At 42.3% G+C, this 72,089-nt stretch overlaps 2 protein-coding genes across 3 annotated transcripts in view; one reads left to right on the top strand and one right to left on the bottom strand.

Moving 5' to 3' along the window:
* The window catches only part of cacna1db (calcium channel, voltage-dependent, L type, alpha 1D subunit, b), a 335,919-nt gene extending 326,364 nt beyond the window's left edge, over positions 1-9,555 (top strand). The window contains exons 41-43 of the mRNA XM_078209623.1: positions 1,946-2,067; positions 4,323-4,643; positions 9,144-9,555. Coding sequence (XP_078065749.1) covers positions 1,946-2,067; positions 4,323-4,643; positions 9,144-9,437 — 737 coding nt within the window. The 3' untranslated portion in view covers positions 9,438-9,555. The remainder of the gene's footprint in view (positions 1-1,945; positions 2,068-4,322; positions 4,644-9,143) is intronic.
* Positions 9,556-15,777: 6,222 nt separating this feature from the next.
* chdh (choline dehydrogenase) lies at positions 15,778-59,125 on the bottom strand. 2 transcript variants are annotated; one of them, XM_078209624.1, is made up of 8 exons: positions 59,048-59,125; positions 41,718-42,587; positions 37,114-37,265; positions 35,454-35,583; positions 35,189-35,323; positions 29,164-29,306; positions 17,516-17,618; positions 15,778-16,451 (listed from the first exon to the last, which is right to left on the bottom strand). In XM_078209624.1, exons 2-8 carry the CDS (start codon positions 42,469-42,471, stop codon positions 16,048-16,050), a joined length of 1,821 nt encoding a protein of 606 aa, XP_078065750.1. In that variant the 5' UTR covers positions 42,472-42,587; positions 59,048-59,125; the 3' UTR covers positions 15,778-16,047. The 2 variants fall into 2 exon arrangements, with proteins under 2 accessions (XP_078065750.1, XP_078065751.1); XM_078209625.1 differs by lacking the exons at positions 35,454-35,583; positions 37,114-37,265.
* Positions 59,126-72,089: the final 12,964 nt, after the last annotated feature.

The raw sequence follows: 72,089 nt of genomic DNA, 5'->3' as shown, positions 1-72,089 counted from the left end.
TACTGTCTCTCACCTTGACCAGCACCCCAGTACAGTTTTCATCTCCACTCCCTTAAATCCAAGGGATGCAGACTTGAAAGAATGTGACTGAAAACTGGTTTAGCCATTGACCATCAGATCTGGCTTCATTCCATAAAGCAGTATTTGGTCCAATTCCAGGATCATCTTGGAATGCAAAGCTATAACCCCAGCTTCTCTTCTCTACTACAAACCATCTTCTCTAATCCTTCTCGCCTGTGTCCTCCACCGTCACCTACAGTAAGTGCAAGGAACTCATAGACTTCTTTGTCACTAAGATCAACAACATCCGATCAAGCACCTTTTCCCACCAGTTTTTCCCCTTCCACTAACCTACTAGGCCAGACCTCCATTAATGCTGCCTTATGCCTTAGCCCTGAATTCCCATCTTTCCCTGGTATCTCTCCCATCACCCTTCATACCCTTCCTGAGCTGATTTTGTCCAATGAAACCCAGCTGCTGCTCACTTGATCCTTTCCTCACTAAACTGCTGTCCACTCAACTTCCTCTCCTGGTCCACAGGTTAGCTGATATTGCTGATCATTCTCTTTCCTTGTGACACCCCCTTTCCTTTAAATCTGCTGTCCTCTCTTTAGAAAACTGACCCTTGAACCTCACCATTTGTGCAAATTGCTGCCCTGACTCCAACTTCTTCTTCTCCGAAATTTGTGCTCACCTTTCCCAAAACTCCAGGGACGAAAACTTGAGTCTGCATTTGCCATCTGTGCAAATGCTGGCAAGGCTGAATATCCAGAGGTCGCACTTTTCGCTGGTGAGGAAGTGATCTTGGATCTTTCCCAGCCCTTGCCGACTGCTTTGCATGCATTTTAATCGTATTAACATGTCCCCCTCGACATATATTAACCCCCTGCCAGATATTGACACCACACCAACGTGATGTCACGTCGGTGCAGTTTATAGCAGGTTCACACAGATGTGAACCTGTGTTGGGGGTCCCCCCAGGGGCGTAAAGGTAGGTATAGCACTTGGGGGAGAGAGACATGGCCGGTAGTGCCCTGGCAATGCCCCTTGGCACAGGTTGGCAAATGGTGTGTCCCAGTGGGAGCCTCATGAGGGAGAGGAGCTTAATGATGCTGTTGTTGTGGGCTGGGTGTGGCTCGATAAGGAGGGGATGCCGGCAATGGCCGTTGCGTAGTTGGGGGTTGCCGGCTCTAACTGTGGGGGGGAAAGAGAGAGAAGGGACCAATGATTGCGGGGATGGGGAGGGAGAGAGAAGAAGCTGATGATCGTGGTGGGGGAGGAGCTGATGATCCCAGGATAGTCGGGGTGGGGGGGAAGGAGAAGGGACCGATGATCACCTATTTCCACCTCTTTGTTATGTCAGTCCTTGGACTATGGACTATTACTATGCATCCCTGGCTGATCTCCAAAATTCTACCCTTGGTAACCTTGAGGTTGTCCAAACTCTGACGCCCATTGTTAATTACACAAAGCCTCAATGCCCTGTCACTCCTGTGCTCTCTGATCTACATTGGATCAAGCTTCGCATCCTTTTCGAATCTGTCTACGGTCTCACCCCTCCCAATCTCTGTAACCTCCTCCAGAACCACAACCCTCCGAGATACCTGTGCTGATCTAATTCTGGACACTGAAGCATCCCTGATTTTAAGCATTTCAACCTTGGTGGCCATGCCTTCAGCTGCCTCGCTCTTAGCTCTGGAATTCCATCCCTACATCTCTCCACATCTTTACCGACCTTGCTTCCTTCCTGTAAGGCATTCCTTAAAACCTACCTCTTTTTAATTACCAAGTTTTTAGTTGTCTGATCTAGTATCTGCTGATTTGGCTTGGTATCTTTTTTATAATGAAACACCTGGGGATTAGTTCTTATGTTAAAGATGCTATGTAAATATAACTTATTATTGTTATTACATTTATTCAAGTTTGAACAAATTTGCTTTGACAGGAAATCGGAGGCCGTCCTTCAATTTTGAGTGTCTACGCAGGCAAAGTAGTCAAGACGATATCTCTCTGTCTCCTATATTCCAACAGCGTACTGCTCTGCCACTACATTTAATGCAGCACCAGGTAAATATCTCACTTCCAGTACTTCTGTTGATACTTCACCTGATGTGAAAATGATCATATAGTAGTTCATCCAAGAGAATTGTTCAAATGACTAAAGCACAATTAAAACAACTGTAAAATTTCTGCAAAAAATAGAATTTCTTCACTATGAAGCTCCCTCAATAAGTTCTGGTAATGAGTAGGTGAATGGTGCAGACTAACAGCATCCCAGGCTCAATCACTTATTCGTAGTGATGTAACTGGCCACTGTGAAAGTGTGTTTTTTTTTAATTCTTCCATTGGATGTGGATGTCTCCGGCAAGTCCAGACTTTGTTACCCAGCCCTGATAGCCTTTGAACTAAATGGCTTGCCACGCCATTTCAGAGGGCAGTATTAATAATCAACCACATTACTGTGGATCTAGAGTCACATGAAGGCCAGACCGGGTAAGGATGGCAGATTTCCTTCTCTAAAGGACATTATGAACCAGGTGAGTTTATACAACAATATACAATAGTTGTCATTGTCACCATTACTGAGACCAGCTTTATATTCTAGATTTTATTCATTGAATTTTAAAATTCCACCAGCAGCTATGTTGGAATTTGAACCTGTTTCCTGACAGCGTTAGCCTGGGCCTCTGGATTACTAGTTCAATGGCATTACCACTATCTCTGTATTAGAGCAGAAGCAGGCTTGCCTGTGATATAGCTTGTGCTGAAATAGCCCACTTACACACACTATCTACTTTCTTAAATTAAGACTGGCATTTGGATGAGATACCAGGGGTAATGATGCCAAGAAAGGACCAATGTCTTCAGGAGGCAAAAAAACTGATAAGGGAGGAGGAAATAAATTCCAACACATTACATGTGGTTTATGACAACCAGTACATTTTAATTTAATTAAGATGTCATTTCCACAAAGTATCCACTAGAAAGGGATGTAATTTGCAATTATGGATGTTTCATGCAGCATTTCTTAAAGAAACACCTTAAGTGCCTATCTTCTACTGTAATCTATCCTATTTTACTTACAAGGACAATGGTACATGAAATGCAACATGATTATCACGATCAATTTCATCACAATTCTGCTCAGTTACACAAATAGAGAATAAATTTGCTGAGAACTTGATTGGTGGAGCATATTATAAACTGGATAACCAAATAAATCAGAATAATCAGTTTTAGGTAGCCATGTGCAATCTGCCTATCTCACTACTTAAGGCTTTGTGAGCAGTGTTGCTCATAGCTTCATCATCAACCCAGAGAAAATGGATTCTTTATAAAATGCATTTTTTGTAGTTCAACAGCCTTTCAGCTTGAAACTTTGAGCAATCAATATTTTGTTTCACAATTTTTAAAAAGATAATTTAATCATAAATGTTTATGTAGGAGTTAAATGGGAGAGAAGTCCAAAGGTGTGCAAGTTAGGTTGATTGGACATTCTCAGTTGCCCCTTAGTGTTAGGGAGATTAGCAGGCTAAATATGTGGGATTACGGGGATAGAGTCTGGGTGGGATTGTTGTCAGTGGACGCTCGAAGGGGGAAATGGTCTCTTTCTGCATTGTAGGGGTTCTATAATTCTATGAATGATAACTGCAAATGGGGTGGAATTGACTGCAATATAAAGGAAATGTGATCATAAGACAGATTGCTGATTCACTACTGTCTGCTTGGATCCATGACCCAATATAATCTTGGTTTTGTTCGAGTAATATAGAATATTTACTGAGCTTGCAGAGGTATATAAAACACAAACTTTATTGGATCACATCTTGTTGCTCTAGCTGCAACTTCCCCAAACAAGACTGTACAAGAGAAAGCAAATAATTTGATGTTGGGCACAGTACATGATTAGCACATTAAACAGTTAGAATTAACCTACTACACTACACCTAAGATGACTTTCACCACTGATGATCTGTGAGGGAAAAGTAAGTGGTAAGAAGTTCAGTGGTAGTGAAAGAATCACAGATTTGTTCTGTGGACCTTGTTACTATTTTCATACTGACAGGCATTTAGTCATTAGGAGGAGGACTGGAATAAGGAACAGCTTGGATAAATATAAATTCAGAACTAATTGCTTCATTATTTTACAGTGGCAGTTAGTGTTTGAAATTTCTCTTTGCCACTATAATCAATGAATCACAAATGGATTGGGAGACAACTACTTAACTTAAATTCTGGTTTATTTTTGCGAATAATTACTGAAAATTATAGATTCTGCAATTATATTTGTATCATTCATTTCCCCCCGCATGCATAAACAGGTGATGGCTGTGGCTGGAATGGACTCTTACAAAAGTAGAAGGCTCTCACCAGCACGGTCAACGCGTTCGTGGGCAACACCTCCAGCTACGCCACCCAGCAAAGAACATTCACCATACTACACTCCACTGATCCGCGTGGATCGTGTTGAATCCAGAGAAACTATGAATGGTAGCCTTCCCTCAATGAGCAGGAGCTCTTGGTATACTGATGATGTTGACATTCCTTACAAAGTCTATACCCCGACGAAACTAGCTGTTCCTAACAACTTTCTACAACGGTACTATGAGAAACGGGGGAGTGCCGACAGTCTGGTGGAAGCTGTAAGTATTGAATCTTTTGGTGTGGTATGATATGCAGTGAAGAGTTTCAAGAATGATGAAAAATAATCTCTATATGAGCTAGTCCAAGATACTGTTTGTGATATTTGCTCACCATTCCCCCAAGTATGACATTGTCCTTCAAGCAAAAGTGGAGTTGCTGGCACTGAGCACTTATCTATGACTTCCACCAATAGAAAGTGGTTAATCAGCACAAGGGTCAGTTTGAATGAGATGGATTTTGCTTCCCAACAGAACCTTTTGCTGATATTCAGTTAATTCAATGATGTAGCTTGAAGTCTGTTGATATTTACCCAGCTGAATCAAAGATGCAAAATTCAGTTTGTGTCTCTCTTGGTAGAGGTTAAATATATAATTATCTAAATTAATAAACCACTGTGCATGGAAATCTCTAAATTTGATTAGGTGTCATGTGCATGTTACAGCTTGAAATGGAGAAACTGCTGCTGATTGATAGCATATTCTGAATTCCAGTTTTGTTACACCAACATCTATTTCAACCTCCCTTCAACAGCAAGATAATGTTAATGGTGGCCAACAGTGTTTGACAAGATGGAGTTGACTACCTGTTGCTTGTCCTTGTTACGCTTCTAACATATTCTTCATTGTGTGGGAGAAACAGCACGAACTTAGGTCTACTGACTGACATCACATTATTACCAAAGAACAGCTTCTCATGTTGCAGCATGCAGTCCTTGATGGCAGCAATCCTGCTGCACTGCATTAGGATCAGACTATCAACCTGTCAGGGGGGAAATTCAACATTAGCTGGGACACAAACAGGCAGTAGCAGATTAGATCCCTATTGATTATAGCAAATAAGGAAGTCTATGGCCCATGTTTTTCTATAGAGCAGTCCAATCAGTCTCAATACACCCTATCTTCTTTCCATTGAAGTCGATGACAAGCTTGTGACACCCATCCTCAACCTTACCTTGCCTGTAGAGTGAAAGACATACTGTATGAGTATTGCCATTAGGGCAGCACAGTGGTTAGCACTGCTGCCTCACAGGGATCCGGGTTTGATTCCAACCTTGGGTGACTGTGTGGAGTTTGCAAGTACTCCTTCTGTCTGTGTGGGTTTCCTCCAGGTGCTCTTGTTTTCTCCCACAGTCCAAAGGTGTGTGGGTTAGGTGGATCGCCCAAGTGAGGTTGTAAAATCCAGCCCTTAGTGTCCAAGGATGTGTATGTTAGGGGGATTAGTGGAGTGAATGTGTGTGTTATGGGAATAGGGCAGGGGGGTGGGCCTGGGTAAGATGCTCTGTCAGACATTGGTGCAGACTCGATGGGCCAAATGGCCTCCTTCTGCACTACAGAGATTATTATTCTATAGGATTATTGGGGCACAACTAGCTGGGCATGTCCAAGGCCTCCCTACAATATGCCCCACAAACACATGACATTGGTATACTGAGTTTTTCAAAAGTTTGTCATACAAGGATTGAAATTGGAGGAGAGATAGCATTAGTCTTTGTCAGATGCGGAAGACCCAGATGAAGAGGCATCTTAAAGCAAGACATGTCCATAGATCTTTGAAGGTGACGTCACAGGTGGAGAAGGTGGTGAAGAAGGCATATGGCATGCTTGCCTTTATAGGACGGGGCATAGAGTATAAAAGTTGGGGTCTGATGTTGCAGATGTATAGAACGTTGGTTCGGCCGCATTTGGAATACTGCGTCCAGTTCTGGTCGCCACACTACCAGAAGGACGTGGAGGCTTTGGAGAGAGTACAGAGGAGGTTTACCAGGATGTTGCCTGGTATGGAGGGGCTTGGTTATGAGGAGAGATTGGGGAAACTGGGATTGTTCTCCTTGGAAAGACGGAGGATGAGGGGAGACTTAATAGAGGTGTATAAAATTATGAAAGGCATAGATAGGGTGAACGGTGGGAAGCTTTTCCCCGGGTCGGTGGTGACGTTCACGAGGGGTCATAGGTTCAAGGTGAAGGGGGGGAGGTTTAACACAGATATCAGAAGGACATATTTCACACAGAGGGTCGTGGGGGCCTGGAATGTGTTGCCGGGCAAGGTGGTGGAGGCGGACACACTGGGAACGTTTAAGACTTATCTAGACAGCTATATGAACGGAGTGGGAATGGAGGGATACAAAAGAGTGGTCTAGTTTGGACCAGGGAGCGGCGCGGGCTAATTGTTCCTGGTTTCTCGTTTCAAGGCTTCATTCTACAATCATCTTGCTGGTGCCAGTACAGAGTGAGACTGCGGATAGTTGGGAACCTGTCTCGGGGGCAGGGAATTCATATGGTGTTCGTGGAAGTGGAAATGACTAGGGTTGGGAAGCATTTTCCGATCGGGGCCATTGTGATCTCCTGGACTCGTTTCGATCGCCTCAGGGGGTCGGAGAGGAATTTCCCAGATTTTTTTTTCCCCATATTGGCCCTGGGGTTTTTCACTCTGGGTTTTCGCCTCTCCCTGGAGATCACATGGTCTGGAATGGGGGGGTGGGGGTAAGTTAATAGGTTGTAATGAACAAAGCATCGTAGCTGTGAGGGACAGCTCGGTGGATAGGATATTGGTATGTAGATAGGCTGGAAAATTGGGCGGGGATCCTGGATTCAGGATTCAATCCTGGACCGGGGAGCGGCGCGGGCTTGGAGGGCCGAAGGGCCTGTTCCTGTGCTGTATTGTTCTTTGTTCTTTGTATGTGAGTGAGGATGTAAATGCACAGCAATTCCAGTGACCTGCTCATCCTCCTGCCCTAAAATTTTACACAAAGTTGCATTTATATTCTTCACCACTCCCTTCATCCTGCCTCGATGAATTGTTTCATTTAACTAACTTCTATTTCAGTGACAAATTGATTATAACCTTGAAAGCCACTGTAAAAGCACCATGTGATTAAATGATGAACCTAACTCCCAACACACTAATGCCTTTGAATTTATTTCATACCCAAGTGTGAAACCATGGTACCTTTTTATCTCAAGGTTTACTTAGTTTTGCCTTGCGAGTGGTCTCAGCAAAACCGGTGGAAGCCTGTCATTGCACATGTTGGAATCCTCAAGATGCTCATGGTTTGACTGCACAACTGTACCTCAGCTGCTACCAGGCCTCTCTGTGTCTTACTTGGGTTAGAGGTTGAAAAGGTGGTAAGGAGCAGATGTGCAGGAATTGTAAAAGAGGTTATCACATACTCCTCCTGTCGTGATACTGTCTTTCCTGTTGGGTTTGCACAAGCCCTTCCATTGATCTATGGGAGAGGAAAGCACCATCTATTTAGTCTATCAAACTGTGTTCAAGGTGGACTCTTAGTTCTCAGAAGTGAAGTCCCATGGCAAACATTTGAGCTGACGTGTTGGTGACAGAATCCTATTGTTAGGACCATGTTTTAGCATCCCTGGAAATGGACACACTCTTCAACATGAACTGCGGAATGGTGATGCCATGAGAGATGACACATGCTGGGAATGGATTCTCACACTAAGCCATCATCTTCCAATTCCTGGTGTAATTGATTTTTGGAGAGAAGCATTTGCCTTTCCCTTGCCAGTTCCCATATGCCCTTATCTCTGTTCCAATTACCAGATCATCTGTTGTTGCGATGTCGATTGAGGGGTAAGTATTTGTGAAAATACCAGGGATAAGGCCCCTGCCCTTCTTCAAAATATTGCCATGGGCTCTTTTGTGACCACCTGAGAGGTCAAACAAGGTTTAATGTCACAGCCAAAAGATGGCACCATGTTACTTCAGCATTAAACTGGAGTGTCAGCCTTGATTTTTGTATTCAGCTTCTGGAATGGTATTTGAACCCAGAACCTTGTAGCTTAGAGGTCAGAGTACTACCAATTAAGCTGAGGCTGATGCTTTTCTGCTAGTGTTTGATACTGTTTAAAAAATAGCTCTAACATTTTGTTTTGTTTATGAGATGGTTTATTTTTAATGGAAGATAAATGACAATACAATATTTAAAGCATTGGGAATACAGTGTACCCTGGAAAAATATTGAGCAGAGCTATCTACAAAAATATTTAGCATGCTGTTTCAATCTTGTGCAATATATTTTCTCTTTAGTAAAATCTACAGAAGTTGTGTTCTAATCATGAGATGGAATTGTCCAAAATTCCTGACATTTCAAGTTATTGGTTTCAGTTACACTTTAGAGAGAAATTTTGGCCCTTTCTGCTGACTACCTGCAATAAAATATAAGGCAACGATATCATTGGGAATAGTTCCACATGCCTCCTCGATGTTGGTTTAACAGAGTTTGGGAATGGATTGTCTGTTCTCAGGAAATGACTGGGCCTATCAGAGAATCTCAATTAAACATTAAAATTTTCCTGACAAAAGTTCCAATTCTAGTTTTGAGTTTCTGGGTAATTCTAATTTGTATAATCTTGGGTGCTATTAAAATGCACCAGAACACAAGTCACTTAGCTGGTTCATTGCTTACTGTCCTTCAGTTTGCTATATAAAGAATGCCTGGTTTTGCAAGGTTAATAATGACATTACTTTGCTTGTTTTGAAAGGTGCTAATATCAGAAGGTCTGGGACGATATGCAAAAGATCCAAAGTTTGTTTCAGTTACTAAGCATGAGCTTGCAGACGCCTGTGATATGACAATTGATGAAATGGAAAGTGCAGCAAGCAATTTATTAAATGGCAATCTTCATAATGGAACTAGCGGAGACATGTTCCCTATTAAAAACCGGCGTGACTATGAACTACAAGATTATGGTCCTGGATACAGTGATGAGGAAGCTGACATTGGGATATATGAAGAGGACCTAGGTGATGAAATGATATGCATCACCACTTTATAGCGTTTACTGTGGAAGACTTGTTTATAGAAAAAAATCGAAGCAAGTGCCCCACAGTCAAAGAATTCTTATGGCACTCGCTAGATCAAGTGACCAACAGAGCTTCTTCCAAGTGATGGCACTCTGATCACTTAGCCTCCATTTTGTCCTTCAGTACAGCAGTGTGATCAGATCAGAACTTGGTCTTTCTAAAGAAATATATCTGACCATGAACCAAATCTAACCAGCACACAAAGTTTTACTGAGGACCGAGGAGAAAAATCTTATGATGAAGTAAAGCCACATTTTTACCATCCAAGGCTACATAGTTTTTCTCAGTGAGAATGTCATACAACTGGCAGTGTTAAAGAAAGCAGTGTATTATTTCTGTGATGATGCATACAGTTAAAAGGGAAGTTATTATAAAGGTGATGACAATCAAATATGACACATGTCATTACCTCAGAAATACACTTGGACTTATGGCTGAGAGCAAGTGTTGGCATATCAAAAAATTTGAAACTATAAAACATATCTTTTCTCTCTCATTTTTTTCATGTAAATATGAACCATTCTGAACAGCTTTTTAAAATCCTGCAGCAGATCTGAGAAAAGTTTTTTTGGGGGGTGCAAATTAGTTATTTTAAAAAATATTTTGTGAGTTTACATAGGATATATCATTTTTGTCTTACTGCATCATCTGCTGCTTTGGAGAGAAAGGCTTATTTTCTGGCTATTAAGAACATTATGGCCAACCTACATTGGAAACAGCAATGGCATTCATGTTATTTTCAATAAGATTAATTTAAAGCTTATAAAGTAGTTTTCTTCAATTGCAAAGTAGAGAAATTGTATATGGTTGTAACATACAGATAACAAATTTGTATTTGTAAAGAGATGTTCTATATTTTGTAATCCTGGTACTGTAACTGATAATCAGCAATATTTATGGTTCCAAATTACTGTCATTTATTCTATAGATTACTGTTATTTTTTAATAGAAGTACAAATTCATAAGTAAATGTACTGATAGAGCTGCCTTTTCTTTGTGTATAATGCAAGTTTAACTTTAGGGTTTTGTGCGAAGTCTGGAGCCAAAGGAAAAAAATCTTTGGCAAGTAATTTTTAATTAAAGTAAAATATAAACCTAACTTTACACAGGATATGCAAAGATAATTTACTTGCACTCTTGGAATGACAAATATTTAAAAGTATTTTAATCTTTAGTATGTCTCCATATTTCTTTCTAAGTCATAGTAATTGACAGTTTTCACTGCGTCAATCATTTTACTGAAAGCTTTGCCACACTGAAGCAAAACCATTTGAGATAAATTTTAACTTGAATCATCTAAGCAGCTCCTTTCAGTTTTTTTTAAAAATGTGCGTGGTTTCTGTAACACGACCTCTGATTTTTGCATATCTTGTTTAATACAATTGCTCACAGCAGAAAGAACTTACAGTCAACATGTACAATTCTGTCTGCCAGAGATTAGCTATAGCTTTCTGCTAATGTCATTATTAGCATTCTCAACATATTGCTTAGGGCTATAAATGCATGCACCCGAAGGTAAGGTTCCTTTCGTAACACTCCTTCAAATGACATTTCATCAGCACATGCATCAGTATTTTGAGTTTAGTTTAAACTAAATGTGTCCATTTACACATTTTGTTTCCAATGCATAAAATACGTCACAGAGCAGGTCTTTCTGAATTATCTGAAGATGCTCTTTTTGTGCTATGTACATTTTCAGAATTTTTAATATATATTTTAAATGATGGCCTGTTTCACTTGCAGGCACATCACTAGTATCAGCCACTAGAATCTTTTAAACTGTATGCATTTTTAAACACTTCTGTATATTCTACTAGTAACAAGAACTAAAGCAAGATATTTTACCTCAGTCAGGGATACATAGGGTTTTAAATTGTTTTTAATTCCATACCCAGCACGGTGGTATAGCAACTTACAATTGCACAATTCTTTCCTTGTGTGCAACCTTCATGACTATTTTTGTATGCAGTAAGCCTTTTGTGTAGTACAGTATTTGTATATTCAGTTTATAAGGTTGTACTATTTTGTGATTGTACGTATGGTACAGTAAGGTCTGTATATGTATTTTCCACACCACCATACCATAGTGAAAATGTATATACACAACAGTGTATATTTCTGTAAGAGTAAGTTGAAAATATATTGGCATTGAACCCCAAGTAAAATTAAGTTAATTTCTCACGAGACAAGGCTGAACTGTTATTACTGTGAAAATTATAGGTGACTCTGGTTCGTTCTGTACTTTCACTTTAATCCTTAAAATATAATTTTTGTTCTACTTCCACAGTAAATTCTCTAAGTGGATTTTTCACAAAAATACAAAAGTATTTTGTACAAAATTTTCACAAGATTATACTTCTTGTAAGATTTGTTCTTGCACATTCTGACCTATTCTGTACAATCATTATTCTGACATGCCTGCCACATCTGATATTCTTTAAGATATTTGTTGTTATGTAACTCAAGTTACAGCATGTACAACCCAAACATATTTGTCCTAATGAACATTGCATGGCTACCTTAATCCCTCCACAAAATAAAAGAAGTGATTCAAAAGCCTCCCAGAAATTTACTTTACATAGCACTACTTCAAATGTTGGTGAACATTACTTGCAAGTTAAGACGCACAAAGACTATTAAAGGTATTGCAGCATTGAAAATATATTGTTTGGTTTAATTCAGTGTGGCTGAGGTTTCTTGTGAGCCCAGGAGGACAATGCTGTTTTACACATGCACATAAAAACAGAATTTTTGCAGGACTTTATTTTCACTGGCTTGTCAGGGCTACTTTAAGGATTTCCTTTTAAGCTGCCAAGCCTGGTGTAACTAGACAGAGCATGCATGGTGTACGTTCCAGCCATTTGTCCCTAAATTCCACATGCAATAGGCATATTGCTCCATATCAATGTCTGAAGGAGCTTGTGCACGCGCGAGTGCCCTGAATCACTAAAAGTAATGTGAGCTAACATAGTGTGTGGGGTACAGCAGATTATGGCATGATATTTGGATCACAATTTTATAACAACTTGTATCTGTTATAGCTTTTAACCTAATAAAACATCACAAGGTATGTCACTGAAGCATTAGCAAACACAGTATGGCACTGGGTCACCTCGAGACATTTGGCCAGATGACCAAACGTTTGGTCTGAGGTTTAAAGGAGAGCCTTAAAGATAGCATGATGGGGAGGTTTTAGAGAGGGAATTCCAGACTGTGGGGGTCAAGGGCTGCTAAAAGAATACTGCCAATGGTAGAATGATTAAAATTGGGGATGCTTACAGGGTCAAATGTGAAACAGTGCAGATATTAGTAGAGTTGGAGGATAGCGAAAGGTGAGCCCATGGAGTGATTTGAAAATGATGAGAACTTTAAAATCAAGACATTGCTTAACTGGGTCCACTGTACATGGATGATGGGTGAACAGATGTCAGGATACATTTAGTGGAGTTTCAGATGGCATTAGGGTTATGAAAGTTGGAATGAGAGAGGCTGGTCAGTCGTCCATTGGAATAGTCAAACCCGAAGCTAACAAAGACACAGCTGAGGTTGAGAAGATGAGGCTGGTGCTGCTGTTATGGAGGTGGAAATAGATAGTGGTGGCGTGGAGTTGTGGATGGAAATTCATCTGAGAGTTTAGTGTAATACCAAACCTCAACCCATCTACTTCAACCTCAGACAGTGCCAGGGAGAGCAATGGTTTCTGGGGAACAAAGTTCGCAGCAGGGACTGAAGACAATGGCTTCAGTATTTAGTTGGAAGAAATATATGCTTATCCAGTATAAGATGTCAGACAATTTAAAGACAGTGAAAAGGTCAAGAGAGGTGATGATGAGGTAGACCTGTGTGTCATCAGTAACGTGTGGAAAATGATGTATTTTCACATGATATCACTGAGAAGCAGCATATAGCTGGGATATAGGGGAATTGGTGGACACAATAAGGTGACAGTGTGGGAATGTAATGCGAAGTAATTGCAGGTGATGTCTTGGTTACAACAGCAGCATGCAGTCTCACCTACTGGACAATGGTGGACTGACCTTGGACGAAGATGGTGTCGTCAATGTCAGCAGTTACAGCCACACGGAGAAGGAATGTAGGGATAGTTTACTGACACAAATCTATTTGTAACTTTGATAAGGTTCATTTTAGTTGTATGGAGGGGCATAAACCTGATTGGAGAGATTACGATGTGGAGATGCCGGTGTTGGACTGGGGTAAACACAGTAAGAGTTTTAACAACACCAGGTTAAAGTCCAAATTACGACATGAGCTGCAGTGAAATTTACAGCATAAATCAAGATCTTCAGAGAGAAAAGGATTAGGCAGATGGGGCAGCTGTTTGCGAGCGCAGAAGGGTCAAGGTCTGGCTTATTTAAGAGGAAACCTACCTGAGAAAAGAAAACCATTAGCAGGAAATAGAAGGACAAGGGAGGAAAGTTGAGTTGTCAGCCCTGACTGGAAAAAGTGTTGAGGGAACAGAAGGTGAGTCATATGGACAAGTTGCGCTTGCAGAGGGGGAGATAGCAGAGTATCACTCCATAAAGAGAGAAATCCTGGGAGGAATCCTAGAGGAATTTTGTCCTGGTAGGCTAAAAGAAGGGAAGTGGCAACTGAACATGTGTCTCAGTTTTAGTGACAAAATTCTGAGTTCCTCATACTGACGATGAGAAGAGACAGAAGAGGAGTTAAAAGAAAGCAGCTGGCAGTAAAGAACAGAAATTTTGCATTCCAGGGTGATCCTAGAATAGTGAGCAGTTTTGGCAGATGAGACCAGGGACCCAACACTGCTTTTGTGGTGCAGTTAGATCTTGTGAAGAATAATTAAACAAGTGGGCTACCATATCTGTTTCTTCACCATCTACAGGAGTGTGATGGAATACTCTCCACTTGCCTAGATGAGGGCAGCTCCAATAGCACAAGAAGTTCAACACTATCTTGGACAAAGTATCCTGCTCGTTTGGCCCATCTACCACCTGAAATGTTCACTCTCCCCCAACACCAGTACACAGTGACAGCAGTCTGTATCTTCTCCAAGATGCACTGCAATAGTCCACCAAGACTCCTTCAACAGCACCTTCCAAATCCATGATCTCTGCTATATTGAAGACTAAAGGACAGCCAGTGACTGAGAATACCATGACTTGCAAGTTTCTTCCTCCAAGCCACACATCATCCTGACTTGGAATTATCTCACTGTCCCTTCACTGTCACTGGGTCAAAATCCTGGAACTCCCTTCCTAACAGTATTTGTGGGTTTGCCTATACCACACGGACTGTAGCGATTCCAAAGGGGCGTAGGTTAGATTGATTGGCTATGCTAAATTGACCCTAGTTTCAGGAGGATTAGCGGGATAGGGCCTGGGTGGGATTGTTGTCGGTGCAGGCTCGATGGGCTGAATGGTTTCCTTCTGCACTGTAGGGATTCGATGATTCAAGGAGGTAGCTAACTACCACCTTCTTAAGGGCAATAAATACTAGCCTTGCCAGTGATGCAGTGATTCCAAGAATAAATATAAACAAGTCTTGGTCCCTAAGGAACCAGATATAAGGGTCACGTTAGGGAGAATTATTAGGGTGAGACAGAGTAACCGTTTTTAATAGGGATTAGGATATCAAAGCTGGAGGTGAGTGTGTGGTTATGAGATCAATACGTGCAGAAACAGTGTAGTGTATGGAGGTTAAAGGCAAGATAGTTGAGATTTCAAAGAGCAGCAAAATGCACAGCTGAGAGTTGAATTTCCATACTAATGTTTCTCTAAACCTGAAAGATATATAAAATAGGCTTTGACAAACTTCAAGCTGGGATAAACGAACAATGTGCATTCTGACGAAGGGTCATCCAGACTCGAACCATTGCCTCTATTCTCTCTCCACAGATGCTGTCAGACCTGCTGACATTTTCCAGCATTTTCTGTTTTTTTGTTTCAGATTCCAGAATCTGCAGTATTTTGCTTTTATCTTGATATTATAACCATTGGCTGAGGAATCTATAGTATCATTCATTTCCATTCACTCCCGGTGTAATCCTTGTGGGGGAATTGGCACGTTTTCACCTTTTGTGGCTTTTGCTTTACCACAAATCAACTTCAACATTACATGAATCAACAGGCAAATAATAATTAAACTAAAAAGGTAAATTTAACTTTGAATAGTCTTACACAAGCACCCACATCAAGCTCTGAATAAACGTGACAGCACATGCAATCTCAGAGTAGAATTTTAACAACCGATGCATAAAAATACCAAAAGCCCTATTACTTTGGTTGGAGCTCAATCATGTTCATGACATCAGACATAACATTGGAGACAATATTAAGTAAAATATGCTGTTTAATTTGTGATTGACCCAACAAAGGGAAATTTAATAGAAAGTAAAATAAAAAGAACACACAAAATATAAAGCGAGGTTGAATTCAAGGAATGTTGTATCAAACAGACCATTAACAAGTATTGAGGTTTTTTTCTCTATATTAAGTATGATTTTAGATATTTTACTGGCCTTTACACTGATGAGAAAACATCAACCTTTCCTCATGTAATAGGACAGCATTTAATATGTGGCACTTTTGTACCACCAAATGTCTAAGATTTGGGTTTATAAACAGGAACATCTTTGTCACACAATGATGGGCATCCCTTGATTATGTCAGCAGCCTTCTCAGCCAACATGATTGTGGGGGCATTTAGGTTGCCACTAACAACACTTGGCATTATAGAAGAATCTACAACCCGTAAGTTCTCCACCCCTATAACTCTAGTCTCAGGGTCAACAACTGCCATGGGATCAGAAGGTTGGCCCATTTTACAGGTGCACGATGGATGGTATGCACTATCAGCCTTTTCTCTCACAAAAGCATCAATCTCCTTATCCGACTGTGCATGGCTGCCAGGTGTGATCTCTCGACCACGGTACCTATCAAAGGCCTTTTGAGCAAAAATCTCCCTAGTTAGCTTCACCGATTGACGAAGTTCCAGGACATCAGTTTCTGCAAAATGAAGAATTATATAAATGAAACAAAAGTATATAATTTGCTGCAAATATGTAAAATACAAATACAGCAGAAGCTTATTTTCATTTAGATTAATATACTTTGTCTAACAAGGGCAGCATTCTACAACTTAGGGTGGGATTTTACGACCTTGCTCGGGCGAGATTGTAAAATCCCACCCGAGGCCAATGGAGATTTCCGTTCTGCGAGCCTCGATGTGGTAAAATTCCAGCCTAAGATTTTCATTTCTTTAAAAATTCCGAACAAGAAAAAAAGTTCAACATTTAAACATTAGCTGGAATTTTCTGGCTGTTCACACCGGCGAGATCTTCTTGACCTGCCGACGGCACAGCCTGTTGTGGGTTTCCCGGTGGTGTGGTGACAGCAGCAGGACCAGAAGATCATGCTGCTGGTGAACGACACGCTGCCCCTCACCACGAGAATCACGCCGTGGGGAGATCAGAGAATCCCACCCCATTAGCAGAATTTGGCAGACTGCCAGGGCCAAAGCTGAGAATTCTATAAGTGGCGATACCTGGGGCTCAGGGAACTGGCAGCTCAACAGCCATTTCTCAAGCTGTAGCTGCAAGGAGAAGGCACCTCAATGGCCAGGCACACTTAAGAGATTTCAGGTAGGTTAAGGAAGCTGTGATTGGTGACGGGGCATCATGGAGCACGGGGAGCATTGTTGCTGCTGAGGCAGCCATTGTTGCTGGGGGTAGGTGCGTTAGGGTCCTCTCCCTGGAGCTTTCTGGGAGGTCTCCATGTGCATTCTGTCAACTTCATCACCGCTGGCAAGATGCGTAGAGGCAGCAAGATGTCAGGATGTCTTTGCAGAATCTTGCCAGCCTTTCTGCCTCCCAACCCATCCCAGAAGGGCCTGTAAAATGCCACCCATTGAAGCTAGCCAATACTGGGGAACCACGATATAACGCTGGCTATTTTCAAACAAAATCAGCTTTTTCTTCCAAAAAGATTATGCCACATCAGCATATTTGTTGAAGCATTATACAAATATATAAGAATAGTAAGCTATGACTGTAAAATAGAAAAAAACCCACCGGTAGATAAGTAGTTTGGTTCAATAATTGGATGGTCTTTAGGGTTTGCACTCTTCAGCTTCAGCCAACCAACACTTGTGGGTCTCATTGGGCCCACATGAACCTAACAGATGTCAAATGAAAAAAAGGGATCAATTTTGCTGTGTACGTCATCCTATAATTCTATTTCTTTAAAGCTTCAATTTGTGCTGTACAAAATATAAAAAGTTAAACTTAATACAGTGTCAAATATAATCATTTACAATACCTTCAGAAGGAAGCGGGACTTTATAACTTTCTGCTTAAAATTCAGAATAGGTGGACTTTCAATGGTAAATCACTGAGTCAAGTCCCGACACAATTTTAGTCCCGCAAACAATCTCCTTTTTGGATATTAACAGGATGATGACAAGATAATAATCTACTTCCATAATATTTGGCTGATCCCAAGAATAACTTTCATCCATTCCCAAGGTTTTCCATTAGTATGGCAAGCCTTGAATAGTCTTGTTAGCTTTCAACAGATTATACAAACTCATTAACCTGTTTGTACTTCGTTTTATTTTCTCTTCATTTTAGTTCCGTGGATGGGGAAGAGCGCTCAAAGAATTTCATGCCTCAGTTATTACTGTGCTGTGCATCAAACAGTAACAATGTCATGTTTTTAACCCATCTTCTATTCAATGTTAACCTAATTGACACTGATCTTAACCCCCGCAACTACACTTATCATAGAATCATAGAAACCCTACAGTGCAGCAACAGGCCATTCGGCCCATTGAGTCTGCACCGACCACAATCCCACCCAGGCCCGACTCCCATATCCTATACATTTACCCGCTAATCCCTCTAACCTACGCATCTCAGGACACTAAGGGGCAATTTTAGCATAGCCAATCAACCTAATCCACACATCTTTGGACTGTGAGAGGAAACCGGAGCACCCGGAGTAAACCCACGCAGACACGAGGAGAATGTGCAAACTCCACACAGACAGTGACCCAAGCCGGGAATCGAACCCAGGTCCCTGGAGCTGTGAAGCAACAGTGCTAACCACTGTGCTACCGTGCTGCTCTATTTTGATTTAATCTTTCTCTGCCTTCTCAGAATTTAGTAACCATTGCACTCAGTAAACTTTTCAAATCAATATCTTTAATCCCATCATCAGCACTGACAGTTTAAAAAGAAAATTCAATAAGATCAATTGTGACAGAACAAGAAAAAGGTTGTTCACTTTTATTGTAATTGTTATAAATCCTGTAGATAATGATAACTTTAAAAAAAGAATTCAAACTTCCAGTTGATAGCTGAAAAGATGAAACAAGAAGATTACATACAACAACCGACTAAAATCACTCTTGACTAAACACTACTGTAGGCAACTCATAAACTACATAACTAAACTTTCCCCTTTTACTTTTAATACAAAAACCCACTTAACAGGTATACTTCACACTGCTCCTTTAAATGCACATTTGCTTTTCCCTAACCCAGACCTGTGTTCTTAGTGATGATTCTTAGCTCCCGATGGTTTACATCCATTCCTTTCCCTTCCCAGCCTGACCATTTTTAACCCAGAACTGTCTTCCTCAGTGGCGCCTCCTCTTGGAGACCCTCAAGCACAATCCTCTAGCCTCATTTCAAATTCTCATGAGTTTGTCCTTTTCATTTTGAGGGTGAACTTCCACCCGCATTCCTGAGCAGTGAAATATTGAGACTCTTGGGGCGGGATTTTCCGGCTGTGCTCGCCCCAAAACTGGAAAATCCCACCTGAGGTCAGCTGACCTTTCCATGCTCCGCCCCTCGCCCACTACGATTCCCGTGGCGGGCAGAATGGGAAAATATGTCCCCTGGACTCCAGCTGCCTTCTCTCGGATCCTGGAAGATTGTTTTTTTTATTAAAAAAGAAGCTTGCAACCCGACTGCACGATAGTTCCCTATGGGCTCTAATCCCTCTTAAAGTCCATCTCCATGGCATGGGGAAGCAGTGGGGTTGTGGTATCGTCACTGGACTAGTAATCCAGAAACCCAAGGTTCAAATCCCACCAGGGCAGATGGTGAAATTTGAATTCAAAATAAATCTGGAATTAAAAGTCTAATGTAAATTATTATAAAAACCCATCTGGTTCACTAATGTCCTTTAGGGAAGGAAATCTGTTGTCCATACCTGGTCTGGCCTGTATGTGACTCCAGATCAACAGCAAGATGGTTGGTTCAAACACCCTCAAGATGGGCAATAAATGGCTGGCCCAGCCAGTGACGTCCACATCCCATGAATGCATTAAAAACATGTAAGCCATGGTCCCTATACCCAGGTAGAAATGCTAATCAGTTATCCATGAGACCTCAACTCTCTTTTAGAAATAAATGGACAGTTTAAAGTACAACTGTTAACAACCTGGCATTTTCAAAACTTTCCTGAATATTGATGACTAGCAATCTGTAAACACAGATGCAATTCTTTTTGGAAAAATCTTGCTGGCTAATGCAGAAATGGAACCTGCAACCTTGGCATTATTAGCATCACACTCTAACCATCTATAGTCTCTGATCCTTACTGTATCTCATCAGTAACAGGCTAGCAATCTGAAAATGACCTACTTATTCCTACTCTTTGTTTGCTGTCCTTCAACCAATCTATCTGTGCTAAATATTGAGTGTTCCATGAATTTTTCTCTTGTGTAAAAGCTTTTATGCTGCATCTTTCCAAATGCCTTTGCAAAATACAAACACCCACTGGTTCCCCTTTGTCTACTTTGCTAAGTGCATATGCAAAAGCTCTAATCGATTTTTAAATAAAATTTTCCTTTCAGAAAACAATTTTACTCTAATTATATTAAGATTTTCTAAATTACATTGAACCCACTTCCTTATGAGTTCCATATTTTCTCGATGTCTGATGCCAGATTAATTGGTCTGCGTTCAATTTTGCTCTCCTTTTTTGAATCGCCGTGTTACTTTAGTTACCTTATGAGGCCACTCCTGAACCGAGGAAAATTTGAAAGTTCACAACCAATGCATCCACTATTTTTGGGGCTATCTCTTATAGAACGCTAGGACATAGGCCATCAGGGTCCAGGAGGAATATTTTTGGCTTTTAGTCCTATTAATTACCATTAAATCTCTACTCTTTTCAGTCACGCTTTGCTCATCCATATCAAAATTGCTACACTGCTCTATGGCCTTGACTTTTAGATTTATAAATAGTCTCTCACCTCCAATAGAAGGTAAAAACTTAGAACTCATTAACACTTGTTTTTGGATCTGTTGGAAATGGGAGTAAATTGTTGCTGAGTTTGTCAACAACAGGGGTGACTGGGAGCCACCAATGTGGTAATATGGGATAGCTGACATGTGGGGCTGCACAATGGTTAGCATTGCTGCCTCACAGCGCCAGGGACCCGGGTTCAATTCTGGCCTCAGGTGTGTGAAGTTTGCATGTTCTCCCCATGTCTGCGTGGGTTTCCTCTGGGTGCTCCGGTTTCCTCCCACATTCCAAAGATGTGCGGGTTAGGTTGATTGGCCATACTAAATTGCCTCTTAAGTGTCAGGGGGACTAGCAGGGTAAATATGTGGGGTTACAGGGATAGGCCCTGGGTAGGATTGGTGCAGGCTCAATGATCAAATGGCCTCCTCCTGCATTGTAGGGATTCTATGAGAAATGGTGCCCTCTCTTCTCTGTGCTCCCCAAGTATATCCTTCCATCTGCGGGGGCGGGGTGGGGGGGGTGGTGATTCTCTTCCAGCAGCTGAGCAGCAAAGGGCTGGAAAGTAGTTAGTCTCACAGCTCCAGGGACCCGGGTTCGATTCCAGCCTTGGGAGACCATCTGTCTGGAGTTTGCATGTTCTTCCCGTGTCTGCATGGGTTTCCTCCGGGTGCTATGGTTTCCTCCCACAATCCAAAGATATGCAGACAAGATGGATTGGCCACGTTAAATTATCTGTCAAGTGTCCAAACACGTGTAGGTTAGGTGGATTAGCCATGGTGAATCTGTGAGATAACGAGCATAGGAGTGGGGGAGTGGGCCTGGGTTAGATGCTCTTTTAGAGAGTCAGTGCAGACTCGATGGGCGGAATGGCCTCCTTCTGCATTGTAGGGATTCCATGTTATGCTTTTTCCTTGTTTAAAAATGATTGGCCTTAATCACACTCCTGTGTTTCCATTTTAGAGTTTGCTGTTTTGTAAGCTTAATGTACGCAGTCTTTCAAACAAAATCTTTTCGTTATCTAGGAAATAATCAAAGGAAAAGAAAGGATGGTGTTCAATTAGTTTGGAACCAGACAGAGTTTACAACAATACTTGGCTGCAGTTGCAATTCATGGGTGTTTTTCTTTTGCAGCTGTTAAAGTCTAACTGCTCAACTTCCTTTTAAGTTAAATGTGGGGCATTTGAACTCTCCAAAAAACTTCAATCAGAATGATCTTTGTACAGATCTTTCACTACAGCGCGTTGTACAATTTACAGATTATTTTCAGAGATGAAAATGCATGTTTTAAACTTGAAATTGTTCCGATAAAATATGACTAAATTCAGATAGAATGAACTAATCATCATGGATCACTTCTGAACTGCTGGCAATGAACAAATTGAACAAGTTCCAAGTTTTATGTACTTGCTCCAACAGCACAGAGATAATGTTCTGTTTATTCTTTCATGAGATATGAGTGTCGTCGACATGGCCAGCATTTATTGCCCATCCCCAATTGCCCTCGAGAAGATGGTGGTGAGCTGACTCTTGAACCGCTGTAGTCCCTGAGGTGTAGGTACGCCCACTGTGATGTTAGGGAGGGAGTTCCAGGATTTTGACCCAGCGACAGTAAAGGAACGGTGATATGTTTCTGAGTCAGGATGATGTGCGAGTTGGAGGGGAAATTCCAGGGAGTGGTGTTCCCAGGCATCTGTTACCCTTATCCTGCTAGATGGTAGCAATCGTGTATTTGGAAGATGACTTTGAAGGAGCCTTGCTGAGTTCCTGCAATGCCTCTTGTTGATGGTACATACTGCTGCCACTGTCCGTCGGGTAGTAGAGGGAGTGAATGTTTGTGGATTGGGTGCCAATCAAGCGGCCTGCTTTGTCTCGGATGTTGTCATGTTTCTTTTGAGTTTTGTTAGAGTTTCACTTATCCAGGTCAGTGGAAAACATTCCATCACAATCCTTGTAGATGGTGGACAGGTTTTGGGAAGTCAGGAGATGCGTTACTTGCTGCAGGGAACCCATAACAGATCAGGGCCCACCTTTGGATGCCTGCCAAAGTCACCACTGTCAACAGGAAATTGCAGTCAGCAGGTTGCTTCCACCTCAGCTGCTATACCTCATCGTAATAGTGGGGTTAGAAAAATTAGAAAGTATTGAGTGTGTACTGATGGCACAGACGTTCACTGGCTGCATACAGTTGTCACTTTTATAAATGTATGTTGAATCTATCCACCTCCAGGGCTCATGGATTCCATTTTTATTCACTTGATTCAATGTTTCACAGTCATTTAAGGGTCGGGAATGTTGCCCCTCAATGTAGCCCCATCAGGAACTTCAACTGCATAAATTCTCTCACATTTTCACCACAGAGTAGTCTATAAATCCACATCAGGCAATGCACATTATTGGTGACATTACTGCCTGCCTGGCCAATACATCTGTCAACCTCTTCTCGCAGGAAGCATGTTTTGACCGCGGGAGAGGTGCTCGTCAAAGTTACGGATTGTAATGCTGCTGTTGCAATGATGTCAGTTGTTTGTGAATGGCACGAGTAGTCATCGTCTCATTGGATTCATCTCTTCAATGTGTCGTCAAGAATGACTTTTACTGTGTGAGAAACTGTTTCTGAACACTGTGGTGTAAGCCGTCAAAGTCCATAGGCTTTGATGCCTCTCTGCAGGAAGATGTCGTGTCCGCGATTAATGCCAATTGACCTTTTTTGGTGACTTGTATTCTCCGTACACATGATGCTGAACTGGCCAAGTAAAGATCCAACAGGCATCTTAGACTTGACTGCAAGGGTTAGCGTGTATGGTTTCAGAGGTGTGTGTCCAGCTTGATGAAACACTGTTTCCTGTGCTCCCACAATCTTTATTTGGACTTGAATGGTTCCTTCGCAAGGTTTTAAGTTGTCCTTGGGTAAAATCACAGCACTCAACTTGATGTGGAATTCAATGTTCTCATGAGCTGTACCGTCCCGAGGACTAAGAAGCTCCGAATGCGAGGCAAATCCAACTTTGAAGCCTCGGCAGAGTCCATGTAGGAAAGAATTACTCACTGACTGTTGTGTTGAGAATAAGTTTTGCTCTAATGCACAGGTCTTCCAGGACAGAGACTTGTCAGACTTCTGGCGAATGCAGGGTCCCGAGTGGTTGCACCTCAGACAACCGTTTTCCTGATACGACACTCGCGGCGAAGAAAATGTAAACAAACCTCAAAACATTCCTGCATGATCTTGATGGTAATGGTTGCTGCTTCGTGATGTGTGATTGGTGATGGGGGCGGGGACAGCAGCATAATGATATCTCAACATTCTGCAGTGTGGAGAGCTGACAATGGGACATACGGTGCTCTCCTGATGAGCTTTCCATCTGGTATTGACTGAAGGAGTGACATGTGAGATCAGGACACCTTACTGATCAGGTGTCAGACTGATACGAGTACATCCCTGTGTAGTTGGTAAGCTGCCAAGCATTTTACCGTAGTACGGGTGAAAGCACTGTACTGTGTGGAGTTGCCAGAGGACTTGCGAGAACATGCTGTTCAGGCTCTGCAGCAGCTACAGAATTTCTTGGGAGATAAAAGGTGGCGGGGCCTTTCAGGCAGCAACGACAAAATAAATGAACTACTGTGAGAATATGTCTGCATTTAATCCTCCCAGAACCTTATAGCTATCGGATTAGCCTGTTTCCCTGCATTGTTCCTGTACGATGACCTCTTCATGTGGCTTGTCTACATCCTGATGTTCGCAATTGAGCCGATTGGTCATCAATAATAATAACTATCTCCATTTGTGCTAGGTATGACTCCAGCCAGTGGAGAGTCGCTGTCTCAGATTTACCCGATGTGGGTTCCAACTGTAATTCCATTCCTCATATTTTCAATCCACCCAGGATTACAAGCATCTCCGGCACATACAACCCTCCTTGAACTGTCGTTCTCATTGCATTCTGAGATTCACACTCAGTGCTATGTACTGCCACATGTACAACTTTAACCTCTCTCTTTTGCAGCATCAACTCACCCTCTCTCAAAGCTGTCCTTGTCCCCAGTTCCATTTAATTCTTTGGGCCTGATTTTACCATTTTGAGTCTAAGTGCCGAATCTGGGCGTCAACTAGATCCGTGCCTGGAATCCTCTTTCCAGCGCGCCCATACGCGTTTTGCCGGCTCCGGTTCGATTCGCGCTGTGGGCGGGGCTTAGCGCTGGCGGACCGATCGGAGCTCTGAACTGCGCATGCGCAGTTCGAAAAAAATCTGACAGAGTGTGCCCGGGCACGAAAGAAAAAAAAAGCGGAAAGCGGAGAGAGCGGCTCTCTGACGGTCATCCTCTGGTCGGGGGGGGGGGGGGGGGGGGGGGGGTGCGATTCCTTGCTAAGAAGATGAAGCAGAACCGGCCGATTCCACAGAGGATCCGCATGAAAACCGGCTACAAGATCAGTACAAGTCCAAGAGGAGACACTGGAGAAGGACCAAGCTGGGCCTGTAAAGGGATACACCATCACTGCTACACTACCAGCCACAGATTACTCTTCCCTGCAGGAGCAAGAGTGCGGGAGAGATGGCTGTGGCTGGTAGTGTAGCAGTGATGGTGTATCCCTTTACAGGCCCAGCCTGGTCCTTCTCCAGTGTCTCCTCTTGGACTTGTACTGATCTTGTAGCCGGTTTTCATGCGGATCCACTGTGGAATCGGCCGGTTCTGCTTCATCTTCTTAGCGAGGAATCACTTCATCCTGAAGGTTTTGTGGGATGGCATGGCCGCACGTCCACTCCGGGAGATTCGTTCCTCCGGTGGGGTGGAGGGATCGCCCGCAGAGTGGCAGCGGACCCCCCTCCCCATCCCGGACCAGAGGATGATCTGGGTCCCACCCCCCTCCGACCAAAGGATGATCTGGGTCCCGCCCCCTTCTCCTCCTTCACCCCCCCTCACCAGAGGATGACCTGGGTCAGAGAGCCGTTGCAGTCTCTGACCCCGCTCTTTGGAAGCTGCAGCGATGACTTCAGACTTTTATTTTGCAGGTCGCTTACAGCGCGGATGCGGAACGGACCAGAAAACAGTAAAGTAGGATTTGGCGGTAGGGTTGGGCACGCGGTTCATTAAGTCGATTTAAATGCATGCAAGTGCATTGAAATCGTCGGGCCGCCCAATTCGGGCGTGGGCCGGACCCGCGCCCGAATCGGGTGTTGGTAAAGCCGCGATCTGCTCGGAATCGGGTGCCGATCGCGGTATAGGCCCGACGCCCAACTTTACCGCGATTTCGCGCCCGTTTTCGGGCCCCTTGTCTCATCCCACACCTTAACAAGAAGCTTTTTCTCTTCCTTTCAGGTGTTAAGGAACACAAGCTCCAGTAACTTACAGATGTCAATCCCATCCGGGCCCCTCCACACCTTTCCATCTCTCTGACCCCACTCTTCCTCCTAATCCAGCCCTTGTCATGTATTCACTGTACCATCTGACCTGCCCTCTCTGGTGCTGAATCTTCAGTGAAGGACTCAGTTTTATCCCCTTACGCCCTCACCTCAATGAATTTCGGGCTTGGCACGATGTTGAACTCTTTACCTTCATCTCCGTGCTCACTTCTTTGGGCATGAGTCCTCCCATCCTGCCTTTTCAACAGATCCGCCTCCAGTTCTTTCCTAAACTGGATTCCTCCCTCTCGCCCTCTACCTGCTCTTTTTATTGAGAATTATCAGCATGACATTGGCCGTCTCAATTTCTCTACTCCTCACATCGAGTCCAACCTGTCTACTTTTGAACTTGCTGCGCTCCTTTCTCTCAAATCCAACTGTGACTTTGCTATCAAACCTCCAGACAAGGGTGGTGCTGTTGCTCGACGTACTGATCTTTACCTCGGAGAGGCTGAACGCCAACTCCCAGACACTTCCTCCTACCTCCCCCTGGACCATGACCCCATCACTGAATACCAAGCCATTGTTTCCAGGACTGTCACTGACCTGATCACCTCTGGAGATCTTCCCTCTACAGCTTTCAACCGTAACAATCCCCCAACCCCAAACAGCCCGCTTCTTCCTCCTTCCCAAAATCCACAAACAGGACTGTCTCAGTAGACCCATTGTATCAGCCTGTTCCAGCCCCACTGAACTCATTTCCTCCTACCTTGATGCTATTCTCACTCCTCTTCCCACCTACATCCACAATTCCTCTAATGCCCTATGGCACATCAACAATATCCAGCTTCATGGCCAAATCACCTCCTCTTCACTACGGACATCCAATCCCTCTAAACCTCCATCCCCCACCAGGTGGGTCTCAGGGCTCTCCTTGAGCAGAGGCCGGAACAATCCCCGTAATCCCTGTCCACCACCATTCTCCTCCACCTGGTTGAACTTGTTCTCTCACTCAACAATTTCTCCTTTAACTTGCCTCACTTCCTGCAAAGAAAAGGTGTGGCCATGGGCCCCAGTGATGCCTGTCTTTTTGTGGGGTATGTGAAACATTCCTTGTTACGATCCTACTCAGGTCCTCTCCAACGACACTTTTTCCATTACATTGATGACTATAGTGGTGCCACTTCATGCTTTCATCTGGATGTGGAAATATTTATCGATTTTGGTTCCAATTTCCACCCCTCTCACCTTCACATGATCCATCTCTGAAACTTCCCTTAGCTTCCTTGACCACTATGTCTCCAATTCTGGTGATAGACTGACCACCAATATTCATCACAAACCCACCGACTCCTACAGCTACCTTGACTGCAGCTCCCTGTAAGGACACCATCCCATTCTCCCAATTTCTCCACCGCTGCGTCTGTTCCGATGATGCCACCTTCGAAAACACCGCTTCTGACACATCTGCTTTTTTCCTCAACCGAGGTTCCTCCCACCCCATCATGTTGACAAGGCCCATAACTGTGTCCAACCCAACTCCCACACCTCTGTCCTCACCCCTTTCCCTCCCTCCTGGAAACATGACAGGGCACATTTTGTCCTCAATTTTCACTACACTAGCCTCCACATCCTCCTCTGCCATTTCCTCTAACCTTATGGTGGCACAGTGGTTAGCACTGCTGCCTCACAGCACCAGTGACCCGGGTTCGATTCCCAGCTTGGGTGACTGTGTGGAGTTTGCACGTTTGTCTGCGTGGGTTTCCTCCGGGTTCCTCCCACATTCTGAAAGACATGCTGGTTAGGTGCATTGACCCGAACAGGTGCCGGAATGTGGTGACTAGGGGAATTTCACAGTAACTTCATTATAGTGTTAATGTAAACCTTACTTGTGGCTAATAAATAAACGTTACTTTAAAACTCCAGCATGATTCCACCACTAACACACCTTCCCCTCACCCCTCAGAATGGGGGGGATTGTGGAGAGAGAGATTGGTGATCAGTGGGGGTCTCGATGAATAGATTGGAGGGAAGTCCGGAGATCATCGCGCGTTAAGTGGTTAGGGTGGGATCAGTCGCAATCAGAAGGAGGCTTCTGATGGAGACGGGGTGCTCTTTCCCGCCCAAAATCTTTATTTCCGAGTTCCCCCCATGGTGCTACAGTCTGCCGACCAGCCTAACAATTGAGGCTGAGAGGAAATGGCCCTTAGGTGTCCATTAATTGGCCACTTTAAGAGCCTTAACTAAGACAATGTTGAGCTTCCTGTCCAAGGCCCTGTCCACTCCAGTTTAACATCGGGGTCAGAGTGGGGAGGAGCCCAGAGAGAATCCTGGCCAAGCAGCAATTTCACACTCTCTCCTCCCTCAGAAATTCTAGCTCTGGTAACAGAAAAGAACTAAAGGCAGAATCCAAATAAAAACGTTTCACAAAGGAGCAAATATTTACATGATTTTCCTCATGGAGCACAATCAATAATTCACCAAACTAAAAATAGTGTAAACTTGGGTCATTCTCCAAAGAATGCCATATAGACTTTCTTAGTGCTGCCAGTTACTTTGGAAAAAATACATTTTAATTCTATTTTTAAACCTACATTGAAACTAAATCAGTATATCTTTTCTAAATTTAGGGAATGCCCAAAACTCTTATTCTGATTTACGATCGACTTATGAACATAGAAAGACTTCAATGAAATATTAAATAAAATTATGACTGGGAGAAATATATGCATTTCCATTTCATACTAGTCAGACTACTGACATAATTCGCCACGACTGAAAGCTTCTGGTTCATGGTGATCAGTTGAACACAAACTAAATTGCAGCCTTTTATTTTTAAAATTACTCTTACTGCAACTATTAAAGACTCAACAGAATTTTGTGAATAATAATTTTAAACACATTACAAGTTGCAGTACTAATAACAGAAGTCACTGTAATGCTCTCACTGCTATATTTCATATGAATCGTAAAAGAGCACTGTTTTGTGGCTGTAAAGTACAACTTAATATCAATGCCAAGTGAGCTGAAGAAAGGTTATATTTTCTGTTAAATTTCAGACTATGTTTAATTGTGCTTATTTCAGCTTATAATCTTTAGAAAACTCCTCCAGAAAAAGGCCTCACCTGAAAAGCCTCCAGGTTAGGTGAGACCCTCCCATGGTCAATCACCTGTGACGGCAAAAAGTGGAACTGAATATCAGGATGAGTTGCACCAGGATGACTTCTGATAAACCCACCAGTTTCCAAGTGAGCAGTAGCTCCGTCGCCTGAAGAAGACATTTTGTATTAAAAATGATTTCATTTAGTAATGCAAACAGGCTGCTATTTCACTATAAGAATTGTTCAAATAGTATTTATATTCACAATGTTTCATAGTTGTTAAGACCCAGGCCAGTAACTCCAAGGTGTTTTATGAAGTTGGCCTAGTGCCTATGTTTTACATTTGATTTTGCCATGGGTGAGCATAAGGCGTTTCACTCTAGGTATGATTCAAGTGATCCACTAGGAAGCTTTTATCAAACAAAGTTTATTTAAGAACACAGTTAAAATATAACAAAAATAATTAGCATAACGTTTACCAATTACAAAATGTAAACATAACAGTATAACTCCTGACAGCTAGCTATCTCTGCTGTTCCAAGTTAAACAGCATCCCACAGACATAGACCCTTCTTCAGACTTAGCACAAAAAGCAAGTATGCTCGCGTGATGCTGGATTTGCAGCTTTTAACACTTATGTGAATTGGTCTTTTGAATGTTGGGTCAAATCTCTGAGGCTTCCCAGTCTTAGAACTTACAGAAAGCCTCTGGAGAGGGAGGGAGAGAGAGAGAGAGACACTGCTTTCATCCACCAGCTTCCAGCAACAACTGAGGAAAAAATACAAACTAAAAGCTTGGAATACTCTGTGAAAAAAGAGCTGTCCCTATGCATATCACCTAACCTCTCAATCAAGCTCACTCAGCATTGCCAAGGGACACTAAAAAGCACAGGACTTGCATTAGTTCAGAGTAAAGTCAGCATTCAGCATGATGTCCATTATATTGTTTCAGTAACAAAGGATACCAGTTGCAGACAACATGGTGACGACAAAATCCTAGAGACAAACATGATTAAAATACATTTCTTAAAGGCACAGTACTGTCACATCTCCCCCTTTGAGAAAGAAAATGAACCATCAATATTCAAAGATGGCTTCATTTTTCAAAACTGGTTTATTTCACACTACTAATACTCTACAATGGATATACATACATTTTGTAAAATCAAAACATGCAACATAACAGCATAATAGTTCATTTCAGTCCTTGTCTTCCACCATTGAACATTCCTTCTTCTCCCATCAAATTCGTGACACACTGCTGTTGTTCAGCTGTTTCATCGTTCCTTTCCAAAATTCTCCTTCAGTCCTTAATCCTGCTTTAATTCCAAGTCCGAGCTCAATTCTGTCATTACAATGATAAATTACCTCTGGCAATGTACTCACAGAGCTAGGCAGGATCAGGAGGATAAAACTTTATATGTGTATATTCAGGGCTATTCAGAAAAGTAATTTTATCTCTGTCCCTTTTGCTAATTGGCCTTAGCTCCTCCGTCAGGCAGTCGAACTCCTTTGTTTGCTCTGGATTTTCACCATTACTTTCTGCACACTCTTTGGTAAAGATACACAGTAGATCATCTTCCTTTGCATCAGAACGCATTGTGACCATGATACCAGAGATCACTGTGGCAGTTAAGTTACAGCAAAAACCACCATAATTTACTTGTACACCAGCTGTGTACAGTATTGTTTCACTGGGTATCCACATCTGTGCAAGCTGTACAGATTCAGTATCCCAGCAGTTCATTTGAAACAGTTTCAGTAAATAGTCTCATTTCATGTTGTTGTCCTTTTCTCTGATCTGCAGTAGTATAATCCTTTTGCTCCTCAATCTCCTTTTTGAGATCAGCCCTGACTGTTGATTCATCTACATTTTTCTTCGCATAGATGATGAGCTGTTTTTGACAATCCTGCAATTTATGTTCAGGTAATTTCAACAACTTAGGAACAGGTTCCAAAACTGTCAATTTGTCTTCTATCTGTCCCCACACCTGCTTGCTTTCTTTATTCACATTACTGTCCAGTAACTGGTTCTCCTTCTCCACCTTTACCAGTTTCACACAATTGATCCGAGACTTTCGGCTGCTGCATCTATGATCGAGTAAACATCAGCTTCTCCTTCTGAACCTGTGCCAGCTTTCAAGGGTTAAGCCTCTAAGATGTTGCTTAATTGAAACAGCACTGTCTACAACTACCTCATTCATAATTATTTTAGTACTTCCCAGTTTATTCCCACAGATCTCTCCATGTGATTTTAATAACTCTTTCAGATCATTTTGATCTTCCTCTGGAAGGTAACACAATAATTTATTCCAATTTCTGATAACTTCTTCATTGTCCAATTTAATTTGAGGAATGTCAAATTCAGAATAATCTGGATTTGGTTCTTCACTCTGAGTTGTAACCACCAACACATCCTGCTTCTGCTTTCCTTCCCCATCAAAATACCACTTTAGCACATTCACATGACATACTCTATGAAGTTTCCTTCTATCTGGTGCTCTTATCAAATAATTCACTTCACTCAATTTCCTTTCAATCTGATAAGCCCACTAAACCTTACTTTTAAAGGTTTGTCTACCACCGGTAAAATACTAAGACTTTATCTCCACTAGCGAAACTACAAATTTTTGATTTCTTATCCATTTCCTGTTTCATCACATGCTCTGCCACTTATGTTGTCTAGCCAACTTGTCTGCTCTATTCAATTTTTCTCTAAAATTTGACACATTGTCCAATAATATCATCTCAGAACACTGACTCACCAATTTCTCTTTAATCAAATTAAATGGTCCTCATACTTCATGACCAAAAATCTATTCAAATGGACTGACTTTAGCTGATTCTTTAGGTGCATCCCTAATTGCAAAAAGTACAAATGGAATTCCTTTATCCCAATCCCCCGGGATACTTTTGACAATAAGCCCTCAACATTGTCTTTAAAGTTTGATGCCAGGGTGGCATCTCTGCAAGTCTGTATGGGTACACAGCCGATTTAAATTATTTTATTCCTAAGATATCCATAACCTCCTTGAATAACTTTGATGTAAAATTTGATCCTTGATCTGATTGTATTTCTGTGGGTAGTCCATATCTAGTTAAAAAATTAAGCAACTCCACTCCAATCCTTTTAGCTGTAATATTGCATAATGGAATGGCCTCTGGAAATCTAGTAGACTCATCCATATGGTAAATAGATATTGATTCACACTTTTCATTTTAGGGAGGTGTCCTACACAAGCAATTAAGACCCTTGTGAAAGGTTCCTCAATGCTGGAATGGGTATTAAGGTTGCTGGTTTTAGTACTGCTTGAGGTTTCCCTATTACCTGACATATGTGACATGACCAGCAAACTTCAACCACATCTTTATGCAGCCCAGGCCAATAAAAATGTTTTTGTATTTTAGCTTGCATTTTCCTTACTCCCAAATGTCAACTCCTCCTGGTACCTCATGTGCCACCCACAACACATCCTCTCTATATCCTACTGGCAACACCACTTGATGAACATTTCTTCTGCATAAATATGTAAAGGTTTCCATTTCCTCATTCAGTTATCATTTTTAAGGTAATAACATTCCAACGCACAGTTTCTTCAACGTATACTTTCTGATACAACTATTTTATCTCTGTATCTTTCTGTTGTAAATCTGCCAACTTTCCTGAACTAAAAATATCCACTACATCCTCTACCTATTCTTGTTCTTTTTCAACCATCTGATCAAAAATGGTTTCCAACAATTGAACTTCAGCTTATTTTATCTTTACTCATCGATTGCTCCTCTTGTCTTAACCTGCGACTTTGTGACCTTGTTACTGCACAATCAGGAAAATGTCAGGATATGCGTCCTTTAACAACTCAGTTGTTTGATTTTCCACTGGCTTTTCGACCACAGTATCCAGCTATATCGTTACCCAAGATAAACTGTATCCCAAGTCAAGATAATTTCCCTATTACTCCTACTACCACATCTCCACTTTTCACTGGACTCTCCGACCTCATCTTATATAATGGAACATTACTCTTTTCACCCTGAATTTCACAAATTACCACCTATTCTGGCAATACTCCTTCCAAACTACATAACTCCTCATCCCTCACCATCAAAGAGTGAATAGCTCCCATATCCCTTAAAATTTTAACCTCTTTACCTATTCTTCCTGGGACACGAGTAAACTTTACCCATGCGAGTAAAATATTTAAAGATATCAGGCACCTTCTTATCAATCAACCCCTGACCAGGCTGTACATTCTTTTGCACCTCTTTAACTTTAACTGGGGTTTCCTTTACCACTTTAAAAAAACTCACTGGCTTATCCTGTTTTACCACATCGGTCTTTCCAGTGCTTTTCTTAAATTACCAGCACTGCGACTTTGCGCATCCTACTTTATTACAGTGAAAGCATCTGTGGCTTTTTATTTCTCTTCCACTCTCCAGTGTTTCCTTTTTAACCTGAGGTACACTGTCTTTGTTATTCCTCACAAGATCTCCTTTACCACCTGAGGATTTCTCTTTTCCCTAGTTTCTGTCCCTCACAGGCTGAAACTGATGTCAGAAACCAAACTTTGATTTATGAACTAATTCATAATCATCTGCCATTTCTGCTGCTGACCTCACAGTTTTAACCCTCTGCTCTTCCTCACGAGTTCTCACTGCTTCTGGAAGTAAACGTTTAAACTCCTCCAAAATAACCGTTTCTCTCAGAGCATCATACTCCATTTTCAAAGGCCTTATCCACTTTCAAAATTACTTTGTTTATCCTTTCAAATTCTATGTATGTTTGACCAGGTTCTTTCCTTAGATCTCTGAACGGTTGTCTGTAGGCCTTAGTGCCAGTTCCAAGATGGCTTTTTTCACCTCATCATTAGCCCCACAGACCTCCTCTGATAGAGATGCAAACACCTCACTAGCTCTATCTACCAACTTTGTTTAAATTAGCAATACCCAAACACTGTGGGTGCACCTACACCACATGGACTGCAATGGTTCAAGAAGGCAGCTCACCACCACCTTCTCAAGGTCAATGAGGGATGGACAATGAATGCCGGCCTAGGAAACAGAGCCCACATTCCTTGAATGATTTTTTTTATTGTGAAAATACAGCCCAATGTTTGTTTGATGGTTTCAGAAGTATTGGCAATTAGCAGATATAAAGCAAGCAATGCACAGTGAACAAAACAACCTTGCAACATAAGATATGGGCAGCATGGTAGCACAGTGGTTAGCACTGCTGCCTCACAGTGCCAGAGAACCAGGTTCAATTCCGGTCTTGTGTGACTGTTTGGGTGCAGTTTGCATGTTCTCCCTGTGTCAGTGTGGGTTTCCTCCGGGTGGTCCGGTTTTCTCCCATACTCCAAAGATGTGCAGGTTAGGTGGATTGGCCATGCCAAATTGTCCCTTCATGTCAGGGGCTTGCAGGGTAAATACGTGAAGTTAAGGGGATAGGGCCTGGGTGGGATTGTTGTCGGTGCACTCAAATGGCCTCCTTTGGCACTGTAGGGATTCTATATGGTGTAAAAGCCATTAAACATATTCCTGCTGACATCTCGTACATAATTTGCATTACAATGCCCTATCTTTGGCCTGCTTCTTCTCTTAAGGGAAATGAATAATGACAGTAAAGTCAGTAAAACCGTAATTTTTTAATCAAAGTTTTTCAAGATATTGAGAGGGACAGATAGGGTAGATAGAGAGAAAATGTTACAGCAGCGTGGGGAGTCTTGGGTTAAGGGATATTGTTTAAAAATTATAGCTCGCACTTTCAGAAGCAAAATGAGGAAACACTTTTTAACACAAAAGGGTGGTAGAAGTTTGAAACTTTCTTCAGGAACCACAGTGGGTGCTAGATCAATTGTAAATTTTAAATCTGAAGTTGATAGATTTTTGTTACACTAAAGTATCAAGGATATGGATATATAGAGTTGGATTGCAGATCAACAATGAATGAATGATGGAAGTATTCCAAGTATTAAATGGCCTATTCCTATGATCCTAAAATAATGACGCTTATGTCAAGATTCAAGTACTGGAAGGAAACAAAAATTTACCTGTGAATTTCCAAAGCCATTCCAGGCCAACTTTGACCATCTGGACGGATTTTTGGGATTGATATAGAGTAATCGGTTCAGTGCATTCTTGCTGCACGTATAGTTCTAGATGATCTTGCAGATTCTGGCCAACACCTAGAAGCAAAACAGTTTCTTTAAAGTGAACAGTTTTGTTTAACTAACCACAGCAACCATCACCAGAGAACAAACTATATCAAATTAACTAATTTAATGCCTTTATTTCTCTGAATAATTCAATTATTACCAGGACGATGGCAAACAACAGGAATGCCCAGTGCTTTAAGGTCATCTGCATTACCAATGCCAGATAACATAAGAAGCTGGGGTGAGTTAATTGAGCCTCCACTTATGATCACTTCCTTGTTGGCATAGGCCTAAGGAGATAAAACGTAAATAATTAACTGGAATACTGGGTCCACATCATCAATGCTTAAGTTAAGCCTCTTCATTCCATGTTTTAAAAAATTCAAGCACATCATCTAAAGAAAATGTAGAACATTAGAAGTGGTGAATTACCTTTAGATCTAGGATAGCCCTTGAACGCAACCCAATCCAAGCATGGGGCCAATGTGAAACAAACCACCAGCATAAAAAGAGGCTGATTGACCATCTCCTTCAGAAACTAGCCATATAGAAATCTGGTACTAAGGTCTGTGATAACATGACATTTCTTTTCCAGATCTACACAGCCACATAAACATATAATCATGGATAAGGAATGAACAACTCCCTGGAACAATCTTAATTTTATCTCTAAATATTTACTATCCTGGTGCATCTTAATGGGCAAAGCGAGGGGAGGCCAGATTTATAATAATAAAAGAACCAGAGGAAGTTAAAGAATTGTCTTTTTGGATAGCGAGTTTTTATGATCCAGAATGCACTGTCTGAAAGGATGGCAGAAGCAAATTTAGTCATAAACTTTCCAATGAGAATTGGATATATACTTGAAAAGAAATAATTTGAGGGCTGTGGGCAAGTGGAACTAACTGGACAGCTCTGTCAAAGAGCAGGTTTAAGCACAATGCGATGAAGCGTCACCTCCTGTGCTGTATTCTATATTAACTTATTTCATTAAAAAATAAATCAATTTTTAAAGAGAATATTTTGTATTGTATTGTGGCACAGTGGTTAGTACTGCTGCCTCACAGCGCCAGGGACCCGGGTTCGATTCCCGGTTTCGGTCACTGTCTGTACGGAGTCTGCACGTTCTCCAAGTGTCTGCATGGGTTCCCTCCAGGTGCTCCGGTTTCGTCTCTCAGTCCCAAAGACGTGCTGGTTAGAGGTGCAGTGGCCATTTAAATTCTCCCTCAGTGTATCCAAACAGGTGCCGGAGTGTGGCGAATAGGGGATTTTCACAGTAACTTCACTGCAGCGTTAACGTAAGCCTGCCTGTGACACTAATGAACAAAGTTTAAGCTTAAACTCGCCAGTTCCATTCCTCTCTTTAACTGTCCTGGTAATGTACATTATTGTTTTGATCTGTTATATACTGTCTTTATATTATTCTTATTTTAAATGAGAAAAGCTAATGAAATTTATTCTTCGGCTTTTCTGCAAAAAATCTTAGGGAGGGAAGAAAACTTGAGTTAAAACTTGCTAGAAGCTGAAGAAAAAAATCCTCATTATCACTGCTTGAAGGTGTTTTACCAAATGCACCTGAAGGTATGCTGCACATGCTCAGATAGTACAAGGTGCTTGGAAGAGTTGGAAGCTTTCAACTGAAAGAAAATTCGATGGATAAATTTCTAACATCATTTGTAGGTAATTTTTGTCTGACAATTCCTGGAACATTGACATACAACATTCAATTAAAATGCATTCTCAAGCATGAGTACTTTACACAAGCAAACTATGATTAGAATGAAACACAACAATGTCAAATAAATGTAATGCTCCACTACCTTTATTGGTAATCCACTTTGAACATATTCAACGCCAACAGCTTTAGTGCCATCAAACAAAATTCTAATTACAAATGTCTTTTCCTCTGCTGTTACGTTTCTGCGTACCAAGGCAGGTCGCAAATAGGCACTAGCTGCACTCCATCTTTTTCCTGAAATTCAGAACATTTTTATTGTAAGTAATGAACAACTAACTATTCATGCTTGCATGATTTTTTTTGTAACGACAGGACAGGATAGAAATGCATCACAGATTTTGTTAACCAAGATTTTTGTAAAACGTCCCTATAGTTGGCACAGCTTAGGGTCTTTAGACATTTTCACAAAATTCATACCTTCATAATTATTTTGCAATCGCATATGGCATACAATTTAATATATTTCCACTTACATTGCACTCACATGGTGCATATGGCATACTTTGGTTTACATTTGTGTCCCACACCAAGGGTATCAAAGTTATAGCCTACATACAATCCCCAAAGTGCAGGCAACTCAGTTTTATTTGCGTTTTTTGTTGTTGAATTGCGTAACTTGAATTTCAAAAGTATAAAAGAGCTTTAACAAAGGTAAACTGAGCACAGCTGAGTGATGTGGTGGATTGGTCCGAAATCAGAAAATCAAGATGGGGGCGACAGCAGCAATTTGAGTTACATGAAAAATAAAGGGAAAGTGGATATAAACTTTCTTGGCTTGATTTTCATCGCCCAATGTTGGTAAATATCAGATTGCCAAACAATGAGCTTGTTGTTGTTTTCATGGAAAAACAATTTTCCTTTGCCTTCCTGACCTCGTACCAATTTCATGTGGCCTTCTGCACAGGTTGGAATGGCCTCGGGTGCAGAATATACATCCGTTCCCGGGTTGGGGTCCTCATTGTGAGAACCACAGGAAAATTGCCCCCCCCCCCAATTTGCGTGCGCTGGTTTGGATTTTGGAAGCCCTACAAAAACAGATCTCCTTGGAGAGATCCAGAAGTCTGCTGAGAAGTCGGGAAAAATCTGAAAGGCAAGTGTAAAATGTTCTGACACCTTCAAAATGTCACTAGTAGATGCTGTATTGTAATGTAGATGAGTTTTAATGCAGTGACTCATCATAGAGATCTGTCCTGAAACGTAAATTGACCATCATTGTTTAAGTGTAACCTATCCCTAAATTTTTCTCTTGCTTTACCTGTCGCTCCTCACATTTTCAACAGCATAAAGACCATTACATCCCTTCCTCTCTTCACTTCCAAATACAAAAAATAAGTCATATTGGATTCAAAACATTAACGCTGTTTTCTCTTCATTAATGTTGCCAGACCCGCTAAGTTTTTCCAGCACTTTGGTTTTATTTCAGATTGCCAGCATCTGCAGTATTTTGCTTTTCTTCAGGAGAATGGGTACTCTGACCTTTGGTAATTTAAACCTTGATAAGCCAAATGCCAAAGTTAAATTTAAAGTTAAAGTTAATTTAAACCTTGATAAGCCAAAGTCCTGAGGACTGTACATAGTAAATACAGGATGCATGACTATAGAGGGTACATGGAGGTGTCTTAAGTGATCTGAAGGGGCATAAGGGTGGCATGGAGTGACATGACCAGTCTGAGGGGTCATTGTGGCATGGAGGGTAAGATGGCATGGGTGATTTGAGGGTGCATGGAGTGGCATTGGAGGTGGGTGGGAGTGGGGGTGAAGGGTAAAATTTAAGGGCTTTTAAATGATGTGCTAGGTGCTGTGTTGGAGAACTGGGATGGTCCTTCTAAAAAGCTCACCTCCACACTCCTCATGGACTCATCATGGCTTACAAAACGCACCATGAAACCAACTGTGGCAAAGACAAAAGTCCCAGGCAAAGTCTCACAAGTCAGGTGTGCATTTCAGAAGATGGAAGAACGGGAAGTTCAGGTTTTCCTGAGTCCACAGGAAATTCTGGCCACATAAGCAACCCCTGGAATTCCACAACATGCATCCATATCGCCCAAAGTGACAAAAGCATGAACGACTCTGGCCTTCAGAAGAGAGATAGTATCTGTACATTGAAAATTGCACATGCGGATGCCATTTTTTGCAGTTACCACTGGATTAAATGGTCTTCAAAGACTACAAGAGAAGATGGCAAAATCCTTTTCAAAACAAATGAATTGGAATGCTAAATTCTCATTCTGGCATTTTAAGTTTTGCGTAGTGTCATTATTAACTTGTCTTTCCAATATGACTTATCAAATTTTCAATTTGACTTATCAAATTTCTTTCGGTTTAAATTTTTGATTTAAAAAATAAACATATTGCAAGCTTGCTTGCCCCTCATTTTATTTTCAAGATAGTACTCTACATGAACATATAGTCATTCCTTATTCAAGATTACTGGGCAATCCACTGCACAAATCTCATCACAGCAGAGTTTATACCACTACTTGGCCAACTTGCCTCCGTCTTGAGCAACATAGAAAAGGATTCTTTCTCAGCAGTGTTCCATGTACTGACCAAGGATAGCAACAACTATAACTGCAGGAGTCTAATTCCAATTGAGACAACAGTTCAATTAACATCTCATACTTGAAGCTCAACACATTGCAGATACCCGACAGACTATCTTTTGTAATTTTACAGAAATAAAGCACAACAGTTAAGTGACCACACAACTAAAGATATGGGCTAAATCACTCATGTTAAAAAAATTGTATTTTTTAATGAATTACTAGAGCCAGTGCATTCGCCATTCATTGTTGTGCTTTTTCTCCTCTGTGCAAACTATTTCAGAGGTGCAAGCAATTTAGCAATGTATATGCATAACACGCATACACACAATTTGTCAAAATCAACCACATTTTCATCCCATAATTCTTCTTCGATCTTGAAAAAAATGTTTGATACACACTTCCCACACTTTGTTCAAGCACACGTTTTGTGTGAACTCGGTCAGTGATTAATAGCAAGTCACTTCCGATGAAGCCATTATTGTCAAGTCTAAATCCTGTCCTCAGCTGAGCATCCACACACAGGCACTTCCCACAGGGGTCACTGAGTCAAGATTAAAGTATAAACTTTGCACAGCAGCTGGACTGTTATCTCACTATAAATCAGCGGTTCAAACTGTTACATTTTGGTTTGCATGACTCAATACCACAAATAATTCTACAGTCCAAATTTCCGCTAAAATGTTCTGCAAATGTTTGTGGAAATTGAGGTAGAACAATTAAGAGGAAGTATGAAACGTGAAACGGAAGCCTGCCTATTAATCAGACAACACATGACAGATATTGTGACTGTCAAAGAAAAAGAGAGAATTCTCTCATTGATCAGGCTAACGGTTGTCCTTCAATCGACACCCAAAAACTTAATTGGTTCTTCATACCTTCATTAGATATGGGACCGTGCTATACATTTACTACATTTGCTTAAGCTACAGAAACTATACTCCAAAGCAGTCAGTTGTAACAGTTATAAATTGGTGATATTGGAGGAAACTTCCAGTGAGAAATTTGTCCATGTTTAATGCTGATGAAATTTCTAATCCTTCAAGGAAAAAAGAAATTAATGATGAACTCATGCAACTTGCTACTCATGCAAAATCAAACCCAAAAATGACTATTTCATTTCAGGAAACACCTAGTCAACAAATTTAAGAAGACAGAAGATTTTCCTAAATTTTAAGAAATTAAATATCACCACAGCATCAAAAATACAGAACATTTAAAGACATTTGTTTGCAAAAGCAAAAATATAACAACCAATAGTAATTTCATCACAGGAGGAAAGGATAGTTCAGCATACGAAAGGCACATAATTTGTAACAGTACAATTCCTGACAACGGGTCAGCTACAAGGGAAGAAATGTATGAATAAATTCAGGGCAGCAGGCATGCTGCACAGGAAAATGTACAACTTGCTTAAAGAAAGACCTGCAATGCACTACTAACGCCACCCCAATTAATTCATTAATCCCTAAACTGTCCTTGAACTGAGTGGCCATTTCAGGGGGCATTTTCAACTGCACTGCTGTAGATCTGGAAGCCAAACCAGGTGAGGATGGCAGATTTCCTCCTCTAAAGGATATTAGTGAACCAAATGGGTTTTCACGACAATCGACAATGGCTTCATTATTAAACTTTTAATTCCATACTTTTATGGAATTCAAATTTCACCACCTCTCCTGGTAGGTAGGATTCGAACCCTGGTCCCCATGGCATTACCCTGGGTCCCTGGATTACTAGTCCAGTGACAATACCACTATGGCACTACCTACCTACAGGCATTGTGGTACTGTAGAAAGCAACTTATTTTAGGATAATTTCACCCTTCCCACCCTCCCCAGCACTGCTGTATTCCCATTATAACGTTCAAAGCCTGTTTGTAAAACGGACCATTAGAAACTAGTTTACAGAAGTACTGCTCAGAGCTGCATTAACAAACATCTTGACACTTAGATTAGTTAAGTTACATATTAGTTGCTTGACAAATACTAATAGATCACATATATGTAATAATTAATTAATTTTAGTGACTTATTTTGGTTTTCAGTTGCACAGTCCTAAAATTCAATTGCAGGATAAGTTTCAAATATAAATAGCAATTTCTTCAAACTGTCTACAGAGGAAAAGAATCATCAATTTCCAATACCTTTGTGAATTGTCATATCCATCCAGCCAACTCCCTCTTGCTGAAATCCATTCATGTCATCAGTAAATGGGTAGCCAGCTTGCTGCCCAGCTTCAAGAAATGCACCATGTAGAGGGTGGTTTGTCTTTCCACGTGATACATGCAATGGTCCATTTCCCCCTCTATACCTGTCTGCTCCCAGCTCATGACACTGTGCCTTCCTGAAATAAGGAAGGCAGTGATCGTAATTCCAACCAGTAGCACCCTGTTTCTCCCAACGATTATAATCCTCAGCGTGCCCACGGATATACACCATTGCATTCAACGAAGAGGATCCTCCCCAAACACGACCTCTAGGCCAATACAGTACACGGTTATTCATATGTTTCTGAGCTGTGGTATGATAATACCAATTATACTTATCATCACAGAGATTGTATATCAAGGCAGCTGGCATATGAATTTTCCACATTAGTCGCTTGCTACTCAACACTGTATCTTTAGGCCCTACTTCTAAAAGGAGCACTGAATTATTAGGATCTTCCGAAAGACGGTTTGCCAAGACGCATCCTGCAGACCCTGCTCCCACTATTATGTAGTTATATGTTTTTTTCTTTGGAGCGCAGTTTTTAGCTGTTGTACTTAGGTTCTGGTGTTGTCGGGACCAAGCAAACAAACTGCTTGACACGTTCACTTTCGTGAACGCAATCAATCTATGCATACTTCTTGCTGTGCAAACAGCGTGCATCAAAACTGCTCTGGAGGTGTAGACCATTGTTTCTGTCCTGCTTGATGTGTTGGTCCTGGAGAACACAATCTTTTCAGCTTTTAGTACAAAGTACAGTGAAAAGTACTGTAACCGCAACGTTTGGTGCCGTTGCTCCTCACGATCTATGGAGAAATTAAGACAGATATTTGAGATTCATTGCACGCACAAAAACTCACGTAAATGCAAAATGGTTAAAAGCCATATATATCATTCAGTAAACAGAGGCAACTGAAGTTTAAAAATCAGCAACATGAATTTGTGAAGTACTTATAATAATTGAACCGGATTAAATAAGTAAGCGTTTTATAGAAGCAAGGACAGCAACTTTAGTTGATACAATCAATATGAAAGAAAAACAAACTTCAAGCTCGAGTATATTGGAAGTCAAACAACTGCCTGAGCTGTGCAGCAGTCACTTTCATGACACACCCAACTATTTCTGGGGAGCACTGCTCCGTGCGAGATTTACATCAGTAAGCAAAGGTCATCGTTAATGATACATGTTAGGTACTTATTACCTCAAACAGTTAGAAATTTCATTTACAACTGAGGAACCCAAGATTAAACGTGTATCCCTGCACACCAAGTTTTAGCTTCCTCCAAATATCAAGAGAATCACAATAAATCTTTGCAGTAAATAATTGACTTTTCACAGTATCAGTTTGTCAGAACTTCAATAAATCATAAATTTTCAATTGTACAATTTGTTTTGAATTACAATAGAAATATTAGTAGTTTCAGTACATGTCTAGCTTTTAGGTTTGTTTTAGCTCCCTCTTTATTCAGTCACATCCACAAACAGTTGCTTCCCAGGATTACCACCAATCCACCCTAATCCACCCCCAAGACAAATACAATGGATAGCACCAATCATTTCAGGAACCGGCCTCATATCTCTAACTCCATGGAGTTGCTTTCTTTCTTCAAATGTTTCAAAATCTGAAGACGTTTCATGAAAAATTCATTTCCATTTTCTAAAACAAAATCCAATCTTCAAATGCCAAGTGCAAGAACGTTCATTGGCAAAGATACTAAAAAATGTCTGATCCCATTCAACAGTAATATGGAACTACAGCAATAACTACTATTTGATTAAAATGCAGTGCAAAAACTGCAAAGAACTGCTTTTAAGGATTGATTCACATTCTGTATCCCATCTTACAATTGCAGAAACATTTGTATTTAAAAACAGGTTTTAAAATGCTAAATGTTCTGTATAAAAAGTGATATCATTGTGTTTGATATTTACTAAAACTACTCAATATGTAGCACTGTTGGCAAAACAAAGTAATACATATCAGACTATGCCCCATGGCGTAAAGCGATTTAGAACTATGAAGGTCACAAACTTCTATCTTTACAACTATATTCTGCTATTAACTTTGGTGTCAATCACTGGCATTGTGCAAGTGTTCTTGATGAAACTCCTAATTTGTTACAAATAGAAATACATAGAATCCAATGTTCTCCACAAATTTGCACCCTCACTACTTCATCTAATCCTGTTAGAAAATCCTTCTATTCCCTTCTTCTTCATGTGCTAACTTAATTTCGCTTTACATGAATCTATGCTATTCTCAACTACTCCAAACCAAGAGGCTGTTTAGATTGCTGGCAGTTGGAAGCATTAACTGAGAGCAGTAGTTTTTATATATACTTAGTGAACGCTTATTTTAAAATATTGCTTCAAGTTTTTCTTGTAGAATAAGTGTAAATAAATTGATCCATTGCCTTAATGTACATTAGTATGGTAATGTTTGCAGTCACCTGTGAGAAAGGAGGAGGCGGGATGGAAGAAGAGAAAGAGGAAAGGGAGAAATTTGACCTCGAATAGGAAAATCAAGAGGGCGTGTGAAAGGCAACTGACCTAAATGGCCCAGTTCCACCTTCTCTAATAGATATTTCCTTCATTTTATTTCAACTTCTGCATCTGATTTGACACTGAATTCACCCACTCTAATTTATATTTTGTTGGCCAGTCCTTGAGCTAATAAATTCAGACTCTTTCAATCTGGTGGGTTAAGGAGTTATGCAGTTGTCTGCCCTGTTCACTCCAATACCAGATGCTCTGTACAGGTGGGCAATCTGCAGCTCGGGGGCCACATGTAGCCCTTCTGGGTTCTGAGTACAGCCCACGGGACATTTTATTGACCATGGCCCATACTCAGGTTTGCTATATTCCGCTGATTTTCATCTGTGCAGCTTTTTTCCTATCAATATGTCAGAAATGATATGCACGAAAAGCAAGGGCAAGTATAGTGAGGTGCATGCTGATTACACACAACATTAACTGTGTCAGCTCTGTGTCCAAAGCATAAATATTTCTTTTGTTTTTACAGTTGGAAGTTGATGACATAAGAGATTAAGGGCGCGATCCTACCAGCCGTTCATGCCAGACTCCCGGTGCAGTGAGGCTGGAGAATTTGGTGCCCAGCCAAATCTCCATTCACTGCAGTGGGATGGGAAATTCTTGCCGGTGTGAATGGTGGTAACATTCAGGCTAAAGTATTTTCTATAACTCATTATGAAATATTCAGCATGTATTAAAATTACTCAATCTTATTTATGGGGTCATGGTTAGTGAACAAGCCCGATTTCAATATTGCGGCCTACAGAGATGAAGGAGGGCCACTCATCCACTCACGATGTGTAGGTTATCTATCACTGCTATAGAGTATGCTGCATCATTTTCATCTATCACTTCTAGCAACTTGCAGCACAAAAAAGGCAAAGTAAATCTTACGAACAACAGACACCGTTCGTTGCCCCGTGTCAGAGGCCAAGACCTCACATTCTATAAAATAAATATAGATACCTTCATAGCTAATTTCTAAAATTTTAAAACTGTATAACGTTATTTTAAAATGGCTGAAGCTATGTCTACCTGTGATCCTTGGACATAAAGAAGCTAGCGCCTCATTATCTCCGTAGAGACTCTAATGACAGAGACCAAATTCAAAGAAAACTACAGAAACGCAATCTGCATTTCATAAGCCAGGCCTGGTCAAATTGAATCAAGTCATCGGCTAGACAAAGAACTCTGTAACCTCGCTTTAACACTTAAATGGTTGGAACATTAACAAGCTCAGGGACCCAGACAAAGGGATATATACCCTTTGTCAAAGCCAAAGCTGATAGTACCACAAAGCAGGCAATATTACTGGCTTCAAGAGATTTCAGTCTGCCGTTTTTCCATCTACCAAGCAGCAGCACAGAAAAGGGGCTCCATCCAGCTTTGATTGCCTGGCCCCATCAATGCTGCTTCTTCCAGAACCTCTGTACCCATCGCCTATAAGACTGATTCATTTCTGCGTACCTATCTTATTGTGGAAGTCATCTGGAAAAGTAAATTATCCAGCTTCAGCTTACAGCCTGCTGACCTCTTGTGAAGGAATACACTATTGGATTTTGATTCTGGACTCACGAGAAATGATCATTTTTTTCCTGCGGCCTTTACCCTGTAAATCTTTCCTTCTCGATCCCTCTTTTACTGTATGACTGAGAGGAGGCAACATTGCTACCTTCCTCTCGCGTCTGAGTTTGTGCAAACAAACTAACCCTCTGAGTTTGTCCTAATAAAGAGTTTTTTTGGGGGATAGTAATAGAAATTGGATCACACCAAAACTGAGGGATTGGGAATTGTACCACCACTTAAAAAGGGGGAAGAAAATCAAAACACCTTTCTGTTTATGAATGGGTGGTGAGAGGAGAAATCAGGACTGTTTTAGTTAACTATCTTCCTGTCCGTAACACCTGCAAATTCTGGGCCATTCCAAAGTAATAAGATCCAATTCAGTAGTTTTCTAACCATCGTTAGAGCAAGTTGTATTAATAGGGTCACTGATTTCAGAGTGTGCAGAAGAAACATCATGATCCTACAAAGCCTGAGAGGACATTCAAAGTGGATGCTCACATATATACAAAAAGTTTTATGATGGGTCAGAGTTGGGTCCCAGGTGTTGTCGTAGTCAGGACGGGCCTGGTAATGTCTGAAGTTCAAAGTAAAAGATCGAAGAAGCATCTAGATCATTTCAGAAGAAGTGAGTCATATAGAGAACCAGAGGGACAGTCTGTTCCGAGTATGCACGGTTCTCCCATATAGTCTAGGATTTGGAGTTAAAGCATTCAATAGTATCATTCTCACACCCCGTAAATAGTTATTATAGTTTAAAAATAGTTTTGCTATTACTCTGCTTGGTGGTCACCACTCCTTCTAATATATTACAAAACAGTAAAATGTTTTTTCCTAAAATTACAAAACCACTGCATGTAGCTAAAACGAAGTCAAACGATAGGCAGCATGGTGGCAGTGTGGTTAGCACTGCTGCCTCACAATGCCAGGGACCTGGGTTTGATTCTCAGCTTGGGGCACTGTGCGGAGTCCGCACATTCTCCCCATATCTGCGTGGGTTTCCTCCAGATGCTCTGGTTTCCTCCCACAGTCCAAAAATGTGCGGGTTAGGTGGATTGTCCATGCTAAATTGCCCCTTAGTGTCAAGGGGGCTAGCTAGGGTAAATACATGGGGTTATGGGAATAGGGCCTTGATGGTCCGAATTGCCTCCTTGTGCACTGTGGGATTCTATGATTCACTGTAACCAAATCTGAGGCTAGTCAGCAATTTTCATTGGACAACGCTGTGGTAACAGTTTCTGCTGATGCAGTATCCTCTAACAAATTCATAACATTTAATAAGGTTAAAATAAAGCTTCAACAATTTATCAAGATTTCTTGAAAAAAAGAGCAAGAAAACACAAAACCCCAGAAGGTAAGGGGACACACCTTTCTACGCTTCAACTCCTGCTGATACAAATCATATTCTGGCCAATTTTGCAAACTGCACATGTCTGGAAGGCATAAATGCGGCTGAAAACTCTTTCCAACAGCCTCAGAGAAGTTTAATCCTTGAAGTGAAAACTTAAATGGAAGTATTAAAAGACAATTAGAGTATAAATATAATCAGATTGTTGTTTACTGTCTTATTTTGGTCATTGTGAATTTCAATTAGGGACAAAACCTTTTTGAAAAATTTGGAATAAACTGACAGGACATTTTTCATGTTGAAGATTTCCATTATAAATATTTATTAGACACACTCACTGTTAAATCGTGACATAAAAGCATACATGTAAAAATATAACAATATCTAATAATAATATATAGACATGGCTCTGTTAATGTGTTACATACTTGAGTTTGACAGGTTGTCTAACTCGGTGACCATGAATATCCATGGTTCTGAATGGCAAGGTGCTGCAGTGGTTTGCCTCTTTCCTTCAGTAGGTTTTGGCTGACCAGGAGACTCTTGTTCTTACTGCCTGCTATGAGTGTAATGGAAGGCTTTGCAGGTTGATAATCAGCTACTTTATGAACACACCTTCCATGGCCATCAAGTCCTGGAGTGGGGCTCAATGCAGGAACTTTTGGTTCAGAGATAGGGATGCTACCACTGAGCTACAAGAACTCCCATACCACCACCCCCATGCAATCACATACTTGCCTATAAAAATATCTTTATTAGTGACGCTCCTGTAAAGGATAATCATTTAAGTGGTAGGATTGGGGCAAAAATAATTGAAACCTTGACAACTAACGTCACATCAGGCATGAGTAGTTTCAAGAATGGAATAGGAAAAGGCTTGTATGCAAATCACCTTGCCCAATATTGCCAAAGAGCTTTATTATTGACAAACAGAACAAAGGCTCATTGTGGAGGAGAATCTTAAGAAGAAAGGAATAATTTTTATGGGAGGCGATGGCCTAGTGGTATTATCACGAGATTATTAATCCAGAAACTCAGCTATTGTTCTGGTTCGAATCCTGCCACAGCAGATGGTGGAATTTGAATTCAATAGATAAAATATACTGATGACCATAAAACCCCCATTGTCAATTGTCAGAAAACCCATCTGGTTCACTAATGTCCTTTTCGGGAAGGAAATCTGCCGTCCTTACCTGGTCTGGCCTACATGTAACTCCTGTACCACAGCAACGTAGTTGACTCTCAACTGCCCTGTGAAATGGCCTAGCAAGCCATCCAGTTCAGGAGTGACTAGGATTGGGCAAGAAATGCTGGCTAGCAAGTCCCATGGATGAAAAAAATTAAAGATGAAAATTAATACTTTTTTCCTCCCTATATTTTCCCAATCTCTCATGCCAATTTTCTGCACTGTTGGATAGTTTCCAATGTGCCCTGTTACCCATGCAATGAGCCACAAGCGAGTGTCAAACTGGCAGCTTGCCTGCCAGGGTTTGGCAGGATTACAGTCTGGGTCAAGTTCATACTCATCCAACAACTATGTATTCACAAATCTAGTAGGAAACATCAAACATTGGAGACAGTTGGCATGGTCTGTGCCAATGTATTTACCCTGTCCAGGAACACCGAGATCACCAATTATAATATCCCAACTTCCCCCCCACCTAGTTAGGAAGCACTTAATGTCAACACCAACATTAGCCAGGGCTTCAGGCACTACTTAAAATCAGAGACAGAATAACTATTCATTCTTTTTTAAATTCATTCCCAGTTATTTCAACCTCCATCTCAACTCACTTTGACCTCTATTCACTCAATTTCATTGTGATCTTGTCCTCCTTTAAATCTCCCTCCATATGAAATCTCCTTCCCATTTTCAAAGCCACCCCTCAACTATGTTATCTCGTGTGCCCTTTATTCCCTTTATGGTATGTGGTCAGGCAGCAGAATGTGGTGTAACAATCCCTATAGAGACAAAAGAAATTCAAACTTCCAGTGAATGGCTGAAAGAATCACAAGCCAAACTTTCAAGTTTTAAGGCCATTGCTGTAATGCACAAACTAAAAGCAATATTGACTAAACAGTAGGCACCTTATCCTCTAAACTACAGAAAGGATCCCACATTGTAACAACCAAAAGTTTCTTTCCACGCTTACATATTACTTATTCGCTTCTCGGCCTTTTGGCTAAGATCAAGTGTGGTCTGCTGATGCTGCACTTGGTCGAGATCATTGGGTTGCATTTAAGCTTCATTTTCATATGAAGCAATTTTTAAAAGCGGCATCTCGGCCTTTTGGCTAAGATGCAAATGAGTTCAAGCCTTGGAGGCCGAGACGTCCGCCTACTCCAATCAGCTTGGCTCATGTAGATGTCAAGATGCAAGATGTTGCATACCCTGTCTTGTCAGCCTGGATTGGAAATGTCTCAACTTGTTGAAACTCTGAATTGGACTTGATTTGATTGAATTGGTAAAGTATTTTTAAAACATTTAGGCACTCTGTTCTCCAGAAACCAGTCCGAAGTGATTCTTAGACCCTTTTTTCGTCATACAAATTCCAATTTCCAACCGGTGTGGGATACTCTGGAGAGGCGAAACTAGGTGGTGGTTCCAGTTTTATTTGAATCCTCGCCACCTTGCAATTCCACAGTTTTGAAGAACAATAAAGCCTTGCCTCTATCTCTGCTTTCACTTTCTCTGTCAGATTCTTACAGACTGACCTTGTCTGAGGTGCAGGGATATTTTTAGGAGAACCTGAAACCCAAGGCTTCTTAAGGTATCTTGCTCACTCAAAGCCCATCTCCATGGCAATGTGAATCACATGGGCATTCTATCCAGGTATAAATGCAAATTAGCTATCCTTTAGATCCCCAGTTCCATTCTTGGAATTAAATAAACAGATTAAAGTATAACCACTTAACAAAACCTGACATTCCTACCACCTCTCCGGAACTTGGAGACTAATAATCTATTCACCATCAACATAGCTGCTCTCATTATTGTTTACAGAGATGAATATCTTGCACCTTGTGAAACAACCTGGCCCCCTCTTTAACCTTCTAACAACCAAGCCACCCCAGGCTTGTCCTCAAAGGAGTATACAGAACAAATCACATGACCCCCTTAATTCCTCCATTTTACCCTAAGTTAAAGATACCGTTCAAAAACATAGCAGCCTCATAAACTTTGCATTTGTAACAGCAGGGATAAAGATTTGTGTCTGATTGGTATGATTTGGCAAGTGGTGTTCATTAGGGACCCGCACTAGGATATTAGTTTTTCAACATATATATTGTTAGCGTGGACAAAAAAAAGTGTTGTATATCTATGTTTTCAAATGTCTGCGTGGGTTTCCTCCGGGTGCTCCGGTTTCCTCCCACAGTCCAAAGACGTGTGGGTTAGGTGCTTTGGCTATGCTAAATTGTCCCTTAGTGTCCCAGGATGCGTAGGTTAGAGGGATTAGTGGGGTAAATATGTGGGGTTATGGGGATAGGGCCTAGGTGGGATTGTTGTCGGTGCTCCAAATGGCCTCCTTCTGCACTGTAGGGATTCTATGATAGTAAGACAGGAGGCATGGTTACTGTCCAGATGGGAGCAAGAAGTTACAAAGGTACAGAGAGTGATTAAGTGAGTGGAAATAAATATGGTAAATGTAGTTTAATGTGCAGAAGTGTTCCAAATAAGACAAGTCAGAACATTTTCTTAATGATTGGGCATCAGGCAACTTGCCAAGGCTCCTCTGACAGCACCTTCCAAACACGTAACTCTATGATCTAGAAGAACAAGGGCGGCAGAAGTATGGGAATGCCACAACCTCCAAGTCACACATCATCCAAACTTGAAACTATATCGCTGTTCCTTCAACATCACTGGGTCAAAAACCTGAAACTCACTCCCTAACATCACCGTGGGTATACCTACATCCCATGGTCTACAACAATTCATTGAGTTGGCTGAGCACTACCTTATCAAGGGTACTTGGGGATGAGCAACAAATCTTAGCCTTTCAAATAATGCTCACATCCCATTAAAGAATTTTTTTTAAACTGTGGAGCAGAGCAGGGGTGTAAGTGTCTAGGTACATGTACAAAGAATAATCAAAAAGCCTAATGATGTCTTGGCAATTATCTCAGAAGGGAGGAAAGTGCTGAGGAAAATGGCCTGTTATCAAGCGCTTTAAGCCCAGAGCTTGGAGAGAGTTGGATGAATCTGCTAAACAAAGTAACTTGTTAAACAGTGCAGTACCTGATGATTGGACAGCGGGCGATCGACGGGGCCGTCCATCCCGATTGTCTGCCCCTCTACCGTGGCTACATTCGCGGCCAGGTGTCTCTGGAGAGGGAGCATGCGGTGTCCACGGGCGCGGTTGACGCCTTCCGCGACCGCTGGGCGCCGCAGGGGCTGGGGTGTATTATCGACCCCGATAATCACCTTTTGGTTTGACGTTTTAAGTTTCCTTTCGACTTTGATTTTGGTTCGGGCTGTTCCCCCCCTTCCTTTTGGGGAGCCGCCCCTTTTACTTTGTCCCTAAGTTAATTTGAGTTCGTTTACTTGATTGGTGTCGAAAGAAATACCTGATGATTGGAAATTTGTGCGGAGGGTGAAGGAGGTGCTCAGTAATTTAAACCAATGAGTAAAGATATTAATCAGTGATTAATTAGATCCAACAGGATACAAGCATTAAAGGGATCTGAATTGCATTGATTAAAATTCTGATATAAATACAGCAACAATTTCAAATTATTTTCCACCTTTACACAATGAAAGGATCTCAGACAATTCACAGGAGAGCTAGCAAACAAAATTTGACACAAAACCACATGAAGATATGAGAGAGGCAGGTATTAAGGAGTGTCTTAAGGGAGTGAGAGAGAGATTGGAGGCAATTCCAGAGTTACAGGCCTTGGCAGCTGAAGACACAGCAGCTGCTGCCAATTGTGGAGCATTTAACATCAGAATTGTGCAAGAAGCCAAACTTGGAGCAGCACTGGAATCTCAGAGGGTTGGAGAAGGTACAGAAATAGGAAGGAATTTGAAATCAAGGATGGGAGTTTTAAAATAGAGCTTTTGCTTAACTGAGAGCCAGTGTAGGTCAGTGAGTTAAGGGTGAATGGGAATTGGTGCATGTTCAGGTGTGGGTAACATTAGAACCAAAAGTGGTAAAGACAGTAGGAAATACAAGACAGACTAAGATGGGTTTGGAGTGCATATGCATGGAGTATAGTAAATAATGTTGAACTAGCAGTCACGTGGAACTACGATACAGCAGCAATAACAGCCTTGGCAGGCAATTAATAATCCTGGCTACAATGTATTCATGATGTGGAGATGCCGGCGTTGGACTGGGGTGAACACAGTAAGAAGTCTCACAACACCAGGTTAAAGTCCAACAGGTTTATTTGGTAGCAAATACCATAAGCTTTCGGAGCGCTGCTCCTTCGTTCAATGCTCCCTCCACCCACATTGTCTGTATCTTTAAGACCTGGCTGGCTGCAGGGATTCGCATTCTAATTAGTACTCTGTAACTTGATTTATGTGTCTCTGTGCCCTGTTTGAGAGCACATTTCCACTCCATCTGACGAAGGAGCAGCACTCCGAAAGCTTATGGTATTTGCTACCAAATAAACCTGTTGTACTTTAACCTGGTGTTATGAGACTTCTTACAATGTATTCAGGCAAGATAGGGAAGGAAGAATAAGTGGGGGGAGTGCCAGTAATAAAGATATCATACAGCACTAGAAAGAACTGTACTTTACAGTTCAAAGAACATATTTGATTACAATTGAGGACCAATAGATAAAGAATTAGAATGCTGGATATATTTTACAGATTAGCAAATAGTGGGAAGGAGACAGCAGCAAATAGCTGAAAGATGAGATTTAGAGTAATGATAATGGGGACAACTTCAAATTATTCAAATATATACTGGGGAAAATAACACTGAAGGGGGAAAGAATCATCAATTGTAGAATCCCTATTGTGCAGAAGAGGCCATTCGGCCCATCAAGTCTACACCAACTCCGACAGAGCGTCTTACACTGGCCCTATCCCTGTAACCCACACAGTTCCCATGACTAATCCATCTAACCTATGCATCTTGGGAGACTAAGGGGCAATTTAGCATAGCCAATCACCTAAACTGTAACATCTTTGGACTGTGGGAGGAAACCAAAGCACCCAGAGAAAACACACGCAGACACGAGTAAAATATGCAAACTCCCGTCATCCAAGGCTGGAATTGAATGCAGGTCCCTGGAGCTATGAGGCAGCAGTGCTAACCACCATGCTGCCCAAGAAAGAGGGAAATACATTTCTGAAATATGCATCAGAAAACTTTCTCCATCAGTACCTTTACTGAAGAAATGCTGTGTTCAGTTCTGGGGAGTGAAGTGGGTGAAAATTTAGGAAACAGTAATTATAATATCATTAGGTTTAGAGTAGATAGATACAGGTAGGAACTGGGAAACATCTTGTGAAATCCTCAACAGTGGAAGATAATTTCAGGGAGTCGAAAACGGAATCTGGCCCAGGTAGGTCTGAGTCAAAGATTGACAGGTAAAATGGAGTCAGACTTTTACAGCACAGAAAGAGGCCCTTCAGCCCATCATGTCTGTGCCAGCCATGAAGCACCTACCTATTCTAATCCGTTACTTAGTCCATAGGCTGGTATGCTATGGTGTTTCAAGTATTCATCTAAATGCTTCTTAAATGTTGTGAGGGTTTTCACCACCATCCTTTCATTCAGGCCGAGAGTTCCAGATTCCCACCACTCTTTGGGTGAAAAGGTTTTTCCACAAATCCTCTCTAAATATCCTGCCCCTTACCTTAAATATATGCCTCCTGGTTATTTGCACTTTCACTAAGGGGAAAAGTTTCTTCCTATCGATGCCCCTCATAATTTTGTACACCTCAATCAGCATTCCCTGCTTTAAGGAAAACAAGATGTGGAGATGCCGGCGCTGGACTGGGGTAAACACAGTAAGAGCTTTAACAACACCAGGTTAAAGTCCAACAGGTTTATTTGGTAGCCAATGGCATTTGCTACCAAATAAACCTGTTGGACTTTAACCTGGTGTTGTTAAAACTCTTACTTAAGGAAAACAAACCAACCTAACCAGTCTCTCTTCATAGCTGAAATGTTCCAGCCCAGGCAACATCCTGCCAAATCTCCTCTGCACCCTTTCCCATGTAATCACATTCTTCCTATGGTGTGGCAACCACAGCTACACACGCTACTCTTGCTGTGGCCTAACGAGCATTTTATTATAGCGCCATCATAACCTCCCTGCTCTTATATTCGATGCCTCGGCTAATAAAGGCAAGTATCTTATATGCCTTCTTAACTACCTTATCTACCTGTCCAGCTGCCTTTGGACATGCACCTCAATGTCCCTCTGGTGCTCTATACTTCCTAACATCCTATCATTCATTATGTATTCCCTTGCCTTGGTAGTCCTCTCAAAATGCATCAGGTCATACTTTTCAGGGTTAAATTCCATTTGCTAGTGTTCTGCGCATCTGACCAGCCCGTTTATATCATCCTGTAATCTGAGGCTTTCCTCCTCGCCTGGTGGTGTTGGAGTTACAACACCACCAATTTTTGTGTCATTTGTAAAAGTGGTGATTCACAAGTTCCCATGAGACAGAAAGGAAATACATCCAAAATCAGAGTTCACTGGTGATTGAAGAGATAAAGATTAAAATGAAACAGAAAAGTGATTTATGATAAATGTCAGATTCATAATTCAGCAGAGAACCAAACTTATTCCAAAAAGTAGGGGACAAAGTGAAAAAGGAAATAAGAACAAAGAGAATTTATCAGATTGCATTAGCAGGTATCTAAAGGGGAACCCAAAAGTATTTTATAAACATATAGTAAATAGCTAGTTACGGGTACAGTCACCAAGGGGATCTAGTGAAAACAGAGGACATGGCTACCTACAGTCCTAAATGAGTACCTTGTGTCTGTCTTCAATAAAGAAGATGCTACAATTGTCACAGTAGAAATCTTAGAAACCCTACAGCACAGAAAGAGGCCATTTGGCCCATCGAGTCTGCACCGACCACAATCCCACCCAGGCCCTACCCCCATATCCCTACACATTTACCCACCAATCCGTCTAACCTACGCATCCCAGGACACTAAGGGCAATTTTTAGCATGGCCAATCAACCTAACCCGCACATCTTTGGACTGTGGGAGGAAACCGGAGCACCCGGAGGAAACCCACGCAGACACGAGGAGAATGTGCAAACTCCACACAGACAGTGACCCAAGCCGGGAATCGAACCCAGGTCCCTGGAGCTGTGAAGCAGCAGTGCTAACCACTGTGCTACCGTGCCGACAGGAGACAGTAGCAGAGAAATTGAATACAATACAAATAGATTATAGAAGAGGCTAGCTGTGGCCAAAGTAGAAAACAGTAAGAAGTTTAACAACACCAGGTTAAAGTCCAACAGGTTTATTTGGTAGCAAAAACCACACAAGCTTTCGGAGCTCCAAGCCCCTTCTTCAGGTGAGTGGGAATTCTGTTCACAAACAGGGCATATAAAGACACAAACTCAATTTACATGAATAATGGTTGGAATGCGAATACTTACAACTAACCAAGTCTTTAAGAAACAATCTTTTGATTGTTGATCATGAGAGAAAACTGAGATCAGGGATACGGCCTGGATAAGATGAGGTTTAAAGTTTATTTATTAGTGTCACAAGTGGGCTTACATTAACACCATAATGAAGTTACTGTGAAAATCCCCCAGTCGCCACACTCCGACGCCTGTTCGGGGACACTGAGGGAGAATTTAGCATAGCCAATGCACCTAATCAGCACATCTTTCGGACTGTGGGAGGAAACCGGAGCACCCGGAGGAAACCGGCGCAGACATGGGGAGAACGTGCAGACTCTGCACAGACAATGATCAGAGCCGGGAATCGAACCCGGGTTCCAGGTGTTGTGAGGCAGCAGTGCTAACCACCGTGCGCTCCATTGGAGAGTCAGTGCTGACTCAATGGGCCGAATGCCCACCTCCTGCACTTAAGGGATTCTATGATTCTTGAAAACTGGGGAATGGGATTTGGGGCACACAATTTCCTGCAGAGCCATGAGCAACAGCTACATGACAAGTGGGAGCAGCACTAAAATAGCAACAGTCAGTAAACAGATAAGTGTAAACTGGGGCCTTTCCTCGGAGTAAATGGTTTAAAAAAAGTTTCTTTTATTACTGTTGGATAATGATGGAAATCTGAATGTAACTTACATAGAATTATACAGAATTCCCAGCACAAAAACTGGCTATTCACCCAGTGGTCTACATTAGTGTTGTGCCTCCCCCATGAACCTTGTCAAACTGAGTAGAATCAAAATTCCTCCCACCTCTGTTTTCCATCACCCATCTGCGATAGTAACTCACTACTCGACTTGATTCTTGGAAATGAGGTGGACCAAGTAGATCAAGCACCAGTAGGGGAACATTTCAGAGACAGTGATCATGACATCATAAGGTTTAGAATGACAGTAAGGACAGACAATGGGCAACCCAGAGCAAGAATAATTAACCAGGGGAGGGCATCCTTCAATGGAGCCTGATCGGACAGAACCACAGGTTGGTGGGAAAAACTGTAGATGAACAATGGGCTACCTTCAAAGAAGAAATGGTTTGGGCACAGTAAAGGTATATTACCTGAAAAGGGAAAAAAAGTAAAGTTTAAAGTTTACTTATTGGTCACAAGTAATGCTTACATTAACGTTGCAATGAAGTTACTGTGAAATTCCCCTAGTCGCCACAGTCAGGCGCCTGTTTGGCACCTAACCAGCACGTCTTTCAGACTGTGGAAGGAAATCGGAACACCCAGAGGAATCCCACACAGACACGGGGAGAACGTGCAAACTCTGCACAGACAGTGACCCAAGCCGGGAATCGAACCGGGTCCCTGGCGCTCTGAGGCAGCAGTGCTAACCACTGTACCACCGTGCAATAAATTTAGAGCTCCCTGGATGAAAAAGGAGATAGAAACTAAGATAAAAAAGAAAAAGTGTACTTATGTCAACTGTCATGTGGAAAATACAATTGAACATCAAGCTGAATACAGAAGGTTCAGACTGAGGTGAAGAAGCTAAGAGGAATGAGAAAAGACTGGCAGCCAACATGAATAGGAATTCCAAGGTCTTCAAAAGGTACAAAAATAGTAAAAGGTTGATAAAGGGAGTAGGGCCGATCAGGGACCAAAAAGGGGATTTACGCATTGGGCATGGTTTAAATGAATACTTACACCTGTCTTTACCAAAGAAAATGCTCCCACACACACAAAAGAATTGAGAACAAAAGAATTGAGAACAAAGGACACAGATTTAAAGTGATTTGCAAAATAAGCAAATGCAGCGTGCGAAAATCTTTTTCACACACCCAGTGGTGCAAGCTTTGAACGCACTGCCTCGAAGTGTAGTGGAGGCATGTTCAGTTGAGGCGCTCGAGAAGGTATTAGATGATTATCGCAATAGAAACAATGTGCAGGAGAATGGCACTGAGTCATAGTGCTCACTTGGCCAGTTGGTGCAGACACAATAGGCTGAATCCTTCTGCACTGTAACAATTCTGTAATTCTGTGGTTGTGCTTTTTCCAGGTCCTCTGAATTTCTCAGAGTATTTAGAACTAGGGCTCACAAGTTTAAAGATAAGCGGTCATTGATCTAAGGCAGGGATGAGGAAAAATATTTTCTCTTAGAAGCACACGTCTTTGGGACTCTCTTAAAAGGCAGTCGAAGCAGAGACTTTGAATATGTTTTAAGGCAGAGGTACATAGATTTTTGATAAGCAAGTGGTTGAAAGGTTAGCGGGGGTAAGCGGGAATGTGGAGTTGACGTGACAATCAGATCAGCCATGATATTATTGAATGACAGAGCAGGCTCGAGGGCCCAAGTAACCGACTCCTGCTCCTAATTTGTATGTTCAAACATTGATATGAAAGGTGCTAACAAGAAAGCACCACTATCAAAGAATATGTGCACTTGTCACTCACTGAGGGAGAATTTAGCATGGCCAATGCACCTAATCAGCACATCTTTCGGAACGTGGGAGGAAACCGGAGCACCCAGAGGAAACCCACGCAGACGCGGGGAGAACGTGCAGATTCCGTACAGGCAGTGACCCAAGCCAGAAATCGAACCCAGGGTCCCTGACGCTGTGAGGCAGCAGTGCTGACCACTGTGCCACCCACCCGGAGTGTGGCAACTAGGGGATTTTCACAGTTGCTTCATTGCAATGTTAATGTAAGCCTACTTGTGACACTAATAAATAGACTTAAACTTTGTTGAGAGATCCAGGTCTGCCCCAGGTCCAGGTCCGGCCAGAGCTAGACAGGGCTTGCCAGAAGCAGATCCTGGAAAAGCTCACTGTATGTGGTACTTCCTGAGCTTCAGGGTTGCCCTGTGTCCCCACCCCCTTCAGGAATGCAGACCTCTTACTTCCTTTTTGTCTAAAAGCAACAGGGAGCTCGCCAAGGAAGATAAATGTTGCAGCCTTTCCCCAGCAAGTTGGAGCTTCTTCTTTCTTCCCTCCTTCCCTCTCTCTTTCCTTCCTTCCCTCTCTTCCTCTCTCCCACTCTCCTTCCTTCCCTCTCTCCTGGCCTCTCCTCCCCCACTGCGGGGGGACAGTCGGGGCCTGTGTCACCTGAGTAACGGAGCCCACCCTCAGCTCTGCCCCCTCCCACCATCCCATTTCGGGAATTCCCACTCAATCCTGAAGAAAGAAATCCCGCCCCCGCGATGGTTCAGAGTCCCCGCCCGCCACCTGAGGGGGGCAGGGGTAAGGTTAACCTCTCCACTTACCCCCCTGATCTCTGACAACCGAGGCCCCTCCACTTCATTTGCCACCAGCTCCTTGGGGAGAGGGAGCAGCCCGGAGTGGATCAGCCCCGGGAACGGATCGGGATCCTGCGGCCGGAGGGCCGGGCGGCTGGTAAAGTGCGGAGCTGGATCCACGGACCGGACTGCTGCACAATGACAGCGCCTGGCCTACCCTGAGCGGAAATTTGATTTGATTTATTATTGTCACCTTGTATTAGTCCAGTGAAAAGTGTTGTTTCTTGTGCGGTTTACAGACAAAGCGTACCGTACTTCATAGAATCCCTACAGTGCAGAAGGAGGCCGTTTGGCCCATCGAGTCTGCACTGACAACAATGCCCTATTCCCATAACCCCAAACATTTACCCCGCTAATCCCCTTAACCCCCTAACCTACACATCCCGGGACACTAAGGGGCAATTTAACATGGCCAATCAACCTGACACGCACATTTTTGGACTGTGGGAGGAAACCGGAGCACCCGGAGAAAACCCACGCAGACACAGGGGGAAGGTGCAGACTCCGCACAGACAGTGACCCAAGCTGGGAATCGAACCTGGGTTCCTGGAGCAGTGAGGTAGCAGTGCTAACCACTGTGCCATCGTGTCGCCGTACTTAGAGAAGGAAAGGAGAGGGTGCAGAGTGTCGTGTTACAGTCATAAGAGGTAGATCTATCGGAACAGATCTCCACCACCCACCGCCCGACCGATTCTCCTCTGTCCGGCCGCCGGGACCTTTTCATTCCCTGCACAGTGCCGTTAAATCCCGAGTTTTCCTTTTAGGAATTTATTCCCTTTCTGTGGGAAGCAGGAATAAATGAAAATGAGTCAGGGTGGCCATTAGTGTCTTTCCCAGCACCCCGCAGCATGGCTGCAAGCTTCAAATGAAAACCCCACAGGGGCCTCCCTCATTGACTGGGAGAGAACAGCTCCAAGTACAGACTGGCCACAACCAGAATGGTTAGCATATAGTATAAAGTTTATTTATTAGTGTCACAAGGAGGCTTACATTAACACTGCAACGAAGTTACTGTGAAAATACCTAAGTCGCCACACTCTGACACCTATTTGGGTACACTGAGGGAGAATTTAGCATGGCCAATGCTTCTAACCAGCAGGTCTTTCAGAGTGTGGGAGGAAACCGGAGCACTCGGAGGAAACCCACGCAGACACGGGGAAAATGTGCACACTCTGCACAGAGAGTAACCCGACCGGGAATCTAAACCAGGTCCCTGGTGCTGAGAGGCAGCAGTGCTAACCACTGTGCCACCGTGCTACCTAACAACTAGAGAAGAGAAAGATAGAGAATCAGAAAGAAAAGAAAAAATGACATGAAGAAAAGGGGAAAATACAGTCAAAGAAATAACAAAGAAAAATAACTTGTTGAGAGAGTTTTCTATTACGTTTTAATTAAAACCTACTTTTCAATGGAATGCAATCTTAGTTTTATTGATGGTGCTTAAAACTGAGATGGCATACACTTGATGAAGAATAAATACATTTATTAGTTGTGAATACGGAAGGTTATATTAAGTGTAAGATTGAGTGAAACAAATGACAAATTGGGCAAAGAGCAAGCGAGTAGTAGTAATAGGGGACTCGCTAGTTAGAGGCACAGACAGGCGTTTCTGCGGCCATGATCGAGACTCCAGGATGGTGCCTCTCTGGTGCCACGGTCAAGGACACCTTTGAGCGGTTGCAGGTCATTCTTAAGAGGGAGGGTGAGCAGCCAGAGGTTGTTGTACACATTGGTACCACCGACATAGGTAGGAAAAAGGATGAGAGAGTTAGGGAGAAAGGTAAAGTGCAGGACCTTGAGGGTAGTGATTTCTGGACTACTGCCAATGCCACATGCTAGCGAGAATAGGGATAGGAAGATTAAGCAGATGAATGCATGGCTTGAGAGTTGGTGCAGGAGGCAGGGATTTAGATTTATGGATCATTGGGATCTCTTCTGGGGCAGGGGTGACTCGTTCAAGAGGGACAGGTTACACCTGAACTGGAGGGGGACTAATATCCTGGCAGGGAGATTAGCTAGAGCCACTCGGGAGGGTTTAAACTAGGTTGGCAGGGAGTGGGACCCAAAGCAGTGGGGAGAAAGAAGAGAAGGCTGAGGACAGCACGGAAGTTAAAGAGAGCATGTTAAATAGTAAAGGCAGTGTCTGTAATCCTAGTACTAGACAGGTCGGGCAAGAGCAGGGCAGAGAGCAAGGAAAGTCTAGATTTAATTGCATTTATTTCAATGTAAGAGGCCTGACGGGCAAGGCAGATGAGCTCAGGGCATGGGTGGGTATGCGGGACTGGGATATTATAGCTATTACTGAAACATGGTTAAGGGAGGGACAGGACTGGCAGCTCAATGTTCCAGGGTTCAGATGCTATAGGAAGGATAGAACAGGATGTAAGAGAGGAGGGGAGTTGCAATTTTAATTAGGGAGAACATCACAGCAGTACTGAGAGGGGATATATCCAAGGCCCACTGAGTCTATATGGGTAAAACTGAAAAGTAAAAAGGGGAGATCACTTTGATAGGATTGTACTATAGACCCCCAAATAGTCAATGGGTAATTGAGGAGCAAATATGAAAGGAGATTACAGATAGTTGCAAGAAAAATAGAATGGTAATAGTAGGGGACTTTAACTTTCCCAACATTAACTGGGACAGCCATAGCATTAGAGGCTTAGATGGAGAGAAATTGGTTGAGTGTATTCAGGAGGAATTTCTCATTCAGTATGTGGATGGCCCGACTAGAGAGGGTGTAAAACTTGACCTCCTCTTGGGAAATAAGGAAGGGCAGGTGACAGAAGTGTTAGTGAGGGATCAGGTTGGCACCAGTGACCATAATTCCATTAATTTTAAGATAGCTATGAGAATGGTACGTTTGGCCCAAACGTTAAAATTCTAAATTGGGGCAAGGCCAATTTTGATGGTAGTCGACAGGAACTTTCAAAAGTTGATTGGGTGAGTCTGTTGGCAGGCAAAGGGATGGTTGGTAAATGGGAGGCTTTCAAACGTGTGTTAAACAGGATTCAGGGTAAGTACATTCCTCTTAGAATGAAGGGCAAGGGTGATAGAATAGGGAACCCTGGATGACTCAGGATATTGAGCCCCTGGTCAAGAAGAAGAAGGAGGCATATGACATGCATAGGCAGCTGGGATCAAGTGGATCCCTTGAAGAGTATAGAGGGTGTCAGAGTAGAGTTAAGAGAGAAATCAGGAGGGCAAAAAGGGGACACGAGATTGCTTTGGCAAATAAGGCAAAGGCAAATCCAAAAAGCTTCTACAAATACATAAAGGGCAAAAGAATAACTAAGGAGAGAATGGGGCCTCTTAAGGATCAACAAGATCATCCATGTGCAGAGCCATGAGGGATGGATGAGATCCTAAATGAATATTTCTCATCAGTATTTACTGTTGAGAAAAGCATGGATGTTAGGGAACTTGGGGAAATAAATAGTGATGTTTTGTGGAGTGTACGTATTATAGAGAAGGAGGTGCTGGAAGTCTTAAAGTGCATCAAGGTAGATAAATCCTCAGGACCTGATGAAGTGTATCCCAAAATGTTGTGGGAGGCTAGAGAGAAAATTGCAGGACCCCTAGCTGAGATATTTGAATCATCGACAGCCACAGGTGAGATGCCTGAAGATTGGAGGGTGGCAAATGTTGTGCTTTGTTTAAGAAGGGCTGCAGGGAAAAGCCTGGGAACTACAGGCCGGTGAGCCTAACGTCCATCATAGGTAAGTTGTTAGAAGGTATGCTGAGAGACAGGATCGACAGGCATTTAGAGAGGCAAGGATTGATTAGGGAGTTAGTATGGTTTTGCGAGTGGAAAATCATGTCTCACGAATTTGATTGAGTTTTTTGAAGGGGTAACCAAGAAGATAGATGAGGGCTGTGCAATCAACGTTGTCTACATGGACTTTAGCAAGGCCCTTGACAGGATACCGCATGGTAGGTTGTTGCATAAGGTTAAATCGCACAGGATCCAGGGTGAGGTGGCCAATTAGATACAAAATTGGCTTGATGACAGAAGAGGGTATTGTAAAACATTGTTTTTCAAATTGGAGGCCTGTGACCAGCGGTGTGCCTCAGGGATCAGTGCTGGGTTCACTGTTATTTGTCATTTATATTAATGATTTGGATGAGAATTTGGGAAGCATGGTTAGTAAGCTTGCAGATGACACCAAGATTGGTGGCATAGTGGACAGTGAAGGAGAGAGGAGGGGAGAGAGCAGTCAGTGATGGGATCCCCTGTGGTTGTCCCCCTCCAAAATAAGTATATCGTTTTGGATACTGTGGGGGGGTATGACCCTCCAGGGGTAAGCCACGGTGATCAGGTCACTGGCACGGAATAGGGCTCTGTGGCTCAGAAGGGAAAGAGGGGGATTAGGAGAGCAATAGTAGTGGAGGATGCAATAGAGGCACAGACAGGCGGTTTTGTGGGCGCGAACGAGACTCCAGGATGGTAGCCTGCCTCCCTGGTGCCGGGGTCCTGGATGTCTCTGAGCGGGTAGAAAGCATCCTAAAAGGGGCGGGTAACCAGACAGACGTCATTGTCCACATTGGTGCAAAAGACGTAGGCAGAAAGAGCAGGGAGGTCCTGAGAGAGCAATTCAGGGAGTTGGGTAGTAGGCTGAAAAGCAGGGCCTCTAGGGTAGCGATCTCTGGACTACTCCTAGTGCCACAAGCTAGTGAGGCTCAGAACAGGGGGATTGTACAGCTGAACGTGTGGCTAAAGGACTGGTGCAGGAGGGAGGGTTTCAAATTTGTGGATCACTGGGAAGTCTTCAAGAGAGGATGGCACCTGTACAAGAAGGACGGGTTACACCTAAACTGGAGGGGCACGAATATCCTAGCTGGGAGTTTTGCTAGTGTGGTTCGGGTGGGTTTAAACTAATGTGGCAGGGGGGTGGGGATCAGAACAATAGGTCAATAAGCATAGAGGCTGGGGACGAGGTTGGGGCCAAGACAAGGCTATCTAAGAGGAAGAGCATTCTGGAGGAGGATGACCTCAGTGGGCCTGGAGCATTTGCTTCAATGCAAGGAGCGTCACGGGCAAGACAGACGAGCTTAGAGCCTTAATGCTTGCGCGGAACTTGGATGTGGTTGCAGTGACGGAGACTTGGTTAAAAGGAAAGGATTGGCAGCTGAATATTCCGGGGTATAAGTGTTTTAGGTGAGTCAGAGAAGGGGCTAGGAGAGATGGGGGAGTAGCAATGCTGGTTAGGGAGCATATTACAGCGGTACAGAGGGTGGACAATTTGGAAGGGTCAGGTAATGAGTCACTGTGGGTGGAGCTCAGAAACAGGAAGGGCGCAGCCACTATGCTGGGGGTATACTACAGGCCTCCCAACAGCCCACGGGAAGTTGAGGAACGGATATGTAAGGAGATTCTGGACAGGTGCAGAAAAAATAGGGTTGTTGTAGTGGGAGACTTTAATTTCCCTTGTATAGACTGGAAATTGCTTAGGGCTGGGGGCCTGGACGGGGAAGAATTTATAAAATGCGTACAGGAAGGTTCTTTGGAACAATATGTTGACAGTCCAACTAGAAAGGGGGCTATACTGGACCTAGTACTGGGGAATGAGCCCGGTCAGATCATCAAAGTTTCAGTAAGGGAACATGTGGCAAATAGTGACCACAATTCTTTAAACATTAGGATAGTAATGGAAAAAGATGAGTGTTGTCCTATGGGTAAGGTGCTGAATTGGGGGAAGGCTAACTACAGCCAGATTAGGCAGGATTTGGTGGCTGTTGATTGGGAGAGGCTGTTCGAGGGTAAATCTACATCTGGCATGTGGGAGTCTTTTAAGGAGCAGTTGATAGGACTGCAGGACAGGCATGTGCCTGTAAAGAGGAAGGATAGGAAAGGTAGGATTTGGGCGCTGTGGATAACCAGTGAAATTGTGGGTCTCATCAAAAAGAAAAAAGAGGCATACATGAGGTCCAGGCAGCTAAAAACAGATGGAGCACTGTAGGAATACAGAGAAAGTAGAAAAGAACTCAAACAGGGAGTTAGAAGGGAAAAAAGGGGTCACGAAATGTCCTTGGCAGGTAGGATTAAGGAGAATCCTAAGGCATTTTAGACATACATTAGGAACAAGAGGGTTGTTAGGGAAAGAATCGGACCTCTCAGGGACATAGGAGGGGAATTATGCTTAGAACCAAAGGAAGTAGGAGAGATCGTAAACGAATACTTTGCATCAGTATTCACAAAGGAGAGGGACATGTTGACTGGTAGTGCCTCAGAGAGATGTGTTGACCCGTTAGAAAAAATCTCAATTACAAGGGAGGAAGTGTTAGGTTTTTTAGGAAACATTAAGACAGACAAATTCCCAGGGCCAGATGGCATCTATCCTAGACTCCTCAGGGAGGCAAGAGATGAAATTGCTGGGCCTCTAACAGAAATCTTTGTCTCTTCACTGGACACAGGTGAGGTCCCAGAGGATTGGAGGATAGCAAATGTGGTCCCGTTATTTAAGAAGGGTAGCAAGGATAACCCGGGTAATTATAGGTCGGTGAGCTTGACGTCCGTGGTAGGGAAATTGTTGGAAAAGATTCTTAGAGATAGGATATATGTGCATTTAGAACTGAATAATCTCATTAGCGATAGACAGCATGGTTTTGTATGAGGGAGGTCATGCCTCACAAATTTGGTTGAGTTTTTTGAGGAGGTGACAAAAACGATTGACGAGGGAAGGGCCGTGGATGTCGTCTATATGGATTTTAGTAAAGCGTTTGACAAGGTCCCTCATGGCAGGCTGGTGCAAAAGGTTAAATCTCACGGGATAAAAGGTGAGCTAGCTAGATGGGTGGAGAACTGGCTTAGCCATAGAAGACAGAGGGTAACAGTGGAGGGGTCTTTTTCCGGTTGGAGGTCTGTGACTAGTGGTGTTCTGCAGGGCTCTCTACTGGGACCTCTGCTGTTTGTGATATATATAAATGATTTGGAGGAAGATGTAGCTGGTGTGATCAGTAAGTTTGCGGACGACACAAGGATTGCTGGAGTTGTGGATAGTGATGAACATTGTCAGAGAATACAGCAGGATATAGATAGGCTGGAACATTGGGCGGAGAAATGGCAGATGGAATTTAATCCAGATAAATGCGAAGTGATGCATTTCGGTAGATCTAATGTAAGGGGGAGCTATACAATAAATGGCAGAACCATCAGGAGTATAGACACACAGAGGGACCTGGGTGTACAAGTCCACAGATCCTTAAAGGTGGCAGCACAGGTGGAGAGGGTGGTCAAGAAGGCATATGGCATGTTTGCCTTTATTGGATGGGGCATAGAATATAAAAGTTGGCATATGATGTTGCAGCTGCATAGAACGTTGGTTAGGCCACATTTGGAATACTGCGTCCAGTTCTGGTCGCCACATTACCAGAAGGACGTGGAGGCTTTGGAGAGAGTACAGAAAAGGTTTACCAGGATGTTGCCTGGTATGGAAGGTCTTAGCTATGAGGAGAGATTGGGTAAACTGGGGTTGTTCTCCCTGGAAAGATGGAGGATGAGGGGCGACCTAATAGAGGTGTATAAAATTATGAAGGGTGTAGATAGGGTGAACAGTGGGAAGCTTTTTCCCAGGTCGGAGGTGACGAACACAAGGGGTCACGGGTTCAAGGTTCGGGGGGCAAGGTTCAACACAGATGTCAGGGGGACGTATTTTACACAGAGGGTGGTGGGGGCCTGGAATGCACTGCCAAGCAAGGTGATTGAGGCGGACACACTGGGATCATTTAAGACTTATCTAGATAGCCACATGAACAGACTGGGAATAGAGGGATACAAACGAATGGTCTAGTTGGGCACATGAGCGGCACAGGCTTGGAGGGCCGAAGGGCCTGTTCCTGTGCTGTATTGTTCTTTGTTCTTTGTTCTTTTGTTATCGAGAATTGAAACAGAGATCGTGATCAATTGGGCCAGTGGCTGACGAATGGCAGATAGAATTTTACTTTAAATGAATGTGAGCTGATGCATTTTGGTAGATCAAACCAGGGCAGGATGTTGTACCTGTTAATTCTCAGATACTTTCAACCAGCTTACTTACTCCAAGGTTTTACCCCGGTGCCCTTATTTGCAAGGTGGACAAAGGACAAACACAAGTAAAGGTTCAACAAGTTTATTAATAATAACACTATTAACCCTTAAATTACCCACATAAAACAAGAGGATACCCCAGATTCAAGTATACTACTCGTAAAGATGGCTTGGTTAAACTGCAGGCCCGATTCTCTGAGTCCCTCTGGTCTGTCGTCACGAAGGTGAGTCTCGATGGCAGCTTCTTCCTTCTCTGGTCAGTCTTCCGAATGGTCACAACTGCCTCCCTCGTCGAGTCTTCGCTGCAGTGTGCCTCTGAGTGTATCCCTTTATCCCCAGCCTGCTTGCCTTTCCAGAAACTTCTCTGGCTTCCGGCCAATGAGGTCCCAGGAGGGGGTTCTAATAGTGGGTTTCTTGATGTCTGCCTGACAGGACACCAGGGTCCGCCCCCCAGGTGTCCATCTCCATGTTGTTGAACTTGTTATCAGATAAGGTATCTACAGGAACACTTGGTGACAGAAAGTCTGGCCCGATCTGGGCTTCTAATAATAGACCGAAGCATTTCAATGAGGTGCCATGATCTCCTGCTAAGTCTCAAGTAGAGTGTAACGACCTTTGATGGGTGGTTGATTGGTCAGGCCCAGACACATTTGTGTATTGTATAATTGGCCTGCCTGAGGTTTGACTGTGTTTGATTTCAATATGCCCAATTCTTTAATTTAGGATATCCAATTTTATCAGCCTTAAAACTAAGCCCTGTTTATATCACCGCAAGGACTTGCTCAGTTAATGATAGGGCGCTGCGGAGAGTTATAGAACAAAGAGATCTATGGGTATAGGTTCATAGCTCCTTGAAAGTGGAGTCACAGGTGGACAGGGTGGTGAAGAAGGCATTCGGCATCCTTGGTTTCATCGTTCAGAACATTGAATACAGGAGTTGGGACGTCTTGTTGAAGTTGTACAACACATTGATAAGGCCACACTTTGAATACTGTGCAGTTCTGGTCAGTCTATTGTAGAAAGGATATTATTAAACTAGAAAGAGTGTGGAAAAGATTTACTAGAATGCAACTTGGACTTGATGGTTTGAGTTATAAGGAGAGACTGGATAGACTGGGACTTATTTCCCTGGAGCGTAAAGTTTATTTATTAGTCACAAGTAAGGCTTACATTAACACTGCAATGAAGTTACTGTGAAATTCCCCGAGTCGCCACAGTCGGTGGTGATCTTATAGAAGTCTATAAAATAGAAGGGCACAGATAAGGTCGATAGTCAACATTCTTTTCCAAAGGTAGGGGAGCTAGAACTAGTGGGCATAGGTTTAAGGTGAGACAGAAGACGTACAAAAGGGTCCAGAAGGGCATTTTTTTCACACACAGGGTGGTGAGTGTCTGGAACAAGCTGCCAGAGGTAGTAGTAGAGGCAAGTACAATTTTGTCTTTTAGACAGTTACATGGGTAAGATGGGTATAGAGGGATATGGTCCAAACACGGACAATCGGGGCTAGTTAATGGTAATAACTGGGTGGCATGGACAAGTTGGGCTCAAGGGCCTGTTTCCATGCTGTAAACCTCTATAACTCTGACTTTAAATCAATTTGACGATCCATTTGCCTTGGATCCTTTGTTCCCAGAAAAATCAACCACAATCTTTACACTGCTGCCAATTACCTTGTCAGAAACCTTTGATCTCTCTCCAGTTGGAAGACAAAAATATCTGTGGTACACTGCAGACCTAGTCAATAATCAGCAGATCTGTTTGGATAATATTAAGCCACATGTATTTGGTATAACTAACTATATGTTGGTAAGCTATATGTTGGCCTCAATCAAGATGAAAAGGATTATAAATGTTTGTTTCTTTCACACAGTTTGGAATACAATATCAATGTTAACTGCTTATATCCAAGATACTTTTCTTTTCCATTATTGTGGTTTAACAGTTTTCATGATTTGATCTATTTTCCTACCTGGAGTGAATTCATCAAATCACCAACAGTACATCTTTCCTTCGTTGTGATATGTTTGGATATGTTTAAATTAAAAACTTCAGTGTTTAATTACTATCCAGCACATTAACATATGCCAACATATGATTTATCTATTAAGCACGTGATTTCATTGAAACTTTGAGCAGAACTGTCTGTATGTAAGCAGAAACATTTCATATTCTGGTGAATATCCCTTGATACTACAACCTTTTTACACCATGTACTGTTTTCTTTCATTTGTTTTAAAACGACAGAAACGTGAATGTCTGATAACTGCTATGGGATGAACTATTATGTAATTTCTGAGGCATAGTTGCTAACCAGTATGTCCCTTTAAAATCACTGCTCATATACAATCAATTGTAATGCCCATAAGTTTCAGACATCTAAGAGGATTTCACCATGAAATGACTTTTCATAGAAACATAGAAGATAGGAGCAGGAGAAGGTCATTTGGCCCTTTGAGCCTGCTCCGCCATTCATCACGATCATGGTTGATCGTCCACTCAATAGCCTAATCCTGCTTTCTTTTTGTCAGCATGGTTTTATGAAGGGTAAATCATGTTTGACTAATTTGCTGGGGTTCTTCAAAGATGTACCAAGCCAAGTGGATATTGGGGATGTAATATATCTGGACATCCAGAAGGCATTTGATAAAGTGCTGCACAAGAGGTTAATACACAAGGTAAGATCACATGGAGTTAGGGGTAATATATTAGCTTGGATAGATGACTGGCTAACCAATAGAAAGCAGACAGTTAGGATAAATGGGCCTTTTTCTGCTTGACAAGATGTTACTAGTGGGGTGCCACAGGGAGGGTTCAGTCCTTGGGCCCCAACTATTTACAATCTATATTAATGACTAGGACACAGAGATTGAAGGTGAAGTAGGCCATTTTCCAAAGCCATATTTTTATTACTATCTCATCAATATTCACCTCATTAAACATATTCATTTATTGGACTGATTGGCACCATTCATAACGAGCCCACAATGCAGAGGGGAACACCCGAATGGACATTCGTTTAAATCCCCCTCTGCACAGCTGAGAGACCTTTAATTCAAAATTTGACAGAAGATCCTTATTCTGCCCAGCAACAGCACAAAGCTGCATTTTAAAACGGCCCTTGGCCAGAAGATTGGGATATCTGCGAGTCAAGACCTGGCAGTGGGATATATGGCACAATTGTACTGTAAATAAAATATTATGGGAATAAAATGGCCAAGGCAGGCAAAGAAACTTAATAAACCAGGATAAAAAGAATAAAAGATTAGATTAAATCCCCCTACACACAGCAGGACAAAATGACATTAACATCTAATCTCGCAAGCATAGAATACAGACACATACGTCGGAGGTCGATTTAGATAAAGGGACACATCGAGAGGATAATGGGAAACACATTAAAACACCGGGGCAAGAACAGGCAGTCCCATTAACACGGACACACACCATACAGATGCAAATTGACAAAGTCTACCAGGGAACTTCCTGACCGGATAGGATACATATTCTTAGTGTTAATCTGTTCGAATCGAAACTGCCTGCCAAATCTTCAGGGCAGCAATTAAAGAATTCCGCCACTTTTTAGGTATTGTAAAGTGTATAAGCAAATGCTCCCGCTCGAATTTGGATTCCTATAAATATCCAGAGCGAATGTGTAACTATCGAGATCAACGTGGCCAAGCCACTGTTTCTGAGCTGGCCACGGGGGTCTCCCTGGGATCCCAGTAATTGTACAATAAAGAAAAACACTTTGAACCTTGCCTTGAGACTCGACCTCTTGAATGCACTGGTACAAGGGATTTTTCCCTACAACAAAGGCCCTATAGCCGAATTTGCAGATGACATTAAAATAGGTGGGATGGTAAATTCTGATAAAGAAATAAGCAATTTACAAATGGTTATAGTTGGTTAGGTGAGTTGGCCAAAATTTGGCTGATGGAGTTTAATGTGGATTGGTCGGAAAAATTGAAAAGCAACTTATTATCTGAATGGAGAGAAACTTCAGAGTGCTTCAGTGCAGAGGGGTCTGAGTGTCCTCATGCATGAATTTCAGAAAACTAGTATGTAGTGTAAAGGGAAAAATACAAGGGGGGCACACTTTAAAATGGCAATACAAGAAAGCACACTCTAAAATGGCTGCCTGGCACACACAGGGTTAACTGGGAAAGAAGCCAGAAAAGCAGACACAGGCTCCCGCTGTTCAGAAATAACGTCAAGCCAAAATCCTAACAGACAAGCCACTTCCAAAGTACAGACAGTGACTCATAGCAAACAAACACCGCAGGAAGCCAAGCCAAGGGTCAAAACATCTTTTTAAGATAAGGAAACCCCAAAACAAAGAGCTTAGATTAACGTTACAGGAACGCGGGAAATATGAATGCGAGGGAACCGATTAGCACCTGAACAAGACGAAACTAGCCATTGATAGACACAGACATAAGGAGATGTACCCATTCATAAAATGCTAAATGTCAATACCTGTTTGTACTTTTGTAAACATGAGGAAATGTATCCATTCATAAAATGTTAAATACTTGTGCTCACTTAAACAATGTGATAATGTTCGAATCACCGGTTTACCCATTGTGTAAAGGGTATAAAAATGAACCGCTCCCGACATACTATTGAGAGAAGGTTTGCTACAGACATGTGCCTTGTCTCCACGGAGCTCCGTTTAATAAATCGTATTTTCTGAATCTCGAAGTCTGACTACTAGTGGATTTTTCCCACAACAGTAGGTACAGCAAGTAATAAGAAAGGCAAATAGAATTTTGGTATTTATTTCTAAAGGGATAGAGTAAAAAGCAGGGAAGCGTTGCTGCAACTGTAAAGGCATTAATGAGACCGCACCTGGAGTATTGTGTGTAGTTTTGGTCCCCTTATTTGAGGAGAGATATTGTTGCATTGGAGATAGTTCACAGGAGGTCACTAGATTGATTTCAGAGATGAGGGGTTTGTCAGATGAAAAGAGATTGAACAGTTTA

Source organism: Mustelus asterias, chromosome 3 (genome assembly GCF_964213995.1).
Source record: "Mustelus asterias chromosome 3, sMusAst1.hap1.1, whole genome shotgun sequence".
NCBI lineage: Eukaryota > Metazoa > Chordata > Chondrichthyes > Carcharhiniformes > Triakidae > Mustelus > Mustelus asterias.
This window is presented reverse-complemented; position numbering and strand designations above follow the sequence as displayed.

Bases quoted from the DNA above. Each gene is read 5' to 3' on its own strand.
- chdh (XM_078209624.1), bottom strand. From the start codon at position 42,471: ATGGTCTACACCTCCAGAGCAGTTTTGATGCACGCTGTTTGCACAGCA. The intron at 37,266-41,717 runs GTATTGGAAATT...TCTGAATTTCAG, and splicing joins GGATATGACAATTCACAAAG to GAAAAAGATGGAGTGCAGCT. The intron at 17,619-29,163 runs GTGAGGCCTTTT...GACATCTGTTAG, and splicing joins CTAACCTGGAGGCTTTTCAG to GTTCATGTGGGCCCAATGAG.